The sequence below is a fragment of the Ricinus communis genome, chromosome 2 (genome assembly GCF_019578655.1).
Source record: "Ricinus communis isolate WT05 ecotype wild-type chromosome 2, ASM1957865v1, whole genome shotgun sequence".
NCBI classification, from domain to species: Eukaryota; Viridiplantae; Streptophyta; class Magnoliopsida; order Malpighiales; family Euphorbiaceae; genus Ricinus; species Ricinus communis.
The window spans coordinates 20877602-20949690 of NC_063257.1; the positions used below are offsets into that span (position 1 = coordinate 20877602).

At 33.2% G+C, this 72089-nt stretch overlaps 3 protein-coding genes and 1 non-coding gene across 9 annotated transcripts; 2 read left to right on the forward strand and 2 right to left on the reverse strand.

Moving 5' to 3' along the window:
• Window positions 1–31091: 31091 nt before the first annotated feature.
• Window positions 31092–38154, forward strand: LOC8270284 (sugar transport protein 12). Its single transcript, XM_048371086.1, has 5 exons — window positions 31092–31259; window positions 31386–31708; window positions 31797–32440; window positions 32539–32947; window positions 37850–38154. The coding sequence occupies exons 1-5, from the start codon at window positions 31124–31126 to the stop codon at window positions 37982–37984; spliced, it is 1647 nt and encodes a 548-aa protein (XP_048227043.1). The 5' UTR covers window positions 31092–31123; the 3' UTR covers window positions 37985–38154.
• LOC8270286 (SWR1 complex subunit 6) lies at window positions 37061–42326 on the forward strand. 5 transcript variants are annotated; one of them, XR_007214837.1, is made up of 7 exons: window positions 37061–37476; window positions 37670–37775; window positions 38162–38271; window positions 38349–38619; window positions 38975–39048; window positions 40421–40519; window positions 40646–42326. XR_007214837.1 is itself a non-coding variant. In XM_002516298.4 (4 exons), the coding sequence occupies exons 1-4, from the start codon at window positions 37372–37374 to the stop codon at window positions 38550–38552; spliced, it is 525 nt and encodes a 174-aa protein (XP_002516344.1). In that variant the 5' UTR covers window positions 37061–37371; the 3' UTR covers window positions 38553–38953. The 5 variants fall into 5 exon arrangements, 1 of the variants encoding a protein (XP_002516344.1); XR_007214836.1 differs by having other exon boundaries at window positions 38975–40519; XR_001535017.3 differs by having other exon boundaries at window positions 40421–42326.
• Window positions 40172–43013, reverse strand: LOC8270287 (laccase-13). 2 transcript variants are annotated; one of them, XM_002516299.4, is made up of 5 exons: window positions 42863–43013; window positions 42008–42404; window positions 41795–41923; window positions 40634–41590; window positions 40172–40559 (listed from the first exon to the last, which is right to left on the reverse strand). In XM_002516299.4, exons 1-5 carry the CDS (start codon window positions 42980–42982, stop codon window positions 40429–40431), a joined length of 1734 nt encoding a protein of 577 aa, XP_002516345.1. In that variant the 5' UTR covers window positions 42983–43013; the 3' UTR covers window positions 40172–40428. The 2 variants fall into 2 exon arrangements, with proteins under 2 accessions (XP_002516345.1, XP_048227042.1); XM_048371085.1 differs by having other exon boundaries at window positions 40172–41590.
• Window positions 43014–45781: 2768 nt separating this feature from the next.
• On the reverse strand, window positions 45782–45889 carry LOC112534398. Its single transcript, XR_003078688.1, has one exon. It is a non-coding gene; the product is annotated as a small nucleolar RNA R71 (small nucleolar RNA).
• Window positions 45890–72089: the final 26200 nt, after the last annotated feature.

The window sequence follows — 72089 nt, forward strand, 5'->3', positions numbered from 1 at the left end:
AGCAACAATATCTGAACCCACAAATCTCAATGCTGAAATCTCTAATACTAATGACAAGATGTTACCTTCAATTGTGCAGGCACCAAAACTAGAGCTGAAAGCTTTACCGGATCACCTAAAATACGTGTATTTAGGTGATAAGGAAACATTGCCTGTTATCATCTCAAAAGGACTAACAATGAAACAGGAAGGAAGATTGATTGAAGCTTTGAAGGAATACAAAGTTGCAATTGGTTGAACGTTTGCTGACATAAAAGGCATTAGTCCATCAATTTGCATGCACAGGATTTTGCTAGAGGATGATGCTAAACCATCAAAGGAACCATAAACCTAGCCATGAAAGAAGTTGTTATGAAAGAGATACTTAAGCTGTTAGATGTAAGTATAATCTATCCAATCTCAGACAGCAAATGGGTAAGTCCAATTAATGTTGTCCCCAAGAAAACTGGAATGACTATGTGATGTGCGTAAAATACACACATCTAAATGGGGTTTTTAAGATTGATTTTATGGACATTTTGATGTGAATTGGTCCTAATACTCACCCTATGCGTCTGTTTGTGTGCATTAGGTCCAAAAGAAGTCAAAGAATGATAAAGGGAAGAATTTGAGCATAATTGGACGCCGAAGCTGTCGAAACAAGCTAAGTACGAGCATGAGGAAGCTGAACATGGCCGTCTTGGCTTCAACACTAGCCGTGTTCCCAACACGGGCACCAACACGACCGTGTTGGGTGCCATCAAACATAAAAGAAAAATAAGTTCTTAGGGAGCACGGCCAGAGAGAGTAACACGAGCATAAACACCAGCCCGTGTTGGGAACACAGGCATCAACACGGCCGTGTTGGCGACGACAGGGGGAATTATTTAAAAGAAAGAAGAGAGGAAAGGAAAAGAGGAGAGCGGGGGAGAACGTCCCAAACCCTAACTTTTATCTTCTTAAGGGTTTTCTGAGCTGAAAGCAAAGGAAAAGGAGACTTGGATCAAGGTTTCAATCGGATTCCCTTCAAAGATTGAAGATTGGGCGAGGTTCGTTGATTGGTTTTCAAATCGAGCAAGAGGAACAAGGATCAATTCAAGATTGAGCAAGAGGAATTGGGGCTGCTTACTCTCATCTAAGGGTGTAATCGAGTTTCTCTACCTTTACTCTTTGTTGTAATTGTATTCTTGTGTATTTTGATAATGAACATGATTAGCTAGATTGATTAAATCCATTGAGATTTATGTACTATGTTGGCTTAGTATTATATTGTTGGATTGTTTGGGTTAGTTCTGTATTCTTCTTGCTTTCAGTATTAATAAGATAATGCATTATTCATGAGACGTTGTGAATTGTGTGTTTAGATTGCTTTGTGTGATTGAGAAGTCTATTTAGCAATTGGAATTTTGAATAGCAAGAACTGGTTAATAATCGCTTAGAGATAAGGATAATTAACTAGCCGGATTAAGAATTAACAAAGCTTAATATAGGCGGATTAAAGCTTAATGCTAATTTAAGAATCAATCGTTAGGAAGAGATTCCAACTTTAGGTTATTAGGTTTAGGAATTCGGTTATCTCGAGAGAGAAACCGAATTCGGTTAAGAATTCGTCCACGAGTAGCATAATTAGACTCACCAATCCTTTATCTTGTGTTTGATTGCCAACTAGTTTAGGTTCCCTTTGGGTTTACTTTCTTGTCTTGGTTATTTTAGTTATCAATTACTCTTGCATCTCCCTTAGAACTTAGCTTGTAGCTATTAGTTAGTTTAGAAATTATTCATCATTCATTTTAGGTTAATATAACAAAGAACAAAGGAGTAACTCTGGGCTTTCACTTTCCCGAGGAATACGACCTTGATACTCGCCATTAGTGCTAGACTGCATCGATAGGTACACTGCCTTAGATTGTAGCTAACACAAGTAGCACACATCAAGTTTTTGGCGCTGTTGCCGGGGACTTGTTTGAAAACTAGAGTGAAATTTGCTATTTATTAATTTAGCCAATTTTTTTTCTTATTATTTTATGATTTTTATTTTTATTTGTTTATTTATTTTATTTTATTTGTACATATTTATTTAGTTTAAGTTTATGATTCAGATAGTGAATGATAAGGAGGTTCAATGCTAAACTCAAACTCTTTGTACGATGCATTGGAAAATGGGATTAGAAACCAAGAGAGTGTTAAAAATTGGGATACCCGTGCATCTTTAGAAGCTCGAGTGGAATCGTTTTGCAGGGCTACCGATCAACTCTTCACTCCTATCCTTTCATCTCAAGTTTTTTGTGAATTTTGTTGTGGTTTACATTTGAGTAATGATTGTCCATTGTATAGTGATGTTGCTCATTGTTCTTATAACTATGAACAGGTGAATTATACGGGAAGTTGGCCAAATGACTCGTATGGAAGCACCTACAATCAAGAGTTGTGCATTCATTCACCCTTTGGATGGAGCTTAGATGGCCAAGAACCACCAGAATTTCAGCAGCCTAATCTTACACCATCAACTCAAGGTGAAGAGTTAGTGTCAGAGGAGCTGATGACGAGGTTTATTACAAGTCTTGAGGATAGATTCCAACAAACAGAGAGGATACTTGAAGATCAACAAGCCTCGATTAAGAACATAGAGCATCAAGTAGGCTTAATCTTCAAGTTACTAGCTGAAGAGCAATTGGGAACTCCATCAAACGCTACTGAATCTGAGGAACATTTTAGCGCCGTCACTTTGCGTTCAGGTGAGAACTTTTCTAGTTTATCTATTATGTTTGACGATGATGATTCTGTGCAGGACGACTCTTTGAACATGGAGATAGAACCAGAAAAGGAAGAGGCGAACATGATTCCTCTGAAAGACTATCAATAAGAACATACAGTTGATGATGCTGAGTTGCAGTTAGAGGAATTTTTGGTGGATTTTCCACAAGTCCCTTCGATGATGGAAGATGAGCACGAGTTATCCAATGAAGAAGTCTTGGAAGAGCTCGAGTTTCTTCTAGTAAGTGAACCAAGCCAAGGACTAGAGAAAACCATCGACGTTCCTGAAGAAATTGCCCAACCGTCGATCCTTCCAATTGGTGAAACTTCAGCTTTCAAATTAGAAGAGCCCCTAGAGCATCATGACTACGTGCAATTATACGAGGAGCGAGTTTTGCCCATCATACTGACAGCTTGCTTGATAGTCAGGAAGAGGAAATTAACGATTATCCCTCTAAGAGAATACTTGAAGACATTTCCTTGGAAGAAGGATGGATGGTCGTCGATCACGCCCGTTTGCTTTTCACCATGAGTCCAGCTAAGAAGACTCATCACATTAAAAAGAAGCGCTTTTGGGAGGCACCCCAAACTTTATCTTTAATCTCTAATATTTTAACCTTTTGTTTTGAAACATTTTATTAGTTTTAGTTTTCATATTTTATTTAATTTTTGTTTCAGTTTCGATTTTAATTCTTTATTTTATTATTTGCAGCCACTCCTCTACCACAGACTAGCCAATGCCCTGATATCCTTGATGATGCACCTCTTTTCACTCCGGAGCTATAGTCAGGGCAGTATTAGCTCTTTTTCCTTTTTCATTTCTTATATTTTGTACACTAGGGACAGTGTGTCCTTCAAGTGTGGGGTGGGTGATATTTATCCCATCTTAATTATTTGTTTATTCTTTGTGCAATTTTTTGTAAAATTTTGAAAATTTTTCACTTTGTTTCAATGCTTTTACTGTTGACTTGCTTTTGGAAATCCTGTTTATGTCCATGTGATCGGGTAAAACCGATAGTGTTGAGTCTTGCGGAAGAATGTAAGATAATTAGTTTGAGTTTTGTACTAAGTTGCTTTGGTTTATCTAATTCTGTTTTGATGATTTTTGTTTAGAACCTACTCAAAAGCACACTTGTGAGAAATTGAGCCTAAATTGTAAGAATACACTTTTTATGCTTGTATTTATTACTTGTTGAGAGTGCCAATTACTGTCTTTACTTTTAGAACTTGCTCGGTAATGCTTATGAGGGCCACAAGGAGAGTTTAACACTTTGGTATGATAGAGGCACTTAGGTTTTTCATTCTAGCCAAATAGCCTTCATTCGTTTATTGATTCTGTAGATAACCCCTTCTTTCACTATTTTTTTTTATCATATTCCATTACCACTTAGTTTTATTCTGCTTTGGGTTATGATTTTGCACATGAGTTGTTTTTATTGGGAATTTTTCTTGGGAATAGCTTTGGAATCTTGTAGTAGCTTTCTTGTAATGCCCACCTAATGCATTTGCATTTATTTTTATAACATGCATATCATATAGATATGAGAAATGCATGAGATATGTATGGTATTAGTGCTAATGTTAAATAGAAGAATATTATAAATGTTACAATTAAGTCCATAATAAGAATTAGAAAGTTAAGGGATTGAGTTGATTAATGGCAAAAAAATTAAGGGGTTAATTGAACCTAAAAAAAAATTATTAATATGATAGAAAAGGGGAAGAAGAAAGAAAAGGTGGTAGTTCTTCTTCCTTCTTCTTCCTTCTCTTTCTTTCTTCTTCTTCTTCTTAAAAAAAAAAAAAAAGAGAAAACTGAATTTTCAAGTGGAATTTGGAGGTTTAGAATTCATTTTTGATCTTAATCTTCATCAACAAAGGCTCTAGAGGTTTATTTGGTAAGTAATTTTAATATTTTGTTGACATAGAATTCGAGTTCTAAAGACCTAGTTTTTTAGTCTTATTGTTTTGATCATATCTTGAGCTAACAAGCTTTACATTGAGTGTTCTTTAATGATATAGAAACTTTAAAGATTCATCTAAAACTTTTATTTCTTTAGCTCGATCTGAATCAGGCTCTATGTTAGTATAATAAGAGAATACATTTTATTGTTCAGTTTCCATCTTTGGTTTGAGTAAGGTGGATTGTTTTATACGGATATTTCTCTATACACCTCCAATTGAAACAAAATCAGTTTTAAATTATATTAGACACATAAGGTTAGTGATCTGGAAAGTTTCATTATGGAATTTGTTGTATAGAAGTTTTGGTGGATTCTTAAATTCACCCTATTAATTCTGTCATAGTTGGCAGCCACATATATGTAGAGAGTTTAGTGATGTTATCATGCTATATGAAGTTCTATTAACTTTGGGTGTTTAAAAATAAGTGAATTATGATCTATTTTAACTAAACCAATTTGGAATGAGGGTGACACCCAAGTAAGCTCAAGCAAAGGGAAGGGAGCAACAAAGGTAAGTGAATAACTTAATGTTCTATATGAATGTTGAATGGTGAATTCGAGTGTCCTGTTATAATGTGAACAATATATTTAATTTAGCCATATCTGGAGTTTTATAACTCCAAATGGAGTGCTACTTATTACTATAGAAAATTTGAAATGTAATTTACAAATGTTATAGAAATAGAGGAAGCTTGATTTTGTTGTTTTGATGGCCAATCTGGATCATACTTTCTGTTGCTTAATTTTATTGGCAGCTTGACCATGGTAGAATGTTTTTAATGTTTCTCTTTCTATACACATCCATTTGATGTAAAATCAGTTTCAAATTAATCTAGACTTATAATATTACTGATTTGGAGAATATGGTTTTGGAATTCCTAATGTGGAATTTTTGGTGTATTTCTAAATGCACACTATTAAATCTGCCATGTTGGAATATGGTATGTTTTTGGTATATCATAGGTATTATTATGGTTTCTTATATATTATGGAGATGTTAGTTATTTAGATGGCATATAGATATAAGAATTATGGTTGGATGATTGTAAGGACACAATACTACTTGTGAATCAGGCAAGGCTGTGTGCGATGTGGAATTCCCCATAAGATTATGGTTAGCTGTGTGCGTATGGGGATCCATGAAAATAAAAAGAATATATATATATTATTATGGAATTAAATGTAATTCACAAGTTCATTGCTGTCCTAAAGAAAATACTATGACAAGGTTTATGTAAATACTATAAAGTCATAATTAAATATCGAATGGTTTGATGTTTGATAATACTACACATTTGATTGTGTTATTTTTTCATAGGAAATTATGTTATTCTTTTGCTGAGTTGCAGGCTCACTCCTCTGCATTATTTCTTTTTCAGGATTAGAAGAATTATAATTGGTTTTGATGAAACATTTACATCTGCCGCACTAGCATTGTGTCAGGTAGGTCAGCAGGAGGTCGCCCTCAGTTTTTTATTTCTTGGACGTGACATGTCAAGTGGATTTCATTATCATGTATAAATCTGAGCATTTTATGTGTATGTAAAAAAAAAATGAGTGTACTATTGATGTTGTGAGCTTTTTGGTGTGTGACATGTATGACTCATAAATAGTTTTTGTTATACATAATAATTTATGAGTTAAAAGTTAGTAGTTAAGAAATATGTTATGTATCAGTCTTTGCATACAATGTATGTCTGACATCCTTTACAGGTGTCACATTTAGTGGTATGAGAGCACGGTTTAAAATTCATTGGGATAGAATTGTAAAAGCATGAATGCATATACATGTCAAGGATGCATATAAATGTATGAATTAAAAATAAGTGTTTATATTTTTAATAGGATGAGTATAGAGGGGCCGACCGAGAATCCTGCTGACGTAAGTGAGTCTGAGTGTGTGCATGGAGTTGAGCATATAAATGCACCACAACAACCAGCTCAGGAATTGCCACTGGTAATGCAGCAATTTCTTGAGTCTTTGCAGCAAATAGTTAATCGGGTAGCCACTCAGCCAATCCAACAACCAATAATGCAACCGATGGCAGAAGTTAGAGAAATAAAGGCCAAAGATAAAACCTACGATAGGCTGAGAAAATAAGGAGCTACAGAATTTGAGGGGATCACTGATCCTGAGATAGCAGAAGAATGGTTACGGAGATGCATGTGGTGTTGGATGTGCTAGATTGCACACCAGAGCAAAAGTTGAAATATGTTGTATCTTTGTTGAGAAGATCAGCTTTAGATTGGTGGGATCTTATTCCAGGAAGTAAAAATAGACCTATGACCTTAACTTGGGATGACTTCCTTAGGGAATTTGCAAATAAATACACACCACCAATGTATAGAGATCGAAAGAGATTGGAGTTCTTGAGCTTGGAATAGGGATACATGACAGTATCAGAATATGAAATGCAATTCTCTCGATTATCAAAATATGCATTAGAAGAAGTGGCTATAGAGGATGCAAAACAAAGACGGTTTGAAAAAGGATTGAGAATGGATATTCGGGAAAAGATTTCCTTGAAGCCACCAAGTTACAGTACTTTATTAGAGGCTACATTGAGGGTAGAAGAATGTTTGATTGAGAAAGATGCAATGACAGCTAAGAAAAGAAAGATGATAAATGAATATGGTGGTTCAGAAAGGAAAGGAAGAGACATTTCTTTTAGAGGTTCTGGGTCTCAAGGGAGTAGATATTATGGGAGAGGGGTTAGCCAGCAAAATATGAGTAAGTCTGCTACAGTAATATCATGTAGAGGCGGACGAAGTGGTTACAGCCAGAGTAGGGTAGAGAGTAAGAGAGGTGAGGGAGGTGTTTCAGTTAGTCGAGGATATAGTTCACCATGTGCTAGATGTAATAGGTTTCACAGTGGGGAGTGTTGAGGACCAAGGCAGATACTTTATTTTTACTGTGGTAAGCCGAGGCATATAGCCAGAGATTGTTGGAGTAGAAATCGAGCTAGTGAAAGTCAAGTTTCAGGACAGAGCAGCATAGGTGAAAATATGACTCAGGGAGGAGTAACTAGAGGAAGAGGTAGAGGAATGGGACGAGGAGGTTCTAACATGGTACAGGCTGGACATATAGGCCAACCTCAGCAATCACTGCCCCAAGCTAGAGTGTATGCAGTGACAAGACAAGAAGCACCTTCTGCAACTGATATTGTCACTGGTAAAATCTCTATTTATGGTTTTGATGCTTATACGTTAATTGATCCAGGATCAACATGTTCATTCATTTCATATGAATTTGCATTGAAAAACCACAATGATATAGAAACCTTGGTGTATAACATTTGTGTATCAATGCCTGCTGGGGGTACTGTAATTGTAGATAAGATTGTCAAAACTTGTCTTGTGATCATAAATGGGAACACACTGTATGCAGATCTAGTAGTGATAAAACTTAAGGAATTTGATGTTATTTTAGGAATGGATTGGCTATCTAAGAATCATGCTATAGTAGATTGTCACACAAAAGAAGTGGTTATTGAGACCTCAGAACAGAGAAAATAGTTTTTATGGGTGAAAGAAAGATTGTTTCAACTTGTTCAATTTCGGCTACTGCTGCTTTCCATTTAATCAAAAAGGGTTGTGAAGCTTATTTGGCTAATATGGTGGATGTATCCAAAGTTAGTCCAGGAGTAATGAATATTCCAGTAGTGAAGGAATTTGCAGATGTATTTCCAGAAGAACTACCGGGTTTACCTCCACATCGAGAGACAGACTTTGAGATAGAAACTATACCTGCAGAACCACCAATATTAATTGCACCATATAGAATGGCACCCTTGGAGTTGAAAGAATTAAAGAAGCAACTGGAAGAATTATTAGAAAAAGGGTTTATTAGACTGAGTACATCACCTTGGGGAGCTCCAGTATTGTTTGTAAAGAAAAAGGATGGCAGTTTAAGATTGTGTATTGATTACAGGCAGTTAAATCGTTTTACCATAAAGAACAAATATCCTTTGCCACGGATTGATGACTTATTAGACCAGTTAAGAGGAGCAACTGTATTCTCCAAGATTGATTTAAGGTCTGGATATTGGCAATTGAGAATTGCAGAGGCATACATACCAAAGACTGCATTTAGAACACGATATGGGCATTATAAATTTATTGTGATGCATTTGGACTAACAAATGCACCTGCTGCTTTTATGTCTTTAATGAACAAAATATTTCAGAGGTATCTAGATCGTTTTGTCATTGTGTTTATCGATGATATATTGATTTATTCTGAAACTCGAGAGCAGCATGAAGAACATTTGAGAATAGTGTTGCAGATTTTGAGAGAAAAGCAGCTTTATGCAAAATTTAATAAATATGAGTTCTGGCTAGAAGAAATTGCATTTTTGGGGCATATTGTTTCCGAAAATGGTGTACAACCTAATTCTTCGAAGATCGCGGCCGTAAAGGAGTGGGAATCCCCTAAAAATGTATCAGAGGTACGAAGTTTTTTAGGATTAGCTGGATATTATAGGAGATTTGTTGAAGGATTTTCAATAATTGCTAAACCATTAACAAACTTGCTAAAGAAGAATGTCATATTTAAATGGAATTCTAAATGTGAGAAAAGTTTTGAAGAATTGAAGAAAAGACTTATTTCTGCACCGGTTCTAACCTTACCATCAGGAAGTGGTGGATATGTAATTTTTACAGATGCATCACAACAGGGATTGGGGTGTATGTTAATGCAAAATGGAAAAGTCATTGCTTATGCTTCTCAACAGTTAAGGAATCATGAACTGAATTATCCGACTCATGATCTAGAATTGGCAGCAATTGTGCATGCTTTAAAAATCTGGGAGCATTATCTGTATGGAGAAACATTTCAGATTTTCACTGACCATAAAAGTCTGAAATATATCCCAACACAAAAAGAGTTAAACTTAAGACAAAGAAGGTGGATAGAGTTTTTAAAGAATTATGATTGTACTATAGATTACCATCCGGGAAAAGCCAACAAAGTTGCTGATGCTTTGAGTAGGAAAACCATTGTGAGAAGTGCTGGAATGACTTGCCATGCAGTACAATCATTAATAGAGCTTAGAACATTGCATGTAGAAATTGCACTTCAGAATGATATACTTCTTGCAAGTATGCATGTCAAGCCTTTATTGGACATTAAAATTCAAGAAAGGCAGATGAATGATCCATATTTAAGAAAAATGAAGGATAAAGTACAACTAGGAATGAATGAACAATTTGCACTGAGAAACGATGGGATGCTGTTGATTAATGGACGTATTTGTGTTCCAAATATAAGAGAATTGAAAGAAGAAATTCTAAATGAAGCCCATTATGCACCATACGCAATGCATCCGGGAAGTACTAAAATGTACAAGGATTTACGATCTTTTTATTGGTGGCCTATAATGAAGAAAGATACAGCTGAATGTGTAGCAAAATGTTTGACATGTCAACAAGTAAAAGCTGAACATCAGGCACTAACTGGTAAGCTTCATCCATTGTCTATTCCAGAGTGGAAATGGGAAAAAATAACAATGGATTTTGTTCTGGGATTGCCTCGAACCTTCAGGAAGCATGATGCCATATGGGTAATTGTTGATCGACTTACGAAATCAGCTCATTTTCTACATGTGCAACAAAGTGATTCACTAGACAAATTGGCAGGAATATATATGTCAGAAATTGTAAGATTACATGGAGTGCCAACATCAATTGTGTCAGACAGAGATCCACGGTTTACATCTCATTTTTGGGAAAGTTTGCAAAGAGCTTTAGGGACAAAATTACATTTCAGTATAGCATTTCACCCCCAAACAGATGGACAATCGGCAAGGACAATTCAAACATTAGAAGATATGTTAAGAGCTTGTATGCTTGAATTTAAAGGGAATTGGGATGAGCACTTACCATTGATTGAATTTGCTTATAATAACAGTTATCATTCGAGTATCGGTATGGCTCCATACGAAGCTCTATATGGTAGAAGATGTAGAAGTCCTGTTTGTTGGGATATGGATGGGTTACGACAATTAGAAGGTCCTGAATTGATACAAGAAACTGTAGACAAGATTCAAATAGTCAAAAAAATGCTTAAAGGCTGCACAAGACAGACAAAAGAGTTATGTGGACAATCATAGAAGAGAGATGGAGTATGAAGTGGGTGAAAAAGTATTTTTGAGAGTGTCACCATGGAAGGGCATTATACGGTTTGGCAAGCAAGAAAAATTAAGTCCGAGGTACATTGGCCCTTATGAGATATTGGAAAGAGTTGGTCCCTTAGCTTATCGGTTAGCACTTCCACAGGAATTATCACAGATACATGACGTGTTCCATGTTTCCATGTTAAGAAGATATAGATCTGATCCTAGCCATATAGTACAAGAGTCAGAAATACAGTTAACTGAAGATTTAAGTTATAAAGAAGAGCCAGTTGGAATTCTTGATAGGCAGATAAAGAATTTACGTAACAAAGAAATTCCAATAGTAAAGGTTAAGTGGAGTCGACATTCACCAAAAGAAGCTACATGGGAAGTGGAAAAGGACATGAGAGCTCAATACCCTTACTTATTTTCTGAGAATGGTGAGTCACTTTAATTTTGAGGACGAAATTCTTTAAGGTGGGAAGAAAAATTAATGCCCACCTAATGCATTTGCATTTATTTTTATAACATGCATATCATATAGATATGAGAAATGCATGAGATATGTATGGTATTAGTGCTAATGTTAAATAGAAGAATATTATAAATGTTACAATTAAGTCCATAATAAGAATTAGAAAGTTAAGGGATTGAGTTGATTAATGGCAAAAAAATTAAGAGGTTAATTGAACCTAAAAAAATATTATTAATATGATAGAAAAGGAGAAGAAGAAAGAAAAGGTGGTAGTTCTTCTTCCTTCTTCTTTCTTTCTTCTTCTTCTTCTTCAAAAAAAAAAGAGAAAACTGAATTTTCAAGTGGGATTTGGAGGTTTAGAATCCATTTTTTATCTTAATCTTCATCTACAAAGGCTGTAGAGGTTTATTTGGTAAGTAATTTTAATATTTTGTTGAATTGAGTTAGGGTTTAGAAGACATAGAATTCGAGTTCTAAAGACCTAGTTTTTCAGTCTTATTATTTTGATCATATCTTGAGTTAGGGAGCTTTAAATTAAGTGTTCTTTAATGATATAGAAACTTTAAAGAGTCATCTAAAACTTTTATTTCTTTAGCTCGATCTGAATCAGGCTCTATGTTAGTATAATAAGAGAATACATTTTATTGTTCAGTTTCCATCTTTGGTTTGAGTAAGGTGGATTATTTTATACGGATATTTCTCTATACACCTCCAATTGAAACAAAATTAGTTTTAAATTATATTAGACACATAAGGTTAGTGATCTGGAAAGTTTCATTATGAAATTTTTTGTATAGAAGTTTTGGTGGATTTTTAAATTCACCCTATTAATTTTGTCATAGTTGGCAGCCACATATATGTAGAGAGTTTAGTGATGTTATCATGCTATATGAAGTTCTATTAACTTTGGGTGTTTAAAAATAAGTGAATTATGATCTATTTCAGCTAAACCAATTTGGAACGAAGGTGACACCCAAGTAAGCTCAAGCAAAGGGAAGGGAGCAACAAAGGTAAGTGAATAACTTAATGTTCTATATGAATGTTGAATGGTGAATTCGAGTGTCTTGTTATAATGTGAATAGTATATTTAATTTAGCCATATCTGGAGTTTTATAACTCCAAATAGAGTGCTACTTATTGCTATAGAAAATTTGAAATGTAATTTACAAATGTTATAGAAATAGAGGAAGCTTGATTTTTCTGTTTTGATGGCCAATCTGGATCATACTTTCTGTTGCTTAATTTTATTGACAGCTTGACCATGGTAGAATGTTTTTGATGTTTCTCTTTCTATATACATCCATTTGATGTAAAATAAGTTTCAAATTAATCTAGACTTATAATATTATTGGTTTCGTGAATATGGTTTTGGAATTCCTAATGTGAAATTTTTTGTGTATTTCTAAATGCACACTATTAAATCTGCCATGTTGGAATATGGTATATTTTTAGTATATCATAGGTATTATTATGGTTTCTTATATATTATGGAGATGTTATATATATATATATATATATATATATAAGAATTATGGTTGGATGATTGTAAGGACGCAATACTACTTGTGAATCAAGCAAGGTTGTATGCGATATGGAATTTCCCATAAGATTATGGTTAGCTGTGTGCGTATGGGGATCCATGAAAATAAAAATATATATATTATTATGGAATTAAATGTAATTCACAAGTTCATTGCTTTGCTAAAGAAAATACTATAACAAGATTTATGTAAATACTATAAAGTCATAATTAAATATCAAATGGTTTGATGTTTGATAATACTACACATTTGATTGTGTTATTTTTTCATAGGAAATTATGTTACTCTTTTGCTGAGTTGCAGGCTCACTCCTCTGCATTATTTCTTTTTCAGGATTAGAAGAATTATAATTGGTTTTGACGAAACATTTACATCTGTCGCACTAGCATTGTGTCAGGTAGGTCAGCAGGAGGTCGCCCTCAGCTTTTATTTCTTGGACGTGACATGTCGAGTGGATTTCATTATCATGTATAAATCTGGAGCATTTTATGTGTATATAAAAAAAATGAGTGTACTATTGATGTTGTGAGCTTTTTAGTGTGTGATATGTATGACTCATATAAATAGTTTTTGTTATACATAATAATTTATGAGTTAAAAGTTAGTAGTTAAGAAATATGTTATGCATCAGTCTTTGCATATAATGTATGTCTGACATCCTTTACAGGTGTCACATTTCTTCAATCCAAAAGAAATTCACTCTATTATGTGAATGTTCTTCCCTTATGAAAAAAAAAAAAGAAAAAAAAAAAGAAGAAAAATATAGAAATAGAAGAATAAGAGGGAAGGGTGATGAAAAGAAAGAAACTAAGTGAGCTAAATATTTTGACTTGATTCCTATTTTCCACCTTGGACTACTGCCCATTGTTTACCCCTTGTGATCATTATGACTTATGTGCAGGTCATGTATTTCATTACAGAACACCATAGGTTCAACTCTCACCAAATTTACCTACCCTTACCTAATCCCCATTACAACCCTTATAAAGACCTCTTGACATGGTTGTTGACTCTCCATAAGTGGTAGGAGTAGGATTTAAGAGCAAGCATATAGTAAGTAAGGCAGTATTTGATGCATTGAGCGATTTAACACTATCCTTTAAACACTTTGAGTGACTTAGAGTGAATCTGGTAAGGAGTTGGGTCTGAATAATTTTGTTGAGACAGTGTTTTGTGAATTATTGGCATATTGGTTGTGATACTTGAATTGATTGCTTCATTTCTTTTTGTTTGACTTACGCTTGTTAAGGATATGTACAGGAGCTCTCTAGCTTGTCTATCAGTATAAGTATTGTTCCTTAGTGATTTATTTTCCTTATTTTACTTTTGATTGCTTGAGGACAAGCAATGAGCTAAGTGTGGGGTTATTTGATGTGCGTAAAATATACACATCAAAATGGAGTTTTTAAGATTGATTTTATGGACATTTGGATGTGAATTGGTCCCAACACTCACCCTATGCGTCTGTTTGTGTGCATTAGGTCCAAAAGAAGTCAAAGGATGATAAAGGGAAGAATTTGAGCATAATTGGACGCCGAAGCTGCCGAAACAAGCTAAGTACGAGCATGAGGAAGCTGAACATGGCCGTGTTGGTTTCAACACTGGCCGTGTTCCCAACATAGGCACCAACATGACCGTGTTGGGTGCCATCAAACATAAAAAAAATAAGTTCTTAGGGAGCACGGCCACAGAGAGTAACACGGGCATAAACACCAGCCCGTGTTGGGAACACAGGCATCAACACGGCCGTGTTGGCGGTGACAGGGGGAATTATTTAAAAGAAAGAAGAGAGGAAAGGAAAAGAGGAGAGCGGGGGAGAACGTCCCAAACCCTAACTTTTATCTTCTTAAGGGTTTTCTGAGCTGAAACCAAGGGAAAAGGAGACTTGGATCAAGGTTTCAATCGGATTCCCTTCAAAGATTGAAGATTGGGCGAGGTTCGTTGATTGGTTTTCAAATCGAGCAAGAGGAACAAGGATCAATTCAAGATTGAGCAAGAGGAATTGGGGCTGTTTACTCTCATCTAAGGGTGTAATCGGGTTTCTCTACCTTTACTCTTTATTGTAATTGTATTCTTGTGTATTTTGATAATGAACATGATTAGCTAGATTGATTAAATCCATTGGGATTTATGTACTATGTTGGCTTAGTATTATATTATTGGATTGTTTGGGTTAGTTTTGTATTCTTCTTACTTTCAGTATTAATAAGATAATGCATTATTCATGAGACATTGTGAATTGTGTGTTTAGATTGCTTTGTGTGATTGAGAAGTCCATTTAGCAATTGGAATTTTAAATAGCAAGAACTGGTTAATAATCACTTAGAGATAAAGATAATTAATTAACTAGCCGGATTAAGAATTAACAAAGCTTAATAGAGGCAGATTAAAGCTTAATGCTAATTTAAGAATCAATTGTTAGGAAGAGATTCCAACTTTAGGTTATTAGGTTTAGAAATTCGGTTATCGAGAGAGAGAAACAGAATTCGGTTAAGAATTCGTCCACGAGTAGCATAATTAGACTCACCAATCCTTTATCTTGTGTTTGATTGCCAACTAGTTTAGGTTCCCTTTGGGTTTACTTTCTTCTCTTGGTTATTTTAGTTATCAATTACTCTTGCATCTCCCTTAGAACTTAGCTTGTAGCTATTAGTTAGTTTAGAAATTATTCATCATTCATTTTAGGTTAATATAACAAAGAACAAAGGAGTAACTCTGGGCTTTCACTTTCCCGAGGAATACGACCTTGATACTCGCCATTAGTGCTAGACTGTATCGACAGGTACACTGCCTTAGATTGTAGCTAACACAAGTAGCACACATCAAGTTTTTGCTAGAGGATGATGCTAAACCATCAAGGGAACTATAAACCCAGCCATGAAAGAAGTTGTCATGAAAGAGATACTCAAGCTGTTAGATGCAGGTATAATCTACCCAATCTCAAACAGCAAATGGGTAAGTCCAATTCATGTTGTCCCCAAGAAAACTGGAATGACTATGGTAAGGAATTTAAATAATGAACTTGTACCAATGCGTGTGCAAAATGGTTGGAGAATGTGTATAGATTTTAGGAAGCTTAATCAAGTAACTAGAAAAGATCATTTTCCCCTACCTTTCATTGATCAAATGTTAGAACGATTGGCGGGCAAATCTTTCTTCTGTTTTCTTGATGGCTTTTCAGGATTCTATCAAATTCCTATTGCACAGGAAGATCAAGAAAAAACAACATTCACTTGTCCTTTTAGAACCTATGCTTATAGGCGAATGCCTTTTGGCCTCTGTAATGCTCCAGGTACGTTTTAAAGATGCATGATGAGTATTTTTTCTGAATATATTGAGAAATGCATTGAAGTACTTATGGATGACTTTACTGTGTATGGGGATTCATTTGATGAATGCTTAGAAAATTTAACCAAAGTTTTAAGGAGATGTATAGAGACAAACTTGGTTTTAAATTATGAGAAATTTCATTTTATAGTCACCCAAGGCATTGTATTAGGGCATGTGGTCTCCTCCTAGGGTATAGAGGTTGATAAGGCAAAAATAGACATAATTGCAAACTTACCATACCCTACCAATGTTAGGGAAGTGCATTCTTTTCTAGGACATGCAGGATTTTATTGCAGATTTATCAAGGATTTCTCCAAAATCGCTTTGCCATTGACAAATTTATTGCAAAAAGAAGTTCAATTCGAGTTTGGGAAAGAATGCAGAGAGGCGTTTGTAAAACTCAAAGATTTTTTGACAAGCACACCTATTATTCAACCACCTAGATGGGATTTACCTTTTGAAATCATGTACAATGCAAGCAATTATGCAGTGGGAGCAGTTCTAGGGCAGCGGATTGAGAAGAAAAGTCATGTCATCTATTATGCTTTCAGGACGTTAAATTTTGCACAATGCAATTACTTCACGACAGAAAAGGAGCTTTTATCAATTGTCTTTGCTTTGGATAAATTTTGATCTTATGTGCTTGGTTCTAAAGTTATTGTTTATTCTGATCATGCAGCTTTGAAGTATCTTTTAGCAAAGAAAGAATCAAAATCAAGGCTAATTCGGTGGATTTTGCTTCTTCAAGAATTTAACTTGAACATCAAAGATAGAAAAGGAGTGGAAAATTCTATTATGGACCATTTGAGTACGTTGATAAGGGAAGAAGATGACCTATCTTTCAATGACAACTTTCCTGATGAACATTTGTTCCAACTCAAAGGTATGATTCCTTGGTACGCAGACATGGTAAATTACTTAGTCACAAGAAAACTACCTCATTGTCTTAATAAGTATAGGAAGGCAAAGATAAAGAGTGAGTCTAAGTATTATGTTTGGGATGAGCCCTTCTTATAGAAATTTTGTTCCGATCAAGTGATTAGGAGATGTGTGCCTGAAAATGAATTCCAATCTATTTTAACCTTTAGCCATGATTATGCAAGTGGAGGACACTTTGGACCTAGACGGACCGCTAGGAAAATCTTAGATTGTGGTTTATATTGGGAAACTTTGTTTAAAGATGCATATCAATTTTGCAAAAGTTGTGAGAGATGTCAAAAAGTAGGAGCACTAACTCGAAAGAATGAAATGCCTCAAGTTTCGATTTTCATCTGTGAAATATTTGATGTGTGGGGAATCGATTTTATGGGTCCTCTACCCTCTTCTTGTGGTTTTTCATATATACTTTTGGCTGTAGATTATGTATCAAGATGGGTGGAAGCTAAAGCCACCAGAACTGATGATTTTCAAGTTGTTGTAGGTTTTATCAAGGCTAACATCTTTAACAGGTTTGGAATTCCAAGAGCAATCGTCAGTGACCAAGGAGCTCATTTTTGCAATAGATCGGTTGCAGCCTCGATGAAAAAGTACGGAGTAAATCATAGAACAGCCACCACATATCATCCTCAAACTAATGGACAAGCCGAAGTTTCCAATAGAGAAGTTAAATCCATCTTGGAAAAAATGGTAAATCCAGGAAGAAACGATTGGAGCCTTCATTTAGATGATGCTTCTGCCTCCTCCACCCAAACACCTAACATCCACCGATCATGGTACGCCTTAAGACTACCGCTCGAAAGAGAACCTCTACCCGACGGTGAAGTAAAAGGACATCCTCCAATCCCGGCGACGCGACTGCCGTACCTCAACCCAAACCTAGCGAAGCAGACCCCCCTTTAGACGTGATTGTCGTTCCTCAACCCAACCCTAGCGAAGCAGATCCCCCTTCGGAGACGACAACAGTACCTCAAGATTCTAACGCGACAGTTTCACCCGAAATCGATGAAACCACAGCCCCGCCCACTGCCGATGCAACAGTTCGTCCAGAAAAAAACAACAGCAGCCGCTCGGGACGACGGCAAAATCACATTTAGGCGAACTCGCCTAGGGAAAGGGAAAGCTGTACTACCACCATCGGAAGCCAAATTGATTGGATTTTTGAAATTCACTACCAAAGCCCGAAAGGATAGGTATGCTGATGTTCGAACGCGAGCGATTTACCCAGGTAAGTATGTCGACACTCATTCTCTTAAAAAACTGGATATAAAATAGGATTTCGATGCTTTGATAGCTAGCATGTGGTGGAAAACCTTAGTGACTGTTAGATACCCCACATTTGTTGAATTGATTAGAGAATTCTACACAACCTTTTAGTTCGAAACACTAGAGAATTTCATATTTGATAGTCCTGGAGTTGTGCGATATCGACTCATAGGCAATGAATTTAAGCAATCCATCACTGAATTCAATTTGGCCCTAGGATTTATTGACACTGAATTTTCTCTAACCAATCAATATAAGAGCTCTGCCATAGATTTTGTTGATAATTTTGATCAAGCAAAACTCTGAAAGATCATGTCTTCTAACCCCATGGAATTATGATCCTAGCAACTCTAAAGGTAGGTATCTTAATAAACCTGAATGGGTTTACATGCAATGATTTCTAGCATTCAGCTTTTCTGGTAGAAAAGACACAGCAAATGTATGTAAAAAAGCTAAACTTTATTTTATTTGGTCCATGTTGCATAAAAACATAATCAATTTGGGTTTTTGGTTGGCTTCACAGTTCAAATTTGTGCTGACTTGTAAAAAAAATTTATGTTTAGGCTTTTTAATTACTTATTTGGCTGTTCGCCTTCAATTGCTTGATCTCGATAATACTAACTTACATATTGCTTGTGAGATGGAACCATTGGACATCGCCTGTTTGATGAAGATGCATGTGCTTGTGGAGCATAATAGGGTGTACTCTTTCCAAAAGCCTTCTCCGCACGGTCAAGGCGATCCTCCAAGATCTAGGAAACGATCTTACCCAATAAGCAGTCTTCGTGATCCAGAGGATTCCACTGAACCAGATTTTGAAGCTTGATTGGACAAGATGGAATGAAAAATTTCAAAGATGGGGAGAAATTTAGACGCCTTGATGAAACACTGGGGAGTTCAACCCCCTTGCCCACCGTCACCATAGACTACTCCATCCAAGTGGCTCACGAAACAAGGGAGTACCACATCTCTTTTCATTTATTTTGAGAGCCATTTTCTTTTTGATACATCGAGGATAATGTATAGTATAGTTGTGGGGGAGGATAATCACATGATCTCTTTTTGAAAATATCTTTTTATGCTTACAATTAGGTATGCTTTAATGTGCTACTTTTTCTTTTGCAACCTTGAGTTTTATTTTGATAACCTGGAATACCATGTAAGTTAAGAAAATATATTTTTGGTTTGAATTTCAATGCATGAAAGGGGATAAGCATGATTAGTGTTTCTTTAAAACTATCTGAAGGTATCTCATTAGTTTATTGATTGAAAAATGCACAAGACTTGATACAAATATGAACATTCAAGTGAGCTTTTGAGCCTTAGAGCAGTTCATTATATTTTGCTCTGATTGTTTTTTATGAGTGTTATCAAACTAGTATGATTATTCTAGAACTTGCTTCAGAATTCATGTTGAGACCACATCTTTAGATTGATGCTTTAATATGATAAGGACAATTATGATTAACCTATTCTTAGACTCTTAAAAGACCTACCTTGTTGGTTTTCCTTTTAGTCAGCCACTTTGAGCCTATTTTATTTTTTCTTATTTTTAACACATGTTGTTTAACCCAAGACCTTTCGTTTGCTACCTCTATTTTTCTACTCTTGTCAAGACAAGAAGGGAAGTGTTGCATGGTACAAATGAAACAGAGAAAAAATGAAGAAGAGACAAAACAGAAAAAAAGAAGAGGGAAAGAAAAGGAAGAAAAAAAAGTTGATATCTATTCCTTTCATAAAGAGGAGAATTGAAGAAGTATTCATCAAATATACTGAATTAAATTGTTACTCCTCACAAGTTCTCATATAAAATGTGGGAATAAATATCAACTTTCGAATTTTTTTTGTAGTATGTTTCATGGATGTGGCATAAGTTATCATGCAAGAATCTAATCCTTTTGTCTTGATTATGAAACATTTCAGCTCTTCCTTTTATCACACCCTTTCCTAAGCCCCATTACAACCCTTGTAAAGTCCCTTTGATTTTTGCATCTAATTCATGTGTAGTGGTGGAGACTTGATTCATTAGCAAGCTTATGGTAATAACATGCTATGTTTTGATTCTAAGAGTAAATGCACCCTAAACACTTTGAGAATATTGAGTGAAGTCATGTTATGGTGTTAAGTCTCGTTGCTTTGATTTTGATGAATTATTGAGATACCTGTTCTTTTTACAAAATTTATCCTATGAGTGTCAATCTCTTGATTGTCATTATTATTCAGCTCATTAATGTATGTTTAACTTATTTGGTATTTGAGGAGATTAAAAGAGATGAAAGGAAGGTTAAAAGGAGAATTGGTATGTTGAATTGAGGTATGCTTGAGGACAAGCATAAATTAGGTTTGGAGAAATTTGATAGGTCACAAATAGTTATATTTATTGTGTTTAATTCCCTTGCGATTTGGTTGAACAATGTACTTAATTATGGAAATTCTGACTTAGGTGATGCAATATCAAGGATGGAGCAAAATTCAGCCTAAAGACATGTTTTAAGTCATCATTTGTCAAAAATCAAGTATTTTAGAGGAGATGCAAAAATCTGCACAGAAGATCACTATCGACAAGGCATGACCACGTCTTACAGCCCATGAGCTCCGCAGAAATCTGTGCAGAAGACTACTGTCGACAAGGCATGACCATGCCTTGCGTCCCATGAGCTGCTGAAAGATGCGAAAGAGAGCTTCAAAATTTTCAGAGATTAATTCATGGTGGACCCATCTTTATATGATTTCCTCTATTTTTAGAAGTGCTAGATAAAGAAAACTTTCTCCCATGTATTTAGGATTTTAATTTGTTTAGATTACTCTTTATCTTATCCTTCTTTATAGGGATAAGATCATATAGGAAGTTTATTTCTTTTTTATAAGGATTCTCTTATTAGGGTTTAGGTTTTACTTCCTATATAAGGAGGCTAGTTCTACCAAGTAAAGGGGGCTGACTACTTTGAGATTAATATTCTTTTTCTTCTTCTATTCTCTACAATTATTGTGAATTCTTACTCCACCATGAGTGGCTAAGTTTTTAGTTTCTAATTCAAGAGTGAATAAATTCCAATTGTGATTTTGTGAGGCTTTATGCATAACAGAATTCTTCTTCAATTCAAGTATTCTTTATTTCTTGTTCTTATTATTTATAAATTATTGATATTGATTGAATTGATGACTCAACTTTGATATTGATTTTTCTATTGCTAAACTTTGAGTTTGTGATCCGTAATTGTCATGAACGATTGACACAAGTAGCAAGGAGTTGGCTCATGTGTATGTGATTGCGGCTTATTCAAATTACATAGCTTGTATGATAGGCTCTAGGGAAATAAAGGAACAAGGTTAATTCAATTGCAGTTATCTCAATTAAATAATGTTGGTTTAGTCATTCTCATTATTCTTAATGCTATTATTAAGTTGATATGGAACGCTATCGTGTCCAGTTGAATAATGGTGAGTTTTGATTTAGATGTTGGGTTTGAGTCAATTATATTAGGAGAATTACACTTATTGCACCTTTTTCGAATAAGTAGACTAAGTACTTGAATAGAAGAATTGATATTTTAGCCTATGATCGTGATTACAATTGGATGGAATTAGCACTCTTGAATTGGAAATTTGTTAAGATTGATTTTTATTTACTTTAATATTCAGCCTTAATTATTTTCTACTTATTTATAATTTTGATTCAAACATTCAAAATCCTCTATTTTTATCTTACTTTGAGAAGCTATCAACATTGGTTCCCTTGGGATTCGACCTGGTTTCACTATTTCTATAAGTTAGTTTAGGAAAATCAGTAATTTATTTTGAAGGGCTTCGACAACCCGTTCAATGGCTTTCTTTTAGCTCTTTATAATGTTTCTCCGAATCTTCTCCGTATGTTTGGAAACAGCTTTTTCTTGAATCCCAAAAATATTAGCCATAAAAGTAGTGTTAGAATCACTAATATTAATTGAAGGTAAAATCTCACCTTGTCCTCCAGCAACAAGTCCTCTTGAAGTGGGTCATGCCTCATGGTAATGAGTCTCTTCGTGACAAACGATATGTCATTGTTCAAATACATCATAGTTTTGATCATAATAATCTTTATAAGTATAAAATCTCATTCATAGAAAACATTCAGATCAATGCCCTATTGTTGCAGCCGCAAATTATAAATCTTGAAATTTTACAATATAATCTCAAAATGATTTTGATGAATCAGATGTCATTGTTTAGAATGTGTCATTGACAGATAAAAATTTATTTTGCTGTAAATTTTGTTAAACGTGCCACGTGTATAGGATACATGAAGTATCTTAATGCACCTTATTAACTTTTTAATCCAAATTAAATGTGTGTCCTTAAGCTCCATTAACAATTTGCTTAGATGTAAATTACTAAATAGTCAATGAATATGCAAATCAAAAGAGATGATATATTAAAGTTAAAGGTAAAGCTTGAAATTAAGGAACTAAGTTGACATTAAAAGCTAAGGATTTGAAAGAAACTAAAATTGTATTGAAAATCAAAAGAGTTATAAATATTACTGAAAAGATCAACTTGAATTTGAATTAAAAAAAATGCTTGAAATGATAAAGTTTGATTTTCTTTTGCTGTAAAAGCTTGTAGTTTTAAGTGTTGAATATGTTGTGGAGTCCCCGTCACTTGGTTGTCCTTCGTGCATATATATAACTCTTTAGGTAATTGCTTGTTAGTGCTCTGCCAATAGTAACTTCTCCATGGAGTACATCTTCAACTGTCACTTTGTGAAGTATTAATTCATCTGCCACTTTCTTTTCTATTCAATTCTCTTCCACTTTCCTCAGCCTAACTGTTAATAACTCCCAGTTGTTCTCAATTCCCCCTAATTAAGTGACTTCCTTTTAATTAATTTAATTGATTAAATAAATTATTTTAAATAGTAAACTTAATTAATATTGAACTAATAGCTCATATATATATATATATATATATATAGCTAAAAGAAAATATTAAAAAAATAATGGTTTAACTACAATTTGCAATATAAAATTACTAAATTTTGACATTTGTCACCTTTTTATAAATATTGATTTATAAAAAATAATTATTTTTTCTTTTAATCTATAATGTTAATAATAATAACTTTTTAAATTTAAATTTTTCTATGTCATTTTTTTGTTATTATTTTAATGTATGTATTAATCTTATTTCATTTGTATATAGTATTTTTTGTTATATTATAAAATCTTGCTTTAAACTTAATTATTCCTTTAATAGATTTATTTTGTTTTTAATTTTTTTATTTACTAATTTGAGTTCATTAATGAATTTTATATTTTTTCTAAAGTTTAATTACTTTTATTTTTGATTTTACTCATTTAAATTTAAAATTTGAATTTATCTATAGCTTTTTATAATTTTCAATGATTTTTTTATTTATTAATTGTAGAATGAAATTTTAAATATTATATAATTTCTACCTACAAACACATTAAAGAAGAAAAAGAAAAACTTTTTTTATTAAGAAGATACTAATGCCATTTAAATTTTTTTTAAACCGCATCAATTCTTTTTTTCCTCTCTATACTTCTATATTTTGATTTTATTTTATTTTATATTACTAAACTTTAATTAGTAACGATAATTAATTGTATTAGGTCATGCATATACCTAATTGAGATGTGATATGATTGTATCGTGATGCCTCAAGACACGATCGATGCAGGGATTGTCGAGGGCCCGGGCTATCTGTCCCATCCAATCTCCTTCTAGATGAAGGCCCGACATGACCCTGACAATCTCGACCTATATGTCTACAAAATTATAGCTTAAGTATTTTTATTTCTTTTTTACATTTCATAGATTCTAACATTATTAATTTTAGTTTTTAATATTCAAATCAACAATTTATAAATTGGGTAAATAGAATCTAATTAGTTAAAACGGACTAAAATCGGCTGAAAACTAAGAGACTAGTTCAAGATCGGTTTCCTCTTAGCTAGAATGGAACTATTAGTTCCAATTCTAACTCGTAAAATTAAGATAATTTATTTTAATTAACTTTTTTATTTCTTAAGAATTGATTAGAACCAGCTGGAATCGAAGTTGTGGACCAATTTTTTATTGTCATAATATCTACTTTTATATATATTAGGATAATTATTATATTTATATTAAACTAATATAAATACGAAATGTTTAATATATATGTGCTATTAATTATGTAATTTATGTTAGAAATTATAATAATTTAAAAAATTTATTGATATAATTATTAGATAAAGTATAATAAATTTACTTTAAGATATGACTATAAAATTAATTTATAAATAAATATATAATTTTATTAATAAAATATTTAACTAAATTATGTGCAAAGCGCAAGTATTAAACTAGTTTTATTAATGGTAGAAATACAAAGTAAAATATATATGAAGTATATTTTTTCTTGGATTTGAATTTTTAAAAATTTTGAATTAATATTGTTTTTCGAGCCTTATTTAATTTAAATTTTATTAATAATTTGTGACTAAAAATTGGTGATTGAGAATTGTTGAAAAATATGTTTTGTATTATATTAACATATTAAATCGAAATGCAGTTTAATTTAGAATTTAAATGTAGGTATGCATATTTGTGTGTGCAAATGCGTATGTGTATATATATTTTTTATTTTTTTGTAAAAAAATTTTGATATGCCTATAAATCTATTATTATGTTAATTACAAAGCCGAATGGTATATATTAATAATGATGAGACAACAAATTGTTAGTATATTTTATTATCTATTTTTATTAATTATATACCATATCAATTTGTTAATATTCATAATAAATATAATAAAATAATATATTCCAAAATATTTGATTTTATTCCAACAATTATGAATTTAAAATTTATTACCTAAAGGTGCTTACATAAGAGCCAACGCTCACAACATACAAGAAGCCCATAAGTCCATAAGAACTAATTCAAGACGAAAAGTAAATCTAAAAGCAACACATATAAGTCCAAACCATACATAAGAAAACAACAAAAACTCTAGATTTCAAAGAACATTGTGCAGCGCCGCTCTTTACCATTGTTGCCCCTTTGCATAACCCGAAAGGGATAGAAATGCAACTTTACAATTTACTTGTGAGCTTGAAATATATCGGGTGACTCATTTTAATTCGTCAAAATCTTCAAAGTCTCAATGACATACGGGAGAGGGTGGATTAGGACTCCACCATGGCCAAGCCACCACACCCAACCAAGATCTAAAGCTCCATCACATAAGGTTGATATTTAAAATAGCAAGATGGATTTCACCTTTCTCTCCACCTTTAAAAGTCATGCCTTATAGATAGATTGAATCTATCCACAAGGCTATAACAAATGCTACAAAACTTCATCCTCTTTAAGATCAAGATCAAAATAAGGTGATATAAGGGAAAGATTTAGTGGCAATAAGGCATGAATCCTGCAAAAATAAGAAAGAAGACTTCCCATTAAACAATTAAGAGAACTAAACAGACTAATACAGTTAAACTAAACAACAGAGTAAAAAAGAAGAAAATGAAAGAAGGAGAAAAAAGGATCGCACGTGTTTGCCGATGATGCGCGCTATCCATATATGACAAAGTGTAGCGATCGTATCAAGTAATAAAGTGATAAGTAGAGTATAGTTCCATTGGAGACTTAATTGTAAATATTATTTTTAATCATATATTAATTTTTAGTAATTAAATGTAGGTTGGTTATAGTAATATTTAAAAGTTAACTAATGTTAAATACAAAGATTAAAAAATTGGTGTATTTATCAAAGATAAAGCCTATTCAAGTAATGAGTCTCCCTAATAAGTTGTATACTTCATGAAATAAATAACAATTAAATCAAACCATGAGTTGAGTTGGCATTTGATAGGTCCAAATTATTTATATATATTTAGGATTTTTTAGTGCTTTAGTAGTATATTTTACATATATAATATGGTGAAATTAAATGTTTATACCTCACTTAAGCTTTATTATCTAATTTTAGGTAATATTAGCCAAAATAGGAAAATATGAAGAAAAATACTCAAAAATGAGCTTAATTGGACATATTTGTGTCAAGACCCAAGACCGAGACATGTGGACTTGCTAAGCATAGGGTATATGAAAATTACAAGGCTCAAGGGGACAATTTTAGTCATTTTGTATTATTATTAAGATTTATATAAGAGTTATTGTAGGATAATATTTAGTGGATATAAGGATGCCTATAGTCTTATCTATTAGATAGACTTATCTTGAGTATACTTATTTTTAGGGGGACTTATTTAGAGGAAGACTCTACTATATATATATATATATATATATATCCTTGCCAACCTAGTTCTAAAGGAGGGGGAGGAGAGGTTTCTCGTATATTCTCTCTGCTACATTTCCTATCTGCATCTATCCATCATTCTTGTCTCTATAATTCTTTATAGTTCTTCATAAACACTTTAATTTAGTTATTCGTTGTTCTCTTCAGATCTAAGAAGCTTTTTAAGAAGTAGAGTGTGAGGACCAATCATCTTCCTACTTGAAGGATTTTAGATTTCAAGGGAGCTTTTATTTTATTGTTTTTATGTCTTTCTATTTAATACCATGATAAATATGTTAGGCCACTTTTTAATAAGTGTTTAGTTTAGCTTTTTTACTTATCTATGAAGTTTGTTATTTATTTATTTAATGAGTGATTCCTTTACCTTCGTATCTTTATTAGTTTCAGTTATTACTATTAGTTAATCATCATATTAGTTTAACAATAATAATTGTTATAAAAATATTTAGGTCGAATGTATTAGAAACGCCATCTTTGCTTCAATCTATGTTGGTAGAAGAAACTTTTGTTGTATCATTAGTTTGAGTGGCTAAAGAAAAAGGTACATCACCATCTCATTCATTAGATCTAGACTTAAAGTAAAATAAGAGGATTACTAAGTAATTGGCAATGCTAAATACTACTTTTATCATGTAGTTTTTAACCATTTGTTGTGACAGCGTGGCCTAGAGAAGCGATTCGATGAGGGCAGGAAGTGGACGCCGAGGCAAAGATAGGATGTCTGGACAAGGAGCGGCTTCTGGCAGGCTTTTAGGATGGCATCACTCTAAGGTATGGGGGTACATGAATGCATCGAATTGCACATCGAAATGGAGCAGGGAGTGGTTCATAACATATATAGAAAGAGTTAGAACTAATCACATTAGGCATCTTTTGGTTGTTTGGCTGTGGAGTTGTAGGAACTCCAAAGTTAAACATGCTTGGTTCAGAGAAATTTCTGGATGGATGACCTCTTAAGAAGTTCTCAAACTCGCCAAAGGGATAAAACCGTGAGGCTAGTGGAGGTCAAAGCGGATAATATCTCATGTGATCTGGTTCTAGGTCATTACAAATGGTATCAGAGCAGGACCCCTCTAGTAGATGTGTGGTCCAAGGACGAACCAGGCAGAAGCTGGTGGGCATGTGACAGCCTGGCCTAGAGAAGCGGTCCGATGAGGTCGGGAAGTGAACACCGGAGCAAAGATATGCCTAGACAAGGAGTGACTTCTGGCAGGCTTCTAGGATGGCAGCACTATAAGGTATGGGATACATGTATGAATCAAATTGCACATCAAAATGGGGCGGGGAATGGTTCATAACATATATGTAAATAGTTGGAACTAATTACATGAGGTGCCTTTTGGTTGTTTGGCTGTGGAGTTGTAGGAACTTCAAAATTAAACGTGCTTAGTTTGGAAAACATTCAGGATGGGTGACCTCCTAAGAAGTTCTTGAACCCGCTAAAGGGACAAAACTGTGAGGCCAGTGAGGGCTAAAGCGGATAATATCTCATGTGATCTGGTTCCGGATTGTTACATTTGCATTGCATATTTATTTATAGTTTATTTAATTTCTTTTATGAATATTCTACTTTCTCAAAATATTAGTTTAAAGTGTTTAGATTTACTTTTATTATTTTATGTCGATAATTAGTTTTTATAATAAGTGTCCTCATAGTTCCTTGAGAGATCGACCTTGTGGTGAATTTACCGCTTTACTATAAAAATGGTTCGTGCACTTGCGAGTACTAACTTAGACACATCAGCATTCTATAAAATTAGGTAAAAATCTTTCTCAAGAGATTAAATCCCTGATTTCTAAAATGAGAAAAATGAATCTCTTCTGAAACCCACACACTTAGGTCATGCATTAAAATTAAAGAACTACTAAACCAAAGAATCTTGTAGATCTATCTCTAGTATCCCAATCAATCTTTAATCTCTAAGATGAGATTAATTCATAAATACTTATCTTTAATCAATTTATGAAAAATAAATCTCAATCAATACATCGACTTATCAATTAAAACAGATGATTAAACAATTAAAGGAACAAAACAACTCATAAAAAAGATTTAATTGCATTAACTTAGAATCAATCCATACTTAAGGTCCATCAGAATCCAAATAGTAAGAATATTAGTCCCTACATGTTGTAATAAAGGAATAAAGATTAGGAAAAGAAGATCTCAAATTATTCATGAATGATTAGAGATGAAAATATTAATATTGAATCTTTAATCTTGGAAAACCATGATGAAAATAATGTTCACGGGGACCACACGGGCTTGTGGGATCTTAAGTGGATGCGTAGCAAAAATTTCATCTTCTTGGTCACACGGGAGGGTAACACAGGCATGTGAGCTACCCATGTGATCCTCATACACAATCTGCTAATCTTAACTAGGTAACATGGGAAGGCACATGGGCGTGCCACTTTTCCGTGTAAGCTCCTTCACAATCTGCCATTTTGCTCAATTAACACGGGCAAGCTACAGGTTGTGTGCTTCCTGTGTCAGGATGAAAATTTTCTGCCATTTTAATCTTTTTGCTCCAAATTGTGACACGGGAAAGTGTCTCCCCGTGTGGGACTTTAACCTTGATAGAAATGTTAATCTGATTCTCATGCTTTTCTTTTTATTCCAAATACCTCTTTGTCATGTAATATCTTCAAGATGTCTAAAAGAGCTAAAAACCAAACTCTAAATAAACAAATTAAACTCAATAGGGAATAAAATCAATAATAATTGCTTTTAGCACTTATCTGTCGGCCAAAGGCCAACAAACACCCCAAGCTAAACACTATTTTTGTTTTTCCTTTCTACTTGTTGGGAGAGAAATTGCTTCCATAGAAGCTTTGATACTGTGTAAATATTTGATTAAGGTGAGAAGTAACTTAATTCATATAACACCTGAGGAAAAGACCATACATTAAGAAGGAATAAGGTTCAATTTGGCTACTAAAGTCTTAGAGTAGGACCAAATAAATCCTTTTAACCTTTTTGGATCATTTTAACCCAAAACTTAGCAATTTTGGTTCATTTTAATCTATTTTTTTCTAGAGATAAGAGTGTGAGCCCCACTCTCTTTATTAATCAATAAAATACTAAAAAATCATTTTAATAATTTTTTCTTTTTATGCTTTCTCAATTTATCTCTCTATCTCTCTTTCTGATTTATCAACTTAAGCACCATCTGAATCCTTCCAATCACCAGTGCTCCCATCCCATCTATTGAAGCTTCGTCCATCATAAGAAAACTCTAATTATTTTGATTTTATCAACCTCGTCTACCACTACAAAAAACGAACGAATGCGTCATCACCACCACCCAAGAGTCGATTGTCATCATCAATGAAAATCACTACTCCATCTCTTCTCTACCGCTTCCTCCAATAATGAATTCGCATTATAGCAATTTTAATGGGTTTGTTCCATAAAAAATGAAAAGAAAGTTATCAGATGTTTTTTTTAATTTTGTCTTTTTCCAAAATTTTGTTCTATTCTTGAACACAAATAAAAAATTTTGTTCTACTTGATTTTATAAATTGGAAATAGAAAAAGACCTGATTTGGTGTTTAAACTTTTAATTTTTAGGAGATTGAATATGATTGTTCATATACTAAATTTAATTCAATTTAATTTTTGAGAGAGTAAAGAAGATAAGGGAAAAGAATTATTCTATGTTTAAAGTAATTTTAATTTATTTGTTTTTATACTCTTTTAAATATCTTTTCCTTTTCTTATTTTCGAAAAATAATGAAAGATTTATTTTAATTATTTTTTTAAAGCCATCAACTCATAATATATTATTTTATTACGCTGTTAACTAAAGGGGCTTGTGACACCATTTTATAAACCTAAATCAACTTATTTAAATATGAGAGGCTTAATTTTACAAAAAAAAAAAAAGTTAAGATTAAAGGGCTAGTTATGCTTTGTACCATCAAAATATTACATGTCAATAAAGTAGTATAGTAATATGTCTTTGGACGGACAAAAAAAGTAGACATATTTCATTAAAAGAATTTAAAACCCGTCTTATATATTTAAATAATAATAATAATATTGTTGTTATTATTATTATTATTGTTGTTGTTATTATTATTATTGTTGTTGTTATTATTATTAAGCTTCTGAGCCAGGCCATCAACCGCCGGCCGGAATGACAATGTTCTTAGAACAGTTTCTGTGCAACATAAATCAAACAACAATGGGAAGCTATTTTCCTATTGTTATTTGGATTTTAGACATTTGTTGTTCAGTTGATGTTCCAAAACAAGTAGGAATTGTACTACAAAATTGGATTTCCAAACAGAAGAAGGAATCGTAATACAAATACAAATAGGAGACTGAAAATTAAGAGCTGAGGTTTCATTGAATTCTCTATATAAACCCAACATTACTGACCTTCTCAACCCATCCTTCATTCTTCAATCTTCAATCTTCAATCTTCATTGATTCAATCAAAATCAATCAAAAGATGGCTTCTATTGTTGTCAGAGTTGGTGGTGGCAGTGACCCTAATTACACTTCGAAGACGACACTCTATGTCGTATTTGCATGCATCATAGGAGGCATAGGTGGTTTGATGTTTGGTTATGATATCGGTATCTCTGGTTAGTTTTTCCTTTAATGTCAATTTCTCTTATAGAAGAAGAAGCTATTTAATTAATTAATCAGTTTCTTCAGTAAGTAATTAAAACGTACAAATATAATGTCTGTACATTCATGCATGCATGCAGGTGGTGTGACATCCATGGCTTCCTTCTTGAGTGGATTCTTTCCTTCAGTTTATCGAAAGAAAACATTAGATAGCTCAGTCAGTCAGTACTGCAAGTTCAACGATCTTACTCTTACTAGTTTTACATCTTCTTTATACCTGGCTGCGCTGGTTGCGTCCCTCTGTGCATCATGGATCACCAGCAAACTCGGTCGAAGAATGTCCATGGTTCTCGGTGGTTTTGTTTTCCTGGCCGGAGCTGCTCTCAATGGTGCTGCTCAGGCTGTCTGGATGCTTATTCTTGGCCATATCTTGTTGGGTATTGGTGTTGGCTTTTCTATTCAGGTATGCTTAATTTTGTCGTATGAATCATTAATGTCTCTCTTCTCTTCATATCCATATTGATACTGATTGATAAAATCTGTGCTTCCAGTCTGTGCCGCTTTATGTTTCAGAGATGGCTCCGTACAAAAGACGTGGCTTTTTCAACATTGTGTTTCAATTGTCCATAACAATTGGTATTCTCTGCGCTAATCTCGTCAATTATGTGACTCCAATTTTGATGAAAAACGGCCAAGCATGGCGTGTTAGTCTTGGCGGTGCATGTGTTCCCGCTGCTTTCATCTTTATCTCAGCTTTGTTTCTTCCAAATACACCAAACTCTCTGTTAGAGAAAGGTCAAGAGCAAGAAGCTAAAGCCATCCTTAAATGTATCCGCGGTGCTACTCAAGACCACCAAATTGAGAATGAATTTCAAGACTTGGTTAAGGCTTCCGACGAGGCTAGGCAGGTGGAGGATCCATGGAGAAAGCTTCTGAGGACACGGAAATACAAACCACATCTCGTAATGGCTGTACTAATCCCAGCACTTCAGCAACTTACTGGAATTAATGTGGTCATGTTTTACGCTCCAGTGCTGTTTCAAAGCATTGGGTTTAAAGACGATGCTTCTCTTCTTTCCGCAGTAGTTACTGGAATTGTTAATGTCTTGGCTACATTTGTTTCTATGTATGGAACTGATAAATGGGGAAGAAGGACTTTGTTTCTTGAAGGTGGACTTCAAATGCTAATCTTTCAGGTAATTAACAAAATACTTATTATTTATACACTTTATCATATACATACCTCATGAAAACGATTATGATATCAAACAATTTCTCATTAACTTCTTGTGTGATTTTGGTAGCAGTGTTTATTGGATGGAAATTTGGAAAGACAGGAATAGTAAATAATTTACCATCATGGTATGCAATTCTAGTTGTGTTGTGCATCTGCATTTTTGTAGCAGGATATGCATGGTCATGGGGACCATTAGGATGGTTAGTGCCAAGTGAAATATTCCCATTGGAAATCAGATCAGCAGCTCAGAGTGTTGTCGCAGCAGTAAACATGCTGTTCACATTTGCAATTGCTCAATTGTTCCTTCCGATGCTTTGCGTCTTGAAGTTTGGATTGTTCATCTTTTTCGCATTTTTCGTTGCGGTCATGACTATCTTCATTTATTTCTTCTTGCCGGAGACTAAGAACATTCCAATTGAAGAAATGTCTCAAATTTGGAAAAATCATTGGTTCTGGAAGAGATACATGACCGAAGAACCTTCCAAACCCTGCATCGCCATAGTCTAGATATACTTTTATCTTTACAACAGTGTTATGTTACATTCATTTTATTATTATAGGTTAGTACACAGTTAGGAGAAACTTAGTGATTATTGGTTTCTTTTATAGATCTTTCTGGTTCCAATTAATTTAAACAATTAGCAATGATTAAACTTTTTAGTCAATGGTTATAATTTAAATTTGTGTCATGTTATCGAATGTCCTATTTCAGCCTGTTAATTTGCATGTTTAATTCATATAATACCATCCAATTTTGGTCCCTGGGCTTCTATTTTTCTTTTTAACAGAAAAGGAATACTTGCGTTAGTCTAGAGTGACATTACAATCTGCAGAAATAACATCTTCTACAAAAGAAACGGAAAAAAGAAAATTGTTAGAAGCAGGAGAAATAATACATGAATGAGAACAGGTGCCAAAGCAGAAGCAATGTAATTAATTAATTGCAATGAGATTGAAGTTAAGTTCCATACTTATATGTTAATATTTTGATTTCTTTTCACTTGAGGAAAGAAGAAAAGGAAAAAAGAGTTGGAGAAGACATTATGAAGATGGAGAAAGAATAAAAGAAAAAAGCATAGCCGCATTATTAGCACTTGTCACCCTGTGTGTGTGTAATCTGATTGTTTACATGACAGTGTTCCTCCTCTTTTCATAGTGCTCTCTGCCTTTCTTGATAAAGGTTTTCCTCTTATCTCAATTCTGTGTATATCTTATTACAGGTTTGGTTGGTTGTGGATGTTGGGATCGCACTGTGTTTTCAGCTTTTAAAATTGGCATAGTGAGAAGAAGGATAGATGCATTCAAATCTTTAAATTTCACTAGGCTAATATCTCTGGTGGAGCAACATAAACTCTTTGTATCTACTCCTCCGAGGCAGAGGTTGTGTTCTATCACAACCATTGGAATATTCAAAATGACTGGTTGAGATTTCATAGTCTAAAATATAACTGTCCACTTCTTTAATCTTTCACTAGAAACTACTGTCTTCTGTTTCATACCATATTAAATTTCATTGCAAGTACATCATCATGTTTCAACCTTAAACTGGCACTTTTGACAGAAAACTTGTTAATATAAAGGTGGAGAATGTGTGAGGGGTATACTTGTTATTGTACATTTACATATGCTGAACTTTTATAATAGCTTGAAATTCCAAGCATGAGTTTTTAGATGAAACAATTCAACAGAGTTTCTGTTGATCATATCTCCAGATATGGAAATATTAGATGTAAAATATGGACATGCATATCTCTTGTTAAAAAAGCATGTAGTTGCACTTCAAGGTGCAACTTGGTTCCAACTATTTTATTTCTTTGCCCATATACCAGAAAAGGACGTGTGTTAATAGACTTAAAAACAACAGAATGTGCAGAATCAGTAGCCAAGAATAAGGAATTGCCAATTGTTTCTCCCTAAGCAGTACATGAATTACTACATTTCATTAGAGAAGAGCTCATGTGATAAAGGATGGACAAATTGTTATCAGTTTGTAATTCAAGAAATTGAATGAAACATGAATTTTTCTTTTTCTTTCCTTTTCGGTTTCTAGTTTCTGAACCCAATATGGTGCTAATGCAGAACATAACCGGAAGAGTCGAAGGAAGTGAATACAGAAGACCACCATGGCCTCGATGGTAGTTGATCACCTGATTGGGATAATAGTATCTGCTCTGCAGAGTGAAGCATCATTGTTAGGAGGTATCCATAATGAACTTAAAAATGAACTAGAAAGCATGAAGGCTTTTTGACTGGATGCTGAGAGAAAACAGTTGAAGATGGAGGAAGAGAAGACGTGGGTGGCAAGTGTGAGGGAACTAACATACCAAATTGAAGACATCATTTGATGAAGGGATTAAGAGAAATCGCCCCCATTATGCTGCTGATGCATGTGATTTCTCTCAATTCCTTCATCAAATGATCTCTGGTTGACACGTCGGACAACATCTAAATTGCAGAAAATCAATGAAACCATCCAACCCATTCCTGAGAGGAGGCGGAGACATAGTATTGACCGTATACAAGATGTGGGTTCAGATGATAACAAATGGCCTTTATACCACAGGGATTCATCTTTGTTCATTAAAGAAGATGATACTGTAGGGATTGCTGGAGAGATGGCTAATGGATGAAGAATTGCAGCAAAGTTGTGTTTCTGTGATTGGAATGCCAGATATCCAACTCTTATGCCTTGTCTTGCCTCCTGCATGGCATTAAATGAACTGCCTCAAGGTATTGAATTCCTTACTAAGCTTCATAACCTCCTGTTGTCGCCAAACTCCTCAAGTCTTATAGGCAGTATAAAAGGATCAGAAAGCAAAGATCGCTGGAAGGTGCAGCACATCCCAAATGTCGAGATTTTGTAGTGTTGAGGTGAGGTTTCATTATTCAAACATACACTAACATCTTCAAACTATCATACATAGCAAGCTGTTATCTGATTGATGATTTAATTTGGTACCATTGATAACCCACCTATATATAATGTATTTTTCTTTAAATGCTTGGCTTTCTTCGGCTAAATAAACTTTTCTGCTACTTCCTCCTGCAGATTGAAATCATGGAAAGTTAAAGATGTTTGAAACAACCACAGGAATATTATATTTATTATAATTTTTTTAATACTAAGATAATACTATTATGTTTCATTATGCAAATAAGCAGATTTTTCATCACTCTGCAATGGAAACGTTATGGGAATATTCTCATCAGACGATATGGTCCCAATGTTATCAAACTGAGTAGATACATACAGCCCACCAAACTGAGTAGGTTTCGGTCACCAAGGCCAAGATTCTATGTCAGTCAATGTGAAGGGAGGCCAGGAGATTATAGTTGTTGCAAACTTGCAATCGACGATGGTTATTGCAGATGGTGATGTTGTTATTGCTGGTGTTCAGGAGGCGGTGATTACTGTAGATAGAGACTTGTAGCTAGAGGCGGTGGTGTTGTTGCAGGAGCAAGGTGTTATGATAATAATATTATTTATTATATATTTTAAAATATAGTTATTTATTTATTAGATTTAATTTAAAGAATATTATTTATTTTTTGGTATCACTCTCTTTCATGGAAAGCGCCTTTTACTCTCTTGATTTTTATTAAAAAAAGAAAGACAAAATGAGCCATATTTATTAACTATTGAGTCAAAATGGTCGAAAAAAATTAAAAGAAGTGATTTGAACTTCAATTACAAGTTAAAAAGCCACAGAATTTGCTAGTCAACTATTAGAATCTAAATATATCAACATAATTGGTGAAAAGAAATTATTTATTAATTTATTAGTTGAACATTAATTTAAATTAGATATCTGACTCGTTAGACTATAATAGAATTATATAAACAGATAAAGTACTCGTTATTCATTTAATATCTAGAAAATATATTTATAAACATAAAAATATATCATATTTAGATAAATTAGAGTAATATAGTATAGTACTAATCGGATTTAGAAGGATATAAATAGTGAAAGTAAATTTTTAATTAAGTTTGAGTAGGGTGTTAAAATAGGTCACAACATGTAAATTTAACACGTAAAGTCAACGTGTTAGGATTAAATTTTAATAGATTCGTGTTCAAAATATATTGGCTTATTTATGAAACGTATAGTATAGTAAATTGATACATAAAACCGTTATAACTTAGTAGTTACTATTTAAATAAATATATCATATATTACCGTGTCGTGTTACATGTATCACCGCATATAATTAATTATTTTAGTTACTATTTAAATAAATATATTATACATATCGTGTCATATTTTACATATCAAATTGAATTATATATATTGCTATACAACTAATTAAATAAATATATTACATGTATTATATTTTTATAACTCATTTAAATTTCGTATTATTTTAAAATTTATATATAACACTATTAATAAATAGACAATGTTATCCTAATTGTTGAGTAAATTGACCCACAAACTCATTTTTTACCCATTCCCCTTTTACCTTGGCAATTTCATGACTAATTGGGTTAAAACGTGTAAATATGGGCCTGATATAAATATGAGAGCAAAATGCGCCTTTGCAACCACCCCCCCCCCCCCCCCACCCCCCCCCACCCCCGCCCGCGAAAAAGAAATAAGCAGCAATTATTTTTCGCCCAGTCAATCAGTATCAGCAATCCCTAATCCAAGAGAACAATTATCATGCAATCCATCTTCCTCATCTTTCACCCATTTATCACCATCTCTCCACATTAAAACAAAGGATAAAAGATCTCAAAGCTTCCCCCATCTTGCTCTTTTTTTTTTTTTTTTCTCCTGTCAAGGTAACTGTTTGCTCTACTGTATCGCATGCTTTCGTTTAAATGCCGTCTCTATAAGCGCTCAACTTTGTTTATCTGTGATCAACTCTAGCTAGAGTTTGCAACTATGGACGATGATTTGTCAAATTCGATTAGGCGAATGTCAAGCCGAACTCGTAAAGTTGCTCCAAAAATGGCTGCTGCCCTGGCAAGCAGTGACAACCGAACTCAGGTAGTCATCCTCAAAAATCTCTGACCCCAACATTCCCCAATATTGGAATAATGGTGGGTCGAGGGTGAAGAGGATATTCCTGGAAGTGAGAATATCAGCAGGCCACTCCTCATTGGGCATTCACACATGCGTGTATTTGTATTTTATATTTTCTGAAATATTTGTTCTTTCTAATTTCTTTATCAATATTCAGGCAGCTCTTGCTCGACTTGAAGCATTAGAAAATGATTTTGTGGGAATGGAAACGGTGGAAACTAATGATGATGACGAGGCTTCCCTTGATGATGATGATGATGAAGGTGCGTAGATATCTTCTCTTTGCTTCAGTAATTAAGCTTTTCGTGCCCAATTGTTAAATACTTTGCTGAAAAACAACAACAACAACAACAACCTTCCTCTTCTCGAAGATGCTGTGTTTGGAAGAAAAGCGTTTTCATTTTACCATCTGGATTTATTATTAATATGTTCTTGTCACATAATTCTTACTGTAAACAATAACTTGGGCTAGAAATCATCTTGTCCATTTTTATCTATAATGTTGATCCGAGGAAAAAAATAAATAAAAATTGTGTTAGAATTGGTCAATGGATGGACGCTTCAAATTGGGAGAGTATATCTTCTCTGGTCTCTAGAACTTTTTTTATTTTTTTAGGCATTTAAACCATTCTGTATCCAAATTTTGTAGGATATTTGCAAAAAAAGCAGCCCAAGAGCACAAAACGGAGAACCCGGCAAGCAAAAGCACTTGAGAATGCCAGGAAAGCCCCAAGAAATTTTCTTGAGCTCTTACATGAGGTAACTTTGGAAATCTTCTTTCCATTCTGTTTAATGTTTCTATTTTTCTGGTCTAATTAATTCATTGACAATTATAGGCAAATTTGGACTCTTTGCCTCCACATGTTCCATCCTATTTGAAGGCAGCAGTAGGTCCTCCAAGTTCTACTTGCCGCCGACATTTCTGCGCTGTTTGTGGATTTGCTTCCAGCTATACATGTGTTAGATGTGGAACACGCTTTTGTTCTACCCGTTGTCAGAATATACATGATGATACTCGCTGTTTGAAATTTGTTGCTTGACTGGACAGACTTAAGTCAACAGCTTTTTGTAGAACCTGGAATTTCTGCACTAGAATGGATTGGTTGGGTAAGTCATTTGTATGATATCTATACGCGCAGTGAATCATTCAGGCAAGGTTTTGGACCATTATTTGTTGCATAGTTAATCATAAGGCAGTTGGTGAAAAGTCGGAGTTGTTTCAATATTCTGCAATTAGTACACTCATACCACAACCAGTAGTTGTGATCTCTGTTCTGGGTGGCACCCATTTTTGAGCAATCATGTTGCATTATCATCATGACAAATAATTTGTGGGAGTCACTTGTGACCATTACTTTACTGAGATTTAGTTCGAGTTAAATGTCTAGATAGCACTCCAATTTTTGTATTAAATCTCAATATGTCTTGTTGTGGTGACTAAGTTTCTATTTTTATTTCACAGGAATTCAACCTTCTAACTTTACTCATAAGTGAGACATGATGATATCTGAGTTTCGGGGGTTTGTTACTAAAAAGGTATCATATTTTTATTTGAGTTAATGAAGCTCGATGAAGATTAATTCACAAAATAGTTTTCTGAAGAAACAAATTTAATTCATAGTTGTGGAATACAATAACCATATTGTGTCTAAACTTATCACTATGTTTTACTTTTGACACAATTTGAAACATATGTTAATGTTATAAAATTTAAACATTTAAATCTTAATTTCTTACTTTTAATGGCTTATTGGATCATTTTTAGTGTTAAAAGTAAAATAACTAGTACTGTTTAATTTAAAGTTAGTATTATTATTTTTATATCTTTGGCCTTCTTTTTCTTGTATATCTTATTATTCAATTGCCATATGCTTGAGATGGTATTAAAGGTGAAACACAATGCTAATCTTTAAGTAGAATATGATTATTATGTTTATGTTTTCCAATTGATAGTTAAATGTGTTTCTTCAAATAACCATGTTTTGTGAATTAAAATCCATTTGGGACTGATTTTCTCAAACTGATTTAGGAAAAGTTAACATTTTGAGCTCTAAAAATTATTTTTAAAAAATAGGTAAGTTGATTTTTTCTTTTCTGAATTGAAGTTTGACAAAAGCAATTTATAAAAAAAATTAAGAAAAATAAATATATTAGATCATAAATCTAATTTTGCCCAACAATAATCTCAACTTGACCTTCACCGAGACTGTCATTTAACAAAAAAAGGAAAAAAGAAAAGTAAAATTATGTAGCCCTTTTGCATCAAATCTCAAGTTTTGGGTATTACACATGCTTCATCTACAAACTAACATGGTGTCTGATATGGAGAATAAAATTAGAATATTCTTCATTCTATGGCCATTCTAGAAAAATTAGGAAGGGTGAAATTTGATGATTAAAATAAACAAATTGAAATTTGGTTCCATTTTGAAATGAAGCACCAAATCTTTGTACCCTATTTAGTCCTAATTCAGGTAGGATGACCAGAAAATGGATCTTTGCCCTCTGGATTACTGTCATTTTTTTATTAGATAGATTTCATTTCATTTTATTTTCTTACTGTCTAGTTCCTGGTTCGTAGTTCCTACTGATTGTCAGTGAGTTTATCCACACTGATTGGCTGTTGGAACTCTGCAATCCAAGGTTACTGGTATAAAACTAAGAAGTAATAAATATTCCAATTTATTACAAAATGAGAATTTTCTTCAGATTCTAAGAGGAATACATGCACTCAAAACTAAGAAAGCCAATAGAATTTTCTTTAAGTTAAAACATATAAAATTAACTTGCTTAATTAATTCAACATCATCCCCTCTAAAACTAAGAAAGTCAATACAATATCCATGGAAATGGTAAATGCGTCGTCTGGGAGAATGATTGAAGTTGATTCTTGGGCATCTTTCTTCAGAGGAGACACTAACATTGGGGTAGATCTAGCGGTGGAGGCTGTACGGACTGCAACTTCCCAACTCCATTCTCAACCAGGAAAGCCATGGCCAAACCCCAGGTAATATGGGAATCCAGGTGACAGTGCAACAACCAAATTCCTGTTTCATACTAGGCGGGTCAATAGAGGTACCATAATGCATTTGTATTGAAGTATAAAGTTTTTGTATATTACCTGGATTATCAGCAACAAATCGGATGGCTACCCAACCGCCAGGAGGGGTTCCAATAGTATTCCTAAGCGGTGGATCAATGAGGTTGAACTTAGCTGTATCTGTTCCTGGGTTGAAGTTACCAAAACCCATCCCAACAACTGCAAATTCGTATCCATGGAGATGCATTGGGTGGTCCTCAGTTGTTACAATGCTGGTATCCTGGAACACAATTTGTACTTTCGAACCATACTTGAGCTTGTAAAGCTTAGTTCCTGGAACAGGTTGCCATAGGCCCCGGGGCACATTGCCTGAGTAATTAAATTTTATAGGGGGAGCAGGTGGAAAGTCTGTGGTGAAGATGCCAGGTTGACCCTGGTAGTAAGCTTGCATTATGGAGTTTCTTGTCGGCAGTACGAAAGACACATTGTTGATACTGGCAGCAAATCGGGTTCCATTTGGACCCTGACAGCGGGGGCTATTGGGATTGGTACAATTAATTAATCCTAATCCCACTGCGAAAAACAGGTTGTCGTCAATGTCAGTGGGAACTTTCACGTTGGAAGGACTCCTTAATTGGGCAGTGAATGCCGTTGCTGTATTTGTGTCGTTGTAGGCTGGTAGTTGGGGCAGGATTGCCTGCGAGGACTTCCCTTTCTTGGAATTACAAGGAGCAGATTTGTATTGCAGGATTGCAGTTGTAGTCGTATTATCAAATGCTGCATTCTGGGCAGTGTTATATGCACGTGCTGCCATGTAGTAGCGACCTGGGGTTTGATCGGCAGTGAGGAGGACATTAGTTGTTTGACCAGGAGCTATCATAATCACAGAGGTTGTGAAAGGCTTGGTGTAGGCTGCATCAACAGCTACGACAGTTAGTCTGTGATTAGCCACTGCGAAGAAGAGCTCCTGGTTCATAGCAGAGTTAATGATTCGTAGGAGAATCGTCTCGCCTGAATCCACAGGGAATATTACAGTTTCTGCATTGCCAAAACATAGTAAAAGAGACATTATATTCCATAGTAGCATCTTGCTCTTTAATAAACAAATTTTTTATGGTTGGCGTCTTATTAGGCATTTGGGCACCTTTTTATAGATCTATAGAATAGCAGCATACTAGAAAAGGAGCCGAATTTTTTATCAAATCATAAGAACCATTCTGAAGCAAACCAAGAATAGCAAACCTTTACTGGAACATCTATAGAGATCGCCGGGTTGGCCATTAATGTTATAAGCATCAGAAACATTTGGTGCTGCTCCTGTGAAGATTGCCTGCCTCAGGACATCCATGGGATTCCTGTCCCACCACTCACCTGTCAATCATCATAATCAGCTAATGTCTGGCTATTTCAGTTTCATCTTTTTATCAACTTAGATGGAAATGGAAAATGGATTACCAAGAAGAATCGGGATCTCTCGCTTGGGCATTGGAAATGGATATGAAGAACCCAATTTAGGATAGATTATGAGAGCTCCATAAACAGTGGCCCGAAGCCATCTGCTATGAGCATGCCACCATAAAGTCCCCTCTTGATTTTGAATTGTGAACCTGTACGTGTAACTCCCACCTGGTAGAATTGGACACTGAGTAACATGATCAGGTCCATCTGCCCATGGATTTCGAAGTTGCCTTATTCCATGCCAATGGAGGGTGACATTGTATTTCGCATTATTTACAGCTTTGATCACCAGACTATCCCCATCTCTGACTTCCAATGTTGGTCCAGGGAATTGTCCATTCACTGTAATTATGCTATGGGTTCTGCACAGCCTCTTCACTGGCTTCGCTTGAATCTATTTGTCCAAAAAACAAAAAGCAATAGAAAGCAAAAGATATAGATACATAAATATTAATGATCATGAACAAGAAGATAACGTATGTAGATAAATATCGAAGAATCATTCCATTTAAAAGCTTAAGCTTATTAGGTGAAGTCTCGAGAATAATTATATAACTCTTTAACACATTTGTATGCAAATATCTAACAATTATATAACTCTAACACACATTTGTATGTAAATATCTAACGAGCTCGAAGTATGGACAAATACATATTTATTTTTACTTTCTGTTTATATAATTAATGATATAAGAGTTGCTGAAGATCGAACTCTAAATTTTTCTCAATCATACAAGCTTTAATACCCTATAAAAGGTGTCTAATGGACGCATGTAATCCAATTTTTTGCAAGGATCATGAAAAGAGTTGTGTATCTAATTAGAAGCAACTAGGAGAGAAATGGATACGTACAACAAATTCATGGTAGTGAGTTTTAGCTTGAGAAGAAGAAGCTAGAAAACATAGAGACACTAAAATGCCAACCAAGATGCAATGGGGCAATCCCTTGAAAGTTAAGTTGTGAAGCTCCATTTCTTAAGTCTTATACTTGGTTGAATAATGATATGTATTCAAATAGCTATTTATACTGGGATGAACCTAGAAAGGACAAAGAGGCTAATGACATAGTTCACTTCAAATTAGGTTTCAAGTCAACAGATGTTTATAATTTTAGGACTACCAGTCTAACCATTAAAGGGGATTTGGTATACCCACTTGCTCTCCCATCAATTTCATTAGCAAAAGTTTTATGGAAAGAAAAAAATGAAGATTCTGTAGTAAGTATGAGGATAGTTGGAAATCCATATGAATTGTTAATGCTCTTGTTGCCGGGCAGTTGCAAACCTTAAATTTATTATTAATGGAAGAATGGCTGAATTTTTGTGTTAGAAGTAAATTATTTGTATACAAGAGAATTAATTATTTGTAAGTGCAATAGTTGGTGGTGCATCTTTCCTGATTGATTTTTGAAACTTATCATGTGTTTTTGTTTTTGTGATAATTTTTATGTGCTTCTTTTTCTAGACAAATAAAAACAATTCATTATAAAGTAGGTAGTTTACAGTTGAAATTTTTATTTTGCAAGAATCTAGTTATTTTTATTCTTATTATTTATAATTACCAAGTTACTCATATATAATAATATGAATTTAAAATTTAATAATTCTTAATATCGTTATTTGGTCGTCATATCGCAATGAAAAAACTGATAATTTAATGAAATTGATCTAAGAACCAAACAATAATATTGATAGGTCCAAATTATATATAGATATTTAGAGTATTTTAGGGCTTTAATAATATATTTTTATATATAATATATTGAAAATATGTACTTTTACCTCACTTAAGCTTAACTGTCTATTTTCAGGTAATATTAGTAAAAAGAGAAAAATATGGGTCTAAATACTTAAAAATGAGCTTAATTAGATATATTCGCGTCAAGATCCAAGATTAAAATGTATGGACTGTGATTGCAAGGCCTGCCGAAAATTACAAGGCCTAAGAGGGACAGTTTAGTCATTTTGTATAATTATAGGATTTATATTAAGAGTTATTTATGGTATAGTATTTGGAGGAGATAAGGATACATGTAGTCTTATATGTTAGATAGACTTATATTTGGTATATATCTCTAGGGAGACTTATTTAGATGGGGACTCTTCTCTATATATATCTCTGTAAGTCTAATTCTAAAAGCAGGAGGAGAGCTTTCTCTTATATGCTCTGTACATCTATCCACCATTATTTTCTTTACAGTTCTATAAACACTTTAGTTTAGTTTTTATTACTTTTTTTAAGATCTGATGAGTTTTTCAAGAAGTGGAGAATGAGGATCAATCATCTTCCTACTTGAAGAATTCTGGATCTAGAGAGAGCTTTTACTTTATTGTTTTATATCTTTCTATTTAATACCATGATCATTGGGTTAAATATGTTAGGCTAGTTTTCGTAAGTGTTTAGTTTAGATTTTTTACTTATGTATGAACCTTGTTATTTATTTATTTAATGAATGATTTTTTTATCTTCATATCTTTATTAGTTTCAATTATTATTATTATTTAACTATCATATTAGTTTAATATAAGTAATTGTTATAAAAATATTTAGATTGAATGTATTAGAGACACCAACTTTGCTTCAATCTATATTGGTAGAAGAAACTTTAGTTGTATCATTAATTTGAGTAATTAAGTAAAAATGCACATCACCATCTCATTCATTAGATTTAAGCTTAAAGTAAAACAAGGAAATTAATTACTAAGTAATTGGTTAGGCTAAATATTATCTTTAGCATATAGTTTTTTATACATCATATTATTGTATATTTATTTTGTAGTTTATTTAATTTACTTTTTGAATATTATTCTCTCAAAAATACTAGATTAGAGTGTTTAAATTTACTTTTATTATTTTGTATTGATAATTATTCTTTATAATTTTTAATAAGTGGTCTCATAGTTCCTTGAGAGGTCGACCTCGTGGTGCACTTACCCTTATTATAGGAACAGTTTGTATATTTGCGAGTATTAACTTAGACACATCAAGTTTTTGGCGCCGTTGCCCGGGAGCTATGTTCAAATTTTATTATATTAATTGATTGTTAAAAGTGTCTTGCGTTTATTTATTTGTTTTATGTTTTGTGTTTTGTTTATGTGTTTTTATTTTGTTCTTAAGTTTTTAAATCTGAAATTTTCTTTTATTTTGTATGCGAAGAAGGAAAATTAAATCAATTGATTTATCAACTCAAAAGATTGAAAAGGAATTAAAAGAAGAAGTTGAGATCATGGAAAACCCACCAAGAGAGGTAGCAGCTGAAAGGCGAATGACAGTGAAAGATTATACACAGTCTATAATTGGTAACCACTATTTCATGAATAGTTCTAGGTGATGCATCTAGGAATTATGAACTTAATAACATTCATTTTATTATGCTTCCTTTATTTTATGGTATGCTTAGTGAGGATGCATTAATGTTTATTAGAGAATTTTATGTCATAGTTCATACTTTCTCATTATCTGGAATAAATAAAGATCAACTAAGAATGAGGTGTTTTCCTTATTCATTGAAAGAAAAAGCAAAGGCTTGGTTTCATTTTATGGTATGCCTAGTAAGGACGCATTAACATTTATTAGAGAATTTTATGCAATAGTTCATACTTTCCCAATATTTAGAATAAATGAAGATCGATTAAGAATGAGGTGTTTTCCTTATTCATTGAAAGAAAAAACAAAGGCTTGGTTGATGACCTTGCCTCCTAATTCTTTGAGAATTTGGATGAAGTTTATCAAAAGTTTATGAGTAGATTTTACTCACATCAAAAGACCAAAGAATTAAGAGTTAAAATTTCTAATTTTTATTAAAAGAATACTGAACCTTTTCATGAAGCATAGGATTGCTTCAAATCACTTTTATTGCAATGTCCACACCATGGATACCCACTTCCGATAACTAACCAATCATTTCATGATGGATTAATATAATAATACCAATGTATGGTTAATAATACAGCTGGAGGTGCTATGTTAAAAAAGACTGCTGATGAGGTTTATGACATCTTTGAGATGTTATGAGCCAATTCTTAAAAAAAGAGTGGGAGGATAAAAATAGTAGGAGGATAAAAAGAGTAGGAGTGAATGAAGTAGTAGCTAGTAGTGAGATGGTCATGCAATTGGCTGAATTGACAAAGCAAGTTAAGATGCTTGCTTCAACCAAAAATACACCAAGCAATGAGGTATGTGATATATGTGGTCTTTATAGTCATGGTGCTAACATTTGTTCATCTTTTGATAATTATAGAGGAAATATGTATGACCAAGTTAATTTGATGGATTCTTACCAACCCATGCATCCTGTGAATGACCCTTATTCCAATACATATAACCCAAGTTGGAGAAACTATCCAAATTTTTCTTAGAGATACAATGACCAAAACCCACCACAAATGTTAAGAAACCCAAATCAACCTTGTTGCCAAGCCAATATTCTCAAGTCCAAAGGAAATCCAATCATTCCTTTCAAGATTAAGAACAAACTCTTCAATCTAATGAACAAAGAAAGCAAGTTTAGAAGAAACACTTCAATCATTTACGATGGCTTCTCATAATAGGATGGAGAGGAATGAGAAAAAGACAGATTCCGTTGAGGCTTCAATGAAATGTTTAGAAGCTCAAATGTGACAAATTGTTGAAGTTATTCGAGAGCTCAAAAAAGAGAAACTACCAAGTCAACTTGAACAAGCCAATTCTATTACTATTATTAAAAAAGGTGAGGTTGTTGATAAGAAAATTGATATGGGAACTGAAGGGAATTCTTCTTCTTATGCAAGTACACCTAAAGATGATGAATTAGTATAAATACAAATCAATAAGGAGAGCATGCAAAAGGAAAAAAAGTAGAGCCTATCTTAGGCTTGAGAAAAAAGAAAATGAAGTATTTTCTAGACCTGAATTTCATAAGGTAGTTCAGCCTTATAGGCCACCTATTCCTTTTCCCAACTGACTAAAAGAGAGCAAATAATTTTTTAAAAATATTGAGATACTTTCTAAAATTAACATTAATTTACCTTTGTTGGATGTTATCAAGAATAAGCCATCGTATGCAAAGTTCTTTAAAGAGTTGAACACCAACAAAAGGCGATACGCAAACAATGAAAAAGTACAAGTAACAAGTGTAGTATTTCAACATCAATTGCCCCTTAAGATGAAGGATCCTAGTAGCTTTACCATTGATATTACAATAGGTGATAAAAAGGTTACCAAAGCCATGCTAGATTTGGGTGCAAGCATCAACTTGATGCCTTATTCGATTTATGAATAACTTGGCTTATGAGAGTTGAAGCCAACCACCATGTCTCTACAATTTGCTAATAAATCAATAAAACATCCTAGAGGTATAGTGGAAGACTTGCTAGTTCAAGTAGGTAAGTTAATAATTCCTGTTGATTTTGTAGTGTTTGACATAGAAAACACACCAACAAGGGATAATGAGCGACCTATACTCTTTGGTAAATCTTTTATGGCAATTACTAGAATGGTGATTGATGTGCATAATGGAAAACTTACTATGACAGTTTTAAGAGAAACTGTGGAATTTAAAGTATTTGATTCTCTAACTTTATCTCCTAAATCTAATGTTGATGAATATTCATATGTTGATTGTTTAGATTCTCTTGTTTATGACAAAGTATATGATGATATTTCATTCTTAATTGATAAGAGCTTTCATGACACTTTAGATGTTCGCATTAAGAGTATAAAATTATACTTGAAAGGAATGGCTTATGACCAAGAAGTGGAGTGTATGAATGAACATCCACCATGAACATAACCAGGAATGTCTAGCTATAGATAATAAACTTAGCAATTGCATTTTATTTTTATGTATTTAAGGGTTTTTTTTTCTTTTAATTTTTTTAGCATTTTATGTTTACTTTATAGGGCTATGAAGGAAAAGTGAGTGTTCCTACCTTCTTTGATTCTCAAAGGACAATATTTTTTCATGTGGTAACATGTTAATTTATTTTTATATTAGACTTTCATGTTTAATTGATCTTATGTTATTATGTGGTTATTGTGTTCTTAGTATGTGTTGAGTATTCATTGATTATTAAGAAAATATCAATTGAGAATTATTGACTTTAGGCATGTCTAATTTCTTCGTAGGATTAGAATTTAGTTCTTAATATATTTTTCATTAGTTAGGACTTAGTTAAATTTTATTTAGTTAATATTTGTTATTCTTAGTCTTAGTAAGTTTTTTTTTCTTTCTTCAAATTTATGTTCTTATTTGATTATTTGCACTTAGAAGTGTATAAAAGTTAATTACAAGTATTTAACTTTAAAAAAGAAATCATTCACGCGAGCCGCGAGGTCGCGGATCACTCTACACAAGCCATTAGCGAGCTCGCGAGGAAGTTGCGAGTGCAACAGATGCGAGGAGAAGGGATTAGGCCTCCTGCCAGTCGTGGCCCTCCTACCAACTAGTGGAAAACTTTGCGAGGACAGACGCTACTGCCATAGTGAGTCGCTAGGTCACGGCACCCTAGCCAGGTTGTGACACATTCGACCCAAACACTTCTTTAGCCAATTTTGACTTAAAATTAAATATTTTAATTAGAAAAATACAAGGTAATTAATATATATATATATATATATATATATATATATATATATATATATATGTGTGTGTGTGAAAATTAAGTCTTTTTTTTAAGTTAAAACACCATTCTTAAAATCTAAACCACTAAATATAACATCTTCGTTCCTCTTTGCTTCTAAATTACATAACCATCTTTTCCATACACATAGTCATGTCATTGATTTATGACTTTATTTTAGGATTTATATTTAGCTATTTTAAGATTTCTTTTTAGTTTTCTAAGAATTTAGTCTTTATGTTTCTTTGAGATTGTTTTTATTATTATTGATGTAACTAACTTAAATTATTTTTTTTCTTTCTATTTTTTTTATTTTTCAATGATATGTGTTCAAGTGTGCCTCTAAGGTTTGGATGGTGGAGATTGGAATTCAAGTTCATGGCTTACCAGACATTGCAACATTCCAGGGGAGTGTTCTATCTTTTTCCTCTCTTCTTGTTCTTTATTTTTATATATACAATGACGACGAGGATAATGTCAAATTTAAGTGTGGGGAAGAAAAATAGAATATTTCTTCAATTATATTTTATATGATATGAGAATTAGCAACTTTGGTTAATTTTTATAAAATTTTAAATTTTTGTACTCAACTTTTTGTTATTATTCTTTATAAGAGTCAATGAGAGAATGCTATTATGCCAAATTTCTTGAAGTCTTGAGTTAGTCTTTGACATGAATATGTGAACTCATGAGTTTAGATGCACTTAAATGATCAAGTACTCATCCTTTACATATGGACATGATAAGTAATTTGGCAAATGTGAGTTGGGTATCATTAGAAGTGTATAATTTAGATTATGATTTCCTTATTATTAAATTGGCTTGCCTAAGTTTGTGAGATATGATATGGGCAAGTAAAAGCTCAAAGTTTAATAACTCTACTTCGCTAATTTTAATTGCTTAGTAACCGAGAATTTTCACGACCAATGTTGATTTTGGTGTAAAAAGGCAATTGAGATTATGAATATGCAAAGCATCTTGATGTATGTGTTGTTGAGTAACCAGGTGCATTCATCATCCATGTTTGTATTTGCATAAAAAGACATAACATCTCAAGAAAGAAAGAAATACCCCAAGTATCAAAGATTGAATTCTAGGGGTGTAAATAAAAGACAAGAAAATATAAGAACTTGAAAAGCAAGTGATATAAAAATATAAATGCCTATTGATCTCTTGTTTGTAAATGAAGATTTTGCCTTTTTTAATAGGGTTATATGATAATTTGGATTATGTATCATAGTTGTATCATTTGAAGATAAGTTAGACTATTTGTTGTGAAACAAGTGTAAAGGATTGGATGCTTGAGTCTTTTGATTAACAATAATTGAGTTTATATTTTTAAAGAAAATTATTATGATTCAAGTGTTTTCGGGTTGATATGATCTTTGCATTAGTGAGATTCTTTTGCGTAATATCTTGAAGCTGAGCATGAATGTTCTTCATTATTTTTGCAAGAGTTAATTCTAAATTGCTATTTACTTGAGGACAAGTAAATGTTTAAGTGTGGGGATATTTGATAGGTCCAAATTATATGTAAATATTTAGTGTATTTTAGAGCTTTAATGATATATTTCTACATATAATATTGTTGAAAATATGTGTATTTACCTCACTTAAGCTTAATTCTATATTTTCATGTAATATTAGCAAAAGAAGAAAAATATGGAGCTAAATACTCAAAAAGAGCTTAATTAGACATGTTCATATCAAGATCCAAAATTAAGATGCGTGGACTGTGATTTGCAGGCTTGGCCGAAAATTACAAGGCCCAAGAGGGATATTTTAGTCATTTTATATAATTATTATATTAATATTAAGAGTTATTTATGGGATAGTATTGGGTGGAGATAAGGATACCTATAGTCTTATCTATTAGATAGACTTATATTGGGTATATATCTCTAGGTAGACTTATTTAAAAAGAGACTATTCTCTATATATATCTCTACAAGTCTAATTCTAAAAGGAGGATGAGAGCTTTCTCCTATCTGCTCTCTACATTTATCCACCATTATTTTCTCTATAGTTCTTCCATAAACACTTTAGTTTAGTTTTTTTTTTTTTTTTTAAGATTTGAGGAGCTTTTTAAGAAGTGGAGAGCAAGGACCAATCATCTTCCTACTTGAAGAATTCTAGATCTAAAGGGAGCTTTTACTTTATTGTTTTATGTCTTTCTATTTAATATCATGATCATTGGTTAAATATGTTAGGCTAGTTTTTATAAGTGTTTAGTTTAACCTTTTTACTTATGTATGAACCTTGTTATTATTTATTTAATAAATAATTTTTTATCATCATATTTTTATTAATTTTAATTTTTATTATTATTGAAAATATATGTATTTATTTTAATTTTTTTAAAAATTAAATAAAATTATTAAAAAGTAAAAAATTGAAAGCATACATAATTTTTCTTATTCTAAAATTTAAACAATTATTACTAAAAATTATTTTTAAAAATAAAATTGAAAGTATGGTATTTATTTTAATTTTTCACTGTTTTTCTGACTAATTAAAAATCATTGTTAAAAATTAATTTACCAAAGGATAATTGAATTTGGTTTAGTTTTTGGTTGAAAATAGAAAAAAGAAAAAAAAAATCAAATTGTGGCTTTAGGTAATATTTTTAATAATCAATGTGCTCTTTCTGTGATCAATCAATTTTTTTCCTATGATTTCTCTATGTTCTTAGGTCAAACTGGTAACTACAAAAGCATGCATGAACGATTTCTATGCGCCAATAATTTGCATTATCTTAAATATGTCACTCGCAAGGAGAGAAATAGTAAAAAAAGGAAGGGATTATTTTATTATATTTATTGTGTAGATAATATTTGTATCTGTCTTGTCTAACATTTTAGGTTAGTTCTAAGATGGTCAAGGTTTCGAATTCTGAAGTTGTGTCCCTGGCACACCTAATGTTGTAATTTAAAATTATTTTAATTCGAATTTATAGCTTATCTTTTTTTTTTCCTAATGTTGTTTTAATTTATAACTTATTAAAAATATATTTTAATTTTTTTACATTATTTTTTCCATGTGAACTGATGAGTTATTTGGACTTACATTGTCAAGTATCTATTCTTTGCAAATGGATATGATAAGTAGTTTGACAAATCTGAGTTGTGTATAATTAGAAGTATATGATTTAAATTATTATTTTCTTATTATTAAATTGGCTTGTCTAAGTTTGTGAGATATGATACGGGTAAGTAAAAGCTCTAAGTAATATAATCTACTCTACTAGTTTTAGTTGCTAAGTAACCAGGATTTTTCATGACCAATATTAATTTCCGCGTAAAAAAGACAATTAAGATTATGAGTATGTAAAACATCTTAATGTATGTTTTGTTAAATAACCAGGTACATTCATTATCTATATTTATATTTGCATAAAAGAATTTGATATCTCAATATAGCAAATAATCCCCCAAGTATCTAGATGAAAATCTAAAGGGTGTAAGTAAAAAGAAAAGAAAAAAAAAAAGAGCTTGAAAAGCAAATATATAAATGCTTATTGATCTCTTTTTTGTGAATGAAGGTTTTACCTTTTGAATAAGGTTATGATTATTTGGATTATGCATTTATAATTGTATCATTTGATGATGAGTTAAACTATTTATTGTAAAACATGTATAGACGATAGATGCTTGAATCTTTTAATTAACAATGATTGAATTTATTTTCTTAAAAGAAAATTTTTATGATTAAATTTTCTTGAATTGACATAATCTTTGCATTAGTGAAATTCTTTTGAATAATATCTTTAAGTTGAGTATGAATATTTTTTATTATTTTTATAAAGATTAATTCTTAAATTGCTATTTACTTAATGACAAGTAAATATTTAAATGTAGGAATATTTGATAGAATCTATATTTAGAGTATTTTAGTACTTTAATTGTATGTTATATTTATAAAATATGTTAAAAATACATGCCTATTACCTCATTTTAGTTTTGTTGTTCAATTTCAGGTATCATTATCCAAAAAGAAAAAATATGAGTTAAATACTAATAAATAAGCTTAAATAGGACTGCTGCCACCAAGACCTACAATTAAAGACGTGTGGACTACTAATTTTACTGGCCTAGCTGAATTATGCAAGACCCAAAGAGGGAATTAATTAAATTCTTTTGTAATTATGAACCATTATTAATTATTTACTTAAGTTAGAATAGTTAAATGTTGTAGGAGAAAACTTTGAGAAGTTTTATACTTGGAGAAGGACTCTATAAGAAAAATCTATATAAGTATTGGAGATTAGATATACAACTACATATACACATTCAGTCTGCATCTGCCCATTATTCTTCTCTCTACACTTCATCTTCTACAAACACTTTAGTTTAATTTTTTTATTATTTTTTTAAAATCTAAGAAGTTTTTCAAGAAGTGCAGAGTGAGGACCAATCATCTTCCTATTTTTCTAAATTTCAAAAAAGCTTTTATTTTCTGTTTTTATTTTGATGTCTTTCTATTTAATTACAATAACCATTGGACTAAATATGTTAGACTAGTTTCTATAAGTGTTTAGTTTAACATTTTTACTTATATATGAACCTTATTATTTATTTAACGAATGATTTCTTTATATTCATATCTTTATTAGTTTGAGTTATTATTGTTATTCGACCACTATATCAATTTAATAATAATATTTGTTATGAAATTATTTTGGTTGAATGTATTACAAACACCATCTTTACTTCAATCTATGCTGGTAAAATAAACTTTAGTTGCATCATTAGTTTGAGTAATTAAGAAAAAATACACATTGCTATCTCATTCATTAGATATAGGTTTAAGATAAAATAAAGGAATTACTAAATAATTGGCTAGACTAAATACTATTTTTATCATATAGTTTTTATACATCATAATCATTTTATATTTATTTTATAGTTTATTATATTTGTTTTATGAATATTTCATTTTCTCAAAATACTGGCTTATAGTGTTTATATTTATTTTCAGTATTTTTGTGTGATAGTTACTCTTTATAATAACGGCTCTGCAGTTCCTTGTGAAATCGACCTCGAGATGAACTTATCTTTACTATAGAAATAATTTGTACACTTACGAGTAGATATTGATAGACTATGATAATAAAAGATTATAAATAAAAAAATAAAGAAAAGTTTGTTTAGAAAAAGAAAAGAAAAAACAAAGAAAAGAAGAAACAACAGAAAAAAAAAAAAGTTTAGATACATCTAGTTCCACTTTACTGCAATTAAGATTGCAGAAATGCACTTTCTCACCAATGCATATGACATATTTTGCATATTTTTAGTTAATAAATTATTTGGCACATATATTATCATGTGGTTGAAAAATTAATATATGATAATAGAGATAGAATATTAAAAGATTGTCAATAAAAAAATTAAAAATAAATCTATAGAAACAAAAAAATTACAATTTAAATACATTTTATTAATATATTGACTTGTTATAAGCTTTGGTATAATTAATTCCTACTTTGACAAATATTAAGTTTAGAGTTTATTATTATTATTATTATTCTCGAATAATATATTATGGTAACTATCGTAGACGCTTTCGCAATATTTTGGCTATGGCATTAGTTAAGGATAGTATGTAGTTAATAATTATTTAATAAAAGTTTTGATTGAATGACTTTTTAGTATAAAAATTATAAAATAGTAGAATAAAAAAAATAATTTTTAAATATTAAAAAATAACTATTATATTATTATAAAATATATAAGAAAATTGTAATTATCCGTAGTCTATTTTCCATTATAAAATATGGAGCTGAAGCAACAATTGCATACTGTAAACTACGTGTCCACAACTAAAATATAGCTAGAGTGTTTACACTCATGATTACTGGCTAATGTACAAGCTATGGTATTGGGGAGTTCACTTTAGGGACGGCTCAAATACTAAAAAAAAAAAAAAAAAGGAAGAAGAAAGGTTTTCTTTTTGAGTAGAGCTAAAAACAATTACTTCTCTAAAGGGACTAAATTGAAGAAATTAAAACACATTAAGAAAAATTGTAATTTTTGAAAACTAGAAGAGGGCCACGGCTCTCCCTAGTCCCTCTTCCTCTCCGCCTCTGATGATATGTGCATTTAATCATGATTAGTAAATAAAATATACAAGGTTAATTGTTAGTTCAACCATTTTGACGTCTGTGAAGCTACCTGGACCAAGCTTTTTTTCAACAGAAAGAAGTCTAGTAGATAATATACAAGATCAAATGCTTACTTAGGTGTTGAAAATATTGGGTGTGGGACTGTGAGTTGAATTCTGGTGTAGGTTTGGTAGAGGAAGGAGAAAGGATGATGTGAAGTTAATCTCTGCATAAGCTAAAGATATGATCATTAATTAAATGTATAATTTCACAATTTGTACAGGTGCAATTCTAATATTTTCTCCTTTTAAGAAAGAAATTTAAAATATCATTACGATATTCTATCATTATAAAATTTATTATTCAATAATAAATAATTAATCGATAAAATTTTAATTACTTTATGAATTATATTTTTTATCTATTTAAATGATAAATAAATTTATATATAATTTTTAATTATTTATATAAAATAAAATTATATAAATAAATTTTATATTTTAGAATAAATAGAAAACCTAAATAAACAAAAATAGTGTATTTTAGTAGTCAATAACTAAATATTTAATTATACTAATATATTATCAAAATAAATATTAATTATTATAAATTTATAAGATATCATATATTCAGAATATATTGAAATAATTTCTCTAAAAGATAGTTGCTTTTAATTTATACGCGGATTAAAAATATAAATTTTTATTATCATTTTTCTAAATTATTTTTAATAAATATTTTATAAAATTTATAATTTTAAAATATAAAATATGAAAATTAATTAAAAATAAAATATGACAATAATAAAATATATAATTCATAATTATTTACTGAATTAATAATTAAAATAAATAGACTATAATTTAAACTGACCTACTAAAAAGGAAAAGAGGAGTATCATTTCTAGAAAATGATGTTATCAGCTTCAAAATCATCACTGCAGTCGGCTGACTCCTGGTATGTATTGATTTTAGACCTGTTCATGGGCCGGGCCTAGGCGGGTTCGGGCCGGATCTGACTGGGCTTGACTTTATTTTGAACAAGCCCGAGCCCGCCCAAGTCCGAGAATTTCTTAATATCTCTTAGCCCAAGTCCGAGTCCGAATTTTTTTAAAAAGTCCGGCCCGGTCCGGTCCGGCCCGACCAATTGTTAAACCTGTAAATACGGATCGGGTTTGGGCAGGTTCGGGTCGGGTTTGAGTTTAGTTTTATTTAAATATATTATTAATAACAATAAAATTATAAATAGAAATAATAGGTAGCTAAGTGGTATGTAGCATTTAATTATAAGTTGAAGGTCACAGGTTCGAATACTAGGTATGCCATTTTTTTTTCCTAATTAAACTAAACATCGGACTGGGCCGGGCCGGGCTTGAGTTTTTATGGAAATCCCAAGCCCGGTCCGAAAAATTTGGGCTTTTTATGGGTTCGGGCCGGGCCGGGCTTGTACACAAAAAGTACTATCCAAGCCTGGCCCGAAGAGTGCGGGCCTGGACGGACCGGTCGGGTATCCAGGCCCATGAACAGGTCTAATTGATTTTGATCACCTTAAGCAATTATCAACTTAAACTTTCTGCTACAAGGACTACTAACAAATTTTTGACTGAAAATCATAGCTAGTAAATAGGCGATTGGCTTCATAAGAGAAAAAAAATTAAAAATTACTAAAAATATTAAGAGGCAAAAATAGTTCTGAAAATTCTAAATTTCGACAATTTTTATTATTTTTACTGGAAAAAGAAATTTCAAGTACATATAATTCTTATAATTCGATATATCGATTAATTTTTTAACTGAAATCTATTGATGTAGTGTGTTCAAACAAGAAAATTTAAACTAATATAGAACTAATTATTATTATTATTATTGTTATTATGGCTTTTTCGAAATGATGTTTCTTCACAGCAAACTTTCTCTTTCTATTAAAAGGTGAAGTTTTTTTAGAAGAAGAAGAAAAAAATAAAATTAAACAATGTAGAATACATGGCCACGGTTCTCGTTACAAACACATCCATGGATATATTTATAATAACGATAACATTTATTTAACGAGCTTTTTTTTTCTTAATTCGGTATCTTTCTTTCAATATGGTATCTGACTATTTCCTCTTCAGATGATCTTAGGGGCGCATAGGGCCACATTATATTTTCTATATCAGTCTGGTACATTAAAAATTAAATCCTTATGATGCATCCTAAAAGGATAACAAAAGATAAGAGAATTTGTCTAGCAACTGCACTAACCCTCTTGGGTTTTTAATGAGTTCTTGATTAAGCATATAATCTTTCAAGCTCAAAGCATTATTTTTGATTGTAAGTTCTGATAACTCGATCAAAGAGATAAGCTATCAATAGAATTTTCTGGTCTGACCCGTTTTTTGGAGTACCTGAAACAATGGTTAGAAAGTGCCAGATAGAATTGTCTGGCCACTCACTCTGATGATAAAAGTAATTGTATAAGAGTGGTTTAATGTATATTAAGTGTATACAATAGCATATACCTGGTATGTTGTGTCGTAGTTCCTTATATAAGGACTAAAGTGATGAGAACCCATGTAGCACAAGGAATCCTACTTCAACAAAGAATCCTAATTCCACTAAAGATCTTAATCCAGCAAGGAGTCTTGATGACATCAAGAGTTCAAGCGACAAAAGGAATCCTATTTCCATTAGGAATCCTAATCCAATTAGGAGTCTTACCGAGATTCAACTTTGATTAATTGTATTTCATTCATGGATTAAAGCCCAACGTGAAGACATGAAGATCATATATGATTTATGTTGAATTCAAGCCCAAAAAGCCCAAATCCAAGGTCGAATATTCAAAGTCAAAGTCCAAGTCAAAAGAGGAGTTTTCTTTTAATAAGTCCAAGTCAAAATATGAGTTTTCTTTTCATTTACTTCAAGTTTTATTTATTTAGGAGTCTTGGCCGCATATCCTAGTCATTTTAGGATTAGGATTATTTTGTTTTAAACTCTATAAATAGAGCTATGTAATTCGGCAAAAGCATATATCCTTTGATTGAATAAAAACCTTGTTTTTGCTTAAAGAGTTTCTTTGAGTGTTCTTGAGATTAAAGCTTATTGTTTAGGTTTTGATTTCACTTATACCTTAATTTAATTCTATTAACTTGTTAGTTTCTAGGATTAATTAAGTTCATCTCATTGTAGCTATTGATCTTATTTCTTTATAAATAAGGGTGATAGTTCCGTAAATAACTTTTGGCAAACCTTATAAGTATTGATCTTGGCGTGTAATCTTCTCTTCCATAGAAGGTTTACATCATTTGGTATCAGAGCTAGCTTACAAAGTTTGATTTCTCTTCATCTTATTCTCCTCGTCAATTTGTTTGGTTAAAGTCTTCGAGACGTTCTAGATAAATTGGTTTGTGATATCTTTATTTTGTTATTTCATTTCCTTTAGTTTGCTTGATCAAAGTCTTCGAGATGTTTCAATCAAATTAAGCTTTATGTGTTTTGTTCTTGTTTTATTACAAAAAAAAAAGAGACCCCATGTAGCACAAGGAATTATACTTCAACAAAGAATCCTAATTCCACTAAAGATCCTAATCCAGCAAGGAGTCCCGATGATGAGAACCCATGTAGCACAAGGAATCCTACTTCAACAAAGAATCCTAATTCCACTAAAGATCCTAATCCAGCAAGGAGTCCCGATGACATCTATTTAAGAGTTATTTGTTTCCTTATTTATTTAGGAATCTTGACCATATCTTATTCCCTCTCTTTAAGGAGTTATTTGTTTCCTTGTTGATTTAGGAATCTTGGCCGCATATCTTAGTCATTCTAGGATTAGGATTATTTTGTTTTAAACTCTATAAATAGAGCTATGTAATTCAGCAAAAGCATATATCCTTTGATTGAATAAAAACCTTGTTTTTGCTTAAAGAGTTTCTTTGAGTGTTCTTGAGATTAAAGCTTATTGTTTAGGTTTTGATTTCACTTCTACCTTAATTTAATTCTATTAACTTGTTAGTTTCTAGGATTAATTAAGTTCATCTCATTATAGCTATTGATCTTATTTCTTTACAAACAAGGGTGATAGTTCTGCAAATAACTTTTGGCAAACCTTATAAGTATTGATCTTGGCGTGTAATCTTCTCTTTCATAGAATGTTTACATCATTTGGTATCAGAGCTAGCTTACAAGGTTTGGTTACGTATCCTATTTGTTATCTTTGTTGTTCTTCTACTCACATACTCTTTTTTTTTTCAGATTTCTCTTCATCTTATTCTCTTTGTTAATTTGTTTGGTTAAAGTCTTCGAGACGTTCTAGATAAATTGGTCTGTGATATCTTTATTTTATTATTTTGTTTCCTTTAGTTTGCTTGATCAAAGTCTTCGAGACGTTTCAATCAAATTAAGCTCTATGTGTTTTGTTCTTGTTTTGTTACAAAAAAAAAATCAATCCATTAGTTTCTTCTTCTTTGTGATTCGTTTTTCTTGTCTAGAGTATTTTCTTTTATTCAATTCGTCTTCTTTGCTATTCTTAGAGTCCAATTCATTCGTTCCTTTTGTTTCTTAAGTGTTAAATACATTGTTTATTCTATGTAAATCAAATCTGTCCTTTTTGTTTAATTTGTTTATCAAAATTAGTTCATCATTAATTCATCTTATTCTTGTGTGTTTTATTGTGTTTAGAGTTAATCTTGGTCATTAAGTCTAGTTTTGTTTACCTAGTTTGTGTTCTTGTATGTTCTAGATCTGATTCGTTGGTTCTTGAGTCGTTACAACTTTGGTTGTTAGGTATTTGATTATTTTAGCCTCTATAAGTGCCAAAGAGTAGAGATTGAGTGGTACAAGGAAAATGGTGAGCTCATTAGAGGGTAAAAGCCTAATTAAATGAAACACGAGAGTAAATGTCTTTACTTTGAGTGTTAAACACGTGCAATTGTGTGTAAGATATGTTTTGTCAGGAGGAGTTTGCTAGAGGACGTCGAGATCTTCTTTATCAATCTTATGATAGATTGTGGGGATGAAAGAATGATGATTATTATGAAAAGTGTTTGCAAAATTTTTATAATCCTAAACCTAAGCCAAAGAAGATAGAAAGACAATCACGTCAAGATTTCATTGATGAATTTTCAAAGGATATAAAATCTTTAAGGAGTAGCCTTAAAAATAGTTTTGAAGATTTAAAGGGATTAGAGCATCTTGAAGATAAAGCTGAGTCTAAGCCATCTTTGAAACTAATATTGATGATATAGAAAAGATAAATTGCTCTACTGAAGTCAATGAAGATACAAAAAGCATAATGAATGAAGATGGTGAAAAGATAATAATTTGCAACTTTTGAGCGAAATCCAAGATGAAGAGATCATTATTGAAGATGAAGCAAAGTTGAGCTGGTGAAGGATGAAAATGTTTTACTTGATGCCATTGAGCCAATTGAACATGTTGATTTTATTGGCATTGAAAGTATTATTTGTTCTAAAGTTCCTCTAATAACTTTTGTGAAAGATCTGCAGGTTGATAATGAGTTAGTATTGTTCTTTGAGATTATATGTTTTCTTCTTTCATAATATTCGAGCAAGATTCGAGGATGAATCTTTTCAAAGAAAGGGGGAATAATGAGAACCCATGTAGCACAAGGAATCCTACTTTAACAAAGAATCCTAATTCCACTGAAGATCCTAATCCAGCAAGGAGACCTGATGATGAGAATCCATGTAGCACAAGGAATCCTACTTCAATAAAGAATCCTAATTCCACTAAAGATCCTAATCCAGCAAGGAGTCCTGATGACATCTATTTAGGAGTTATTTGTTTCTTTGTTTATTTAGGAATCATGACCATATCTTATTCCCTCTCTTTAAGGAGTTATTTGTTTCCTTGTTGATTTAGGAATCTTGGCTGCATATCCTAGTCATTCTAGGATTAGGATTATTTTATTTTAAACTCTATAAATAGAGCTATGTAATTCAGCAAAAGCATATATCCTTTGATTGAATAAAAACATTATTTTTGCTTAAAGAGTTTCTTTGAGTGTTCTTGAGATTAAAGCTTATTGTTTAGGTTTTGATTTCACTTCTACCTTAATTTAATTCTATTAACTTGTTAGTTTCTAGGATTAATTAAGTTCATCTCATTATAGCTATTGATCTTATTTCTTTATAAATAAGGGTGATAGTTCCGCAAATAACTTTTGGCAAACCTTATAAGTAATGATCTTGGCGTGTAATCTTCTCTTCCATAAAAGGTTTACATCATTTCCTACTAGAAATAGGATTTCTTTTGTCGCTTGAACTCTTGATGTCATCAGGATTCCTTGCTGGATTAGGATCTTTACTAGAATTAGGATTCTTTGTTGAAGTAGGATTCCTTGTGCTACATGGGTTCTCATTATTAAACAAGGTTTTTATTCAATCAAAGGATATATGCTTTTGAAGAATTACATAGCTCTCTATTTATAGAGTTTAAGACAAAATAGTCCTAATCCTAGAATGATTAGGATATGCTGCCAAGACTCCTAAATAAACAAAACTTGAAGTAAAAGAAAAGAAAACTCCTATTTTAACTTGGACTTGTTAAAAGAAAACTCCTACTTTGACTTGGACTTTGACTTTGAATATTCAACCTTGGATTTGGGCTTTTTGGGCTTGAATTCAACATAAATCAGATCTGGTCTTTATGTCTTCATGTTAGGCTTTAATCTATGAATGAAATACAATTAACCAAAGTTGAATCTCGGTAGGACTCCTAATTAGGATTAGGATTCCTAGTGGAAATATGATTCCTTTTGTCGCTTGAACTCTTGATGTCATCAGGACTCCTTGTTGGATTAGGATCTTGAATGAAATTAGGATTCTTTGTTGAAATAGGATTCCTTATGCTACATGGGTTCTCATCATAAAGGTATCCTTGTTCTACAAGGAGTAGAACTTTGTGGATGGAGGATGTCTTGATCATACTAGGATTAGTCTTTTTAGTTGTATAATAGGTCGGGTTAGACTCTTCAATTAAAGACCGATCATGACTTGGTTTCTAAGACTTCTAATTTTATTTGGATCTAGACTTAGTCAACCCTGTCTTTCTCAAATATGATAGGTCGGCATACAATGCTTGGTTATCTTTGGTCCCTTCCTCTTGCCTGAGAGTATTTATGCTCGGTATAATCTATTTGCTCATACTCAATCATTCCAACCATGTAACGAGCTTGGTGCTTCTGAGTAAGTGGGATCAAAGGATATATATTCAAGCTTGATCGGAGTACAAGCAACAGGTATGCTCAATTGTGTAGTTTGAACTTCAAATGTTTGGTAGATGAGACACTTGTCATGCCTCTTGGCGTTTCATACGTCGCGTCCCTCATAATGGACACTACTTTTCATGTTAGTTTATTTTATTACCCTTCTATCCCCAGTCTCTAGAATATTCCTTCTAATATCTAAAGAATTTTTGTTATCTCTAATTTTCTATAATTCATCCATTTTTCTCTACCAAACACTTTCTTTTATTTATGCTATTACATACTTGCTTTTCCTTTCTTTCGCTGTTTTTGTTGTTATCTGAATACTTTCAAGTTATTCTTTTTTTTCTTGCAAACTTCAATAATAAGTATTTCGTACTCTCTTCTTCTTATTTCGTACTCTTTTTCCTTCTTCTTCTTATAGGTCTTCTTCAGAGAGGGATGATGTTGATCATCAAAATGACCATCACCTTTATCCTTCAAAAATGAATTTGAGTCTTCTGTGCCTGGTCCAGAATAGGTATAAGATTCCTACAATTACGATTTGAAAGAGTGCCCGAAAGATTTCATAGGAAACAATAGTCCTAACATTGGACATATCATCCTTTTCAAAAACCATCTTAAAGCTAGTCTTCGTCTTCCCTTAGATTTATTCATTAAGTCGGTCAGTCAATATATGAATGTCGTGATTGCGCAGCTTCATCCCAATTCTATCAGTATATTAGTAGCATTTAAACAAGTGTGCAAGAATTTTAAAATTGTAACTTCTCCTTATTTCTTTTTCCATTTTATCTTGTTGCTCGGGCATCCGAGTATTCGTTTATTTACCTTCGAGCTCGGTTTGGATGTAAGATCTTTAATGGACTTATTTCCTCTATTCATAACTGGTGCGACTATTTTTTCTTGGTCGCCCATTCTTCTAAATTCTCCGACCTCCTGAGAAGATGGCATGTTCCCCTTCTTAAAAAACATACCAAACTCACCTTAAAAGAGGATATTCTGAATAGGAACTCTGATGAGTGTAAGGAAGAAAGGGGTTCCTATTCTTATGTCTCCTTTAATTTCCTAATTTTTGGATGAGCTGTAAGCTCCTGAATAAGGAGCTGAGCTAGGTGCTAGCTAGACTTGTTCATGGGTCTGGGTACCCGCCCGGCCCGCCCAGGCCCGCACTCTTCGGGCCGGGCTTGGACAACAATTTTTGAGTACAAGCCCGGCCCGACATGAACTCACAAAAGCCCGTAATTCTCGGGCTGGGCTTGGGATTTATATAAAAACCCAAGCCCGGCCCGGCCTGGCCCGATGTCTAGTTTAGTTAGTAAAAAAAGGAAATGTCATACCTAGCACTTAAACCTGTGATCTTCAACTTATAATTAAGTGCCAATACCACTTAGCTACCTATCATTTCTATTTATAGTTTTATTGTTATTAATAATATATTAATCAAAACAAAACCCTAAATCTAAATGTAACTACAATTTGGGACAGATTTAATAATTGGTCGGGCCGGGCTGGGCTTTTTAAAAAATTTCAAGCTCGGGCTTGGGCTTAGAGATATCAAAAAATTCTCGGGCGTGGGTGAGCTCGGGCTTGTCCAAAATCAAGTCAGGCCCGGCCCGAGCCCGCCCAGGCCCGGCCCATGAACAGGTCTAGTGCTAGGACGTCAGGTATACCTACTCGACTTTCCTTGTTCGGTAACTCGATCATTATTTTGACTTTCTCTAATGTATATATTATTTTAATTTTTCTTTGAAGTGATTGATATGAAGTAATTAAAGAGGGCTAAGCTCATCAAAGGCAATAAAACAGCTACTGTCAATAGCTAATTTTTCGAGAATTGATGCTGTTTTACATATATTTTTGACTTAAAACATCGAAATTGATGAAAAAAAATTTCTATCAATGATTTGTGATAATTATTGGGATTTATTAAAATATTTTAATGATAATTATTTGAATATAAAAGATTTTATTTTAATTAATATGATAAAAGAAAAGATAATCGATAATTCTTTTATTTTAAATAATTAACACTTATTTGCTTCTCTAGGTTTCTTAACCCTACTGCTAAAAATAGAACAATATGCCCTAGGTCTAGGGTTAGCTAATTCATGAAGCAACTACATTCAATGTTCTTTAAGCAGAGAGAATAGCAACCTGGATTTTTGATAGACTTTTAAAAAAGCAATGAGAGTTTTAGAAAATAAAAAGAAAAGCTACTAAGAAAGAACCCTAGATTAGGAAACTTTTTTAGAACGACCGAAGTTTTTTCTAGATTTCAAGCAGAATTGGATTCTCAACCAACCTTCGATTCAACTGCTTCATCGTCTCTAGAGACTTGCAGAACAACAATCTTTGGTGACAACTTGAGGGTTCCCCCCACATCTATATCATCAACATCACTTTTCCTTTTTAACTGGTCCTTTTGTTTTATAATTCTAGAAACATGATTATGATTTTTATTATTATTTATATGTTTTATGTGATTAGAATAGATTTTCTTCTGAATTAACATGTTTATAACTTGATGGATTTTGAATCTGATAATTTGAACATTTAGGGTTCTGAATATGGTAATATGTTATTTATTGAATTTTGAATATGATTAGTTAAATAATTAGGGTTGATTTGTATTTCTATACAATTAAATTAGATTTTTAGGGCTATATTATTGAAATTTAGAATCTACCTTAAAATATAATATCTACCTACTATCTATTATACTTCTAGGGTTTGCATTATTTTTAGATTTTCTAGTTAAATTTTATGTTCTTTTATGCTTTTTATTTCATTTTACATGTTTTTATCGATTTTCTATCCTTTATGCATGTAAAATCGGCTCCTAGGCATGAGAAATTAAAGGAAAATCGCAGAACTGACCTGCTGAAGCCTTAGAGCTGAGCCGATTGGCTCTATTCACTAAGTCGATTGGTTATGCACATTTTGGCCCTGATTTTTGGATTTTTAATGTATTTTGGCGATGTTTATGTACTGTTCTTTGTTTTTAGGTGTTTTTCTTTCTTTCTTAGTTGTAGGAAGGGTAAAGCTAGAATTATATTTTCTGCACTTCTATTTTTGTTTTATGTTTGATGTATGCCAAATAGTTGTAATGTGATTACCTAATTAAAAATTGGACACAGACTTTAGAATAAAATTGAACCTAACAAGAACAATTGTAGTCCATTAGGTTAATCAGATGGTAAAGTGGGCTAAATTTAAAATCAATATAGACCTGGTGGGCTTGCCATATTTTTAACTGAATTAATTGGACCATGTTAGATTTAAAATCACATAATTGGGCTAGAATATAAAAATTAGTCCATTTAGGCTTAAAGGCTAAAATCAAAGCATAATTTATAATTGGGCTAGAATTAAGTGAAGCCTTGTATATAATTAATTAGCAATATAATCTAACAAATCAAAAATGGCTTGAGCTTAATAAAATGGGCTATACTTAAGAGGACCTCACATGTTATAATAAAATGCTTGTAAATATAAACTTTTGTATTTACAGGGAATAACTTGTTAAACGATAAAATTAAAAACTAAGATACACAAATAAGAAAGTTGACTTCCTGATCTATCTCTGCATGTGGCAAAGCTTCCTTATAGAATATAGTATGCCACTCAAATTAGTAAAAGTGTCCAGAGAATTACTCGGGTAGCGACTCCATCTCCGCGTTAGTCTATGTGACTAGTTAGTGTGTTCCCAATTAGGTTGAAAAGCCTTACAGTACTGTAGTCGCTAGAGACACTTGGGTGCATGGTGGAAACCGCCACCACAATGGCGACTCCGCTAGGGATAAGAGGAGATGATTCTAATGTATCTTTGTATTTAGTTTTATTATTTAATAAGTGATTCTTGCATCATTTGCATGGCTACTTTTGTTCTACTCGAACCTTGAAATTACAATACTAGTTAACCATCACTCACAAGTAATGAGTGAGCTTCTTTCGTCGCATGGACCCTTGAGTGGGGAAGCGAGCCAAGAAAGAACACTTTTGACCTGTGGGAACCTTTTATCCTTACCCAAGACTCAGCTCACAGTAATGACAGTAGCAATCTTCCTCAAGAACCTTATTGCTTGTTGTCTGGAATGTTTATCTTAATAAGTACTTAAGCCCACATATTAGAAAGCCTTGCGTCATGTGAAATCAGGCCCTAGGCCTAAAATATGTAGGCTTTACACTTATATTGAAAATATCACCTTGTTTTATGGCATGAGCGTCGGGCCTACTATCCCTTATTGGTAGAAAGCCAAAAACCAAAACCTTAGGAAAACAGACCCACCACAAACTGTGCGGGGAGAAAAAAGATCCTAAAAATGCATTGTGTAATGACTATGTGTATGCTAGCCCTTTTCCTTGTCTTTATGCATATAACGTGCATCGTGCATCATGCATCTCATGCATCACACTAGCACTTTGTTTTTTAGCCATATAAACACTTCATTGGGTTAGTAGAGGCAAGGCAATGGAAGGCTGGAGAGAATACCCATCTCACCAAGAATCTAGACTGTACTAGAGCTTCTCGAAAAGTCAAGATATCAAGCTTCCACTAACGAGATTGAAGCTACATCTGAGATGGCCAACGAAAGAGCAAATGAGTAAGATGTTGATATCCTCAAGTATGTTGTCATTGATAATTTAAGGGGTGTGATCTGGGAGGAGCTCTAATAAATTTTGGCTGGGATGGCTACAAACCAAGCCCTGCCTATCGCCCCGATTGCCCCAATTAGTTTGATAGCTAAACCTCCTATAGTTGTTGATTCGGCTGTAATTACCGCTGAAACTGTTGCCGCTACTGCAGCCGCCGCCAATGCCAATGCTGAAGACCCTACTAGGAGAAGAGACCGTCTTTAGGGAGACCGTCTTTGCCACTAATGAAGCTGCGAGTGGCTTGAGTGCTAAACTTGACAAGATATAAAGCATGCTGGAAATTAAAGGATTGGACCCGACCTATGATTTTGAAGAATTGGTTTTCACGGGCAAAGATAAGCTGCCTCCGAAGTTCAGAATGCCTGAAATGAACAAGTTCAATGGGACTGGCGATGCGAAAGTTCATCTAAAGCAGTATGTCACCATCATCGAAACTACTCAGTTAAGTAGGACCCAAATTCTCAATCTGTTTTTTATTATCTCTAGAAGGACTCACTCTAAACTGGTATCATTGTCTAGAAAAATCCGCCAAACTTGAATGATGCGATTTATATAATTCTTTTATCAAGGAATACGATTATAACACTCAATTGGAAGTGTTAATCAAATACCTTGATTCCACCAAGTAAAAGTCGAATGATTCATGCTCTGATTTTTTGACCAATTAGAGGAATAAGGCCGGGTTGATGCAAAATAAGACCTTTGAATAGGATCAGGTTCATAGGATGGTTAAAAATATTCTTCCAGGATGGGTTGAAAGGCTTCAAATGATGAACCCAAAGACTTTCATGGATCTATACGATGATAAGCTTCAGGTTGAAGTGATAAAGAATGACAAAAGAAAAATTGTGCGAACCGGCGGAAGGCCGAATTATTAGGCTGGAGGGAGCAAGATCCTAGATGTGAATGTTGTTCAGCAACCAAGGAAGTTCTCCAACTTCAAGCAACCTCTCTCGAAGATCTTTGAGAGGTTAGTACAAAATGGCTTGCACCAACTAACCACCCTTAAAAATCCATCTAACCCTAATGTACTCGGTTATAAACCCAACACCTACTGCAAATTACACCAAGCATCCAATGACCACACAAACAGCTGCATCGAGCTTAAACATGAAATTCAAGACCTCATCGACACTAGAAAATTGACCGACCCAGACCAGCCTACTACCAGAAGGAACCCCTACCAAACTACAACAAAACACCATTCCTAAACCAAGTGTCCATGATCACCCTTGACTTCAGTGAAGAGAAGATCATGAACTCTTTTCAAAACATATCCTAACCCGAACCAAAGCTAGAGCTAGAGCCAAATACCCCACAAAGAACTTTCACCAAGTTGGGGGCATCACTATCTGTGGTGTTCCAACACCTAAAATGGAGCGGGAAACTCAAGCCCCTATCACCAAAGAGTAATCCTACTGCTCACAATGACCAATATTGTGAGTATCACCAGGCTTTCAGGCATGTAATGGATTAGTGTAACTGTCTCAAGCAGGAAGTTCAAGACTTGATAGATTGCAAGGAATGGCGAGTAAAGCAACTTCCTCGGTATGAATGGTAACACTTGCTAGGGCAGCGCTCAAGCAAATTTGATTTCAAATTCCATTATTTGAGGCCTCTTTTGGCTGATACTCGGATTGAGGATATTGTACAGAGTGTTTGGGGATCAGACAATGATCAAGCAGATTCCGAGCCTTGTCTTCTAGAGGTATGGAAGGAGGGTAAAAAGAAGTCGGTAATGGCCATTAACATTTGGTACAACTTCGAGGATAAGTGTGAAGTCCAAGAAAATGGGGCGAAGGATATATGGGTCAACCATCAATGTATATCCCTCTCGCATACTCCCTAAGCTAGGGATGACAACGAAAGACCTGAAACCATCGGATATGGTTATAAGGGAATATGACGAAACAAAGAGAGACATGGAAGGGACATTTTCAACACTGGTAAAAACATGTCCCATTGAATTCGCTTTGTTATTAGGTAAGCCATCGTTTCATGCCCTAGGTGGAGTCCTTTCCACTATACATTAGAAGGTCAAGTTCCCTCATGAAGGTAAGATAGTGACTATCTATGATATAGACTTCAATTTTATAAGCTCGATGATATAAGCTTTGATTCTTCTTACTTGTACGATGTTTTTTCTGATGGTAGTGGGTGCATTTTTATAATCATGACATGTACATGTTTGACATAAATTCCATTCAAATTGATACATTTAATTTAGGCACAAATAAAAATCCCATGAATATTTTGATAGCTCATGATATAACTCATGAGGAGATGAGAGAATTAGAAAAAATAATGGAAAAAAGAAAAACAGTATTTGCTTGATCTTACAACAACATTACAGGATTAGACAGGAAAATAGTGGAGCACCACATCCCGACTTATCCATACATCAAGCCAATTAAGTAGAAGATGAGAAGGTTAATGCCAGAATGGACAAAAGAGACCTAGAAAGAGGTCGCTAAGCAGGAAAAGGCTAAACATACATCCCGACTTCCTTGATGTAGTCGACTATCCTAAATGGTTAGTGAATATCGTCCTAGTCTCAAAGAAGGGTGGAAAGCTTATATGTGTATATTATTAGGAAATGAACAAGACATGCCCTAAGGACGACTTTTCCCTTCCCCGGATAGATGTAATAATTGATAGTGCCGCTTCAAGTTCGATGTACTCCTTCACCGATAGGTTTCCAAGATACAATCAATTCATGATGGCAATAGTGGACAAGCTGAAGAGGGCATTCATCACTGAATAGGGTACATACTGCTATAAAGTTATGCCTTTTAGACTAAAGAATGTCGGGACAACTTATTAGAGAGCGCCACTACCTTGTTTCACGACATGATGCACAAAGAGGTGGAAGTATATGTAGACAAATAATGGTAAATTCTACAATAAGAGAAGGGCATTTCCAGGCTCTTGATAAGTTCCTAGGACGAGTGGAAAGGTATAACTTGAGGCTTAATTCAAAGAAAAGCATATTATGAGTAACATCAGGGAAGTTGCTCGGGCACTTAGTGAGTCAAGGGGATTAGAGATCGATCCAAACAAGGTAAAAGCTATTCAAGAGATGCCAGGCGCCGAAGATAGACAAAGAGGTCAGAGGATTTCTAGGACGTTTGCAATACATTAGCAGGTTCATCTTCAAACTCATAATGGTTTTTGATCGTATCTTCAAGCTTTTGAGGAAACACCAATCCATTGTATAAGCATTGTCAGAACGCCTTTGACAAAATGAAAGAGTATCTGATGAAGCCGCTGAAAGATGGAAAACCGTTGATTCTGTATTTAGCTTTGGAAGAGGAAGCTATATGGGGGCAATGGTCACATAGTGTGGGCCTAATAACATAGGACATGCGGTCTACTACCTCAATAAGAAATTGTTGCCTTATGAGTCGAAGTATAACCTCATGGAGAATACATGTTTGGCCATAATATGGCCTACGAGAAAATTGAGACACTACTCCAATCTTATAGGGTGCAGAAAATTTCAAAAATAAACCCACTGAAGTATCTGCTCGAAGGTCTATCTCTCACAGAAAAGCTAGCTAGATGGTTAGTGCTTCTAATAGAGTTTGACATCGAGTACGCCACCAAAAAGGTGGTCAAGGGTAGGGCTAGAGCATAATTCTTGGCTCAAAATGCAATTGAGAGAGATGAACCTTGGGATTTGGAGTTTCTTGATAAAAATCTAAGGCAATAGAGATCTAAGAATGGAAAATGTACTTTGATGGAGTTATGAACGCGAGAAGTATAGGGTCAGGAGTGACAAACCAGAAGGAGAGATGCTGCCAATAGCTAAGAGATTGGACTCCAAAGTGAAAAATAATATGGCAGAGTATGAAGCATGTTTATTTGGATTAGAAGTAGCCATGGTAACGGGAGAAAGGAGTTGATGGTCTATGGGGACTCCATGCTGGTAATTCAACAAGCCATCAAAGAGTGGAAAGTGAAAGAAGAAAGGTTGAAGCCGTATGTCAACTATCTCAAGGCTTTGGTTTGTAACTTCTCCAAATGCTCATTTATACACTTTTCATGAGATGAGAATCAGATGGCAGATGCATTGGCTATCCTATCGTCAATGTGGGACAACCCCTTGGAGCTTCTGATAAAGCCGTTAGTGATTGTGAAATCAGGAGCGCCTTGTTATCAAGGAGACCAGATAATGCAAATCTAGATTGGACTAGAAGAGAAACCTTGGTTTTATGATATAGAGAGATTTGTAGAAGACATGGAATATCCAGAGGAAGCGACTATGAAGGAAAGGATCGCACATTGGATCCAGGCCAGGAACTATATCAGCCATGAATGAGTGCAATATAGAAGAATGACTTCAGGTGTCCAACTTTAGTGCGCTACTAAAGCAAAAGCACATATTGTAGTGGAGAAGATGAATAAAGGGATATACGAGCCTCACATGAACAACATAGTGTTAACTAGGAAGATCATGTGTCAAGGTTATTTACTAATTAACAATGAAAAAGGATTGTATAGCTCTAGTATGGAAATGACGTGAGTGTCAACTCTATAGTGACTTGAGTCACATACCCCCGAGCGAGCTTCACAATATGACATCCCCATAGCCTTTTACAGCTTGGGAAATCAACATCATCTGAGAGATAAAGCCTTCTTTAAATGGTCATAGGCACATAGTCGTGGCGATCGACTACTTCGCTAAGTGGGATTAGGCCGAGTCATTCACTACTATGGGGGCAAGGCAGATGGCTAGTTTTATAGGGAGAAAATTAATCTGTAGATATGGGGTCCCGCACTACGTTATGATGGATAATAGCGTACAATTCATGGGCAAAATAGTAGACCTATTAGTGGAGTATAAGATAGAACATCACAGGTCCTCTCCGTACAGACCTCAGGCGAATGGAGCGATAGAAGCAACCTACAATAACCTAAAGAGAATACTCTCGAAGATGGTATGGAATCATAAGGATTGGTTATTTCGATTACGCTTCATACTTTGGGGATACCGAACAACTGAGCGGACATCGATAGGACGAACTCAATACTCTATGGTTTATGGGACTGAAACATTCTTTCCAGTTGAGTTAGAGTTGAAAAATTTGAGAATTGTATTAGAGGCTAAAATACCGGAGTACCAATGGGTTGAGTAGAGATACCAACAGTTGGCTCTGATCGATGAAAGAAGTATGAAAGCCCTTTACTACATGCAGTTGAATCAGAAACGGATATCTAGGGCGTTAAATAAGAAAGTAAAGCCAGCAAAAATTAGAGCCAATGACTTGGCATTGAAACATACAAGACCAATTGCATTCGACCTAAGAGGGAAGTTCATGCCTAATTGGGAAGGCCAGTACTTAGTAAAGAAAATTTTGCCCAAATGTGACCCTCAAATCCCAGACTTGAAAGGGAACAAATTCTCTGAGACAATTAACCTGGATCGTTGATGTGCGTAAAATACACACATCTAAATGGGGTTTTTAAGATCGATTTTATGGATATTTGGATGTGAATTGGTACCAACACTCACCCT

Excerpts from the sequence above, each read along its gene's own strand:
- LOC8270286 (XM_002516298.4), top strand. The coding sequence starts at position 37,372 with ATGGACGATGATTTGTCAAATTCGATTAGGCGAATGTCAAGCCGAACT. Across the intron at positions 37,477-37,669 it reads GCAGTGACAACCGAACTCAG|GCAGCTCTTGCTCGACTTGA; the intron begins GTAGTCATCCTC and ends ATCAATATTCAG. Across the intron at positions 37,776-38,161 it reads TGATGATGATGATGATGAAG|GATATTTGCAAAAAAAGCAG; the intron begins GTGCGTAGATAT and ends CAAATTTTGTAG.
- LOC8270284 (XM_048371086.1), top strand. The coding sequence starts at position 31,124 with ATGGCTTCTATTGTTGTCAGAGTTGGTGGTGGCAGTGACCCTAATTAC. Across the intron at positions 31,260-31,385 it reads TTATGATATCGGTATCTCTG|GTGGTGTGACATCCATGGCT; the intron begins GTTAGTTTTTCC and ends GCATGCATGCAG. Across the intron at positions 32,948-37,849 it reads ATTGGTTCTGGAAGAGATAC|AACAACAACAACAACAACCT; the intron begins ATGACCGAAGAA and ends TTGCTGAAAAAC.
- LOC8270287 (XM_048371085.1), bottom strand. The coding sequence starts at position 42,982 with ATGGAGCTTCACAACTTAACTTTCAAGGGATTGCCCCATTGCATCTTG. Across the intron at positions 42,405-42,862 it reads CTCACTACCATGAATTTGTT|ATTCAAGCGAAGCCAGTGAA; the intron begins GTACGTATCCAT and ends TTGGACAAATAG. Across the intron at positions 41,591-41,794 it reads CTATAGATGTTCCAGTAAAG|AAACTGTAATATTCCCTGTG; the intron begins GTTTGCTATTCT and ends TTGGCAATGCAG.